The sequence below is a fragment of the Bidens hawaiensis genome, unplaced genomic scaffold, assembly GCF_021521415.1.
Source record: "Bidens hawaiensis isolate Kalapana, Puna unplaced genomic scaffold, B.hawaiensis_p1.1 tig00023791_1, whole genome shotgun sequence".
NCBI lineage: Eukaryota > Viridiplantae > Streptophyta > Magnoliopsida > Asterales > Asteraceae > Bidens > Bidens hawaiensis.
The window spans coordinates 167,269-239,357 of NW_027493735.1; the positions used below are offsets into that span (position 1 = coordinate 167,269).

Here is a 72,089-nt window from a genome sequence, read left to right on the forward strand (position 1 = left end):
TTGATAATCTTTTTCTCGTTAATTATTGAAGAAATTGCCAACTTTCAAACAAGATTATACTGATTAACTTAACATGTTTAGATGGTAAATTAAGGAAATGATCATATGTGTTAATATCATGGCAAATCATGATAGAGACTGATTCGGGATAATCAATCTCCCGGTTGATCCGTAAAGTAAGTTAAATCTCCAAAACTAAAATAGAGAAATCGAAGATGGAACAATAATATAATTTTTTTTTATTTCTTTGTTAAACCAATATTACAGTTAAAAAAAAAGCTGATGAAAAAATATTTCTCAACCCGACCATAGAAACAAAATTTTCAACCCGACCATTTGCCTTTGATACATTTGGTTTTCTGGCTCCAGAGGCTATGAAATTTTTGAGTAGGGTTCAGCGCGTCGTACACGGAACCTCTTCAGCTTCTAGGTCCCAAAGCTTCGTTTTTAGCAGGATTGGCTTTGCTGTTCAAAATGGGGTTGCGGCGCAACTTGTTGCCCGTTTGCCTGCCACTTTATTGTAATTGTTTTATAGTAAATTATATAAAAATTCTACTGCTACTTTTAAACCCTTACTACACTCCAACAAAAATCACCCACCATGAAAATTAATTGATAAACATTAGTCAAATAATCAACCCCCCCTTCAACAGGTGTGACATTTCACACCACACACAATTCACAATTCAACAATAATAAATATAAAAAAGGTAATTTCTTTTTCTTTTTCTTTTCCTTTTGCCTTCACGGGTTTTACACGTTCCCCTTGAAAAAGTAACACAACTTTCTCTCTCTTCAAAGTCATAAGCCCAGAACATGTCAAAGACATAATATCTAGTTCTAGTTCTAGTTCTAGTTCTAGTTCTAGGTTGTGTTTCTCGAGAGAGAGAGAGAGAGTGAAAAAGAACAGCCTATGGAGACAAACTCAGGGGATCAGGGTAACAACATTAAAGGTGTTCCAACACATGGTGGTCGGTATGTTCAGTATAATGTGTACGGTAATCTTTTTGAGGTGTCTAGGAAGTATGTTCCTCCCATCCGCCCTGTCGGTAGAGGTGCTTATGGTATTGTTTGGTATGATTCTATTTTCTCTTTATTAATTGTTACCTTTTTTTTTGAATGATTAGGATGGGTTGTGGTTATTAACTTATTTTGGTTGAATTTGATGTTGGTATAATTTTTATTTGATTTTAGTAATTAGTTTTTTAATTTCTCTTCTCAAATAAGTATGTATCCTTGAGTTAGGAGTTGGATCTAATACAAATGAATGAGTACGAATCGAAGAAAGATGGATGTTTTTCGTAATTACTTTGAATAGATTAATTACACTACACCAAAATACAAGTAGAGAAATTAATTACTATTACTCTACTTGTTTTTCGTTGTAGCGTAATAATAAGCAATCTACAACAAAATGAAGTAGTGCTCTACTTGTTTGTAATTACTCTTGGTAGGGTAATTACGCCACAACAAGCAAAATACAAGTAGTGGACTAATAATTACTCTGCTTGTAAAGTGTAGCGCAATTATTGTTACTTGTTTTTTTTCTTGTAGTGTAATAATAAGTAATCCGCAGCAGAATGAAGTAGATTAATAATAATTACTCTGCTTGTAAAGTGTAGCGTAGTTATCATTACTCTACTTTTTTCTTATTATAGCGATATTATCACCGTGCCCTTTTTACATTACTTCGTATTATTTGTATGATATATTCATTTGTACTCCTAGGTACAGAGATGACAAATATAGTGATTATTGAAAATTTAGGATTATAATTATTTGTGATTGGTTTGACTAGTTAATTTACTTACATTTCGTTTCATGTGTGCGGGATCGAAACTTTGATGAATTGTCTTTTTGAGGTAGAATTTGTTGGATTTAGGGTGTTACATCATTTTACATAATTAGTTTTTTTTTAAGTTATTTCTTAGTAGATGATTATGATAATATTTTGGCCTAAATAATTTTGTTGACTTGATCTAGTGCTGCGACGAATGCGGAGACACGTGAAGAAGTTGCCATAAAGAAAATTGGCAATGCATTTGATAACAGAATAGATGCCAAAAGGACTTTAAGAGAAATTAAGCTTCTTAGGCACATGGACCATGAAAATGTGAGTTCTTTTCGGTGAACCTTTATAAGTTTGTCTTTGTAATAATATTATGATTTTGTAATAATGAACGCTTAACTTTTTCAGGTTATTGCAATCAAAGATATAATACGGCCTCCGCAAAAGGAAAACTTCAATGATGTTTACATCGTTTATGAGTTAATGGACACCGATCTTCACCAAATAATACGTTCTAACCAGCCTCTGGCTGATGATCACTGTCGGGTTTGGCTCAGTTCGCTTCATTTAAATTGCTCATATTTTGCGACTTAATTCTGATGACTGAATCTTTGATTCTATGCAGTATTTTCTTTACCAAATACTACGAGGGCTCAAATATGTTCATTCTGCACACGTCTTGCATCGTGATCTAAAACCAAGCAACTTGCTTCTGAACGCGAACTGTGATCTAAAAATCGGGGATTTTGGGCTTGCGAGAACAACTTCTGAAACCGACTTCATGACTGAATATGTTGTCACTCGCTGGTACCGTGCCCCTGAGTTGCTCTTGAATTGTTCAGAGTATACTGCGGCTATTGACATCTGGTCAGTTGGTTGCATTCTTGGTGAAATCATGACCCGTCAACCGCTTTTTCCAGGCAAAGATTATGTTCATCAGCTCAGACTCATCACAGAGGTAACTCTTCTTTTTTTTTCTTTTTTTTTAGCATTTAAACATGATTTATTTGACCATTGGTTTTTTTTGTTTTGACTTTGTTTAGCTCATAGGTTCACCAGACGACGCGAGTCTTGGTTTTCTGAGGAGTGACAATGCACGAAGATACGTTAGACAGCTTCCTCAGTATCCGAGGCAACAATTCTCTGCTAGATTCCCTAATACATCTCCTGGAGCTGTTGATTTACTAGAAAAAATGCTCGTATTTGACCCAAATAGGCGTATTACAGGTATTGTGTTCTAAGCATAATATAGTTATTTTTATTGTTATTATTATTATTATTATTATTATTATAATAATAATAATAATAATAATAATAATAATAATAATAATAATAATAATAATAAATAATGAGTTTGGTTGAACTGCAGTTGAGGAGGCACTGAGTCACCCATATTTGGCGCCCCTACATGAGATCAACGAGGAACCAGTGTGCCCGCAGCCTTTTAGTTTCGACTTTGAGCAGCCGTCATGCACAGAAGAACATATCAAAGAGTTGATTTGGAGGGAGTCTGTTAAATTCAATCCAGACCACCCTACTCACTGAGAGTTTGATGATGTATCTTAGAGATTGTGACATGATCTTAGAATGACTGTATTCTCTTCTCCTCCTATTATGTTCTTTCGGATACGCAATAAAAGCAAAGGGCATATTAGGTTTGTACTTGCATCATTTGTTTTTTGTTTTTGTTTTTGTGACTTTGGTGAATCCATTTCTTGTATTATTCAAATGGTCTATGAAGAAAAGGAAGAGTTAGCTTCTATTCTCAAATTTAGCTGTTGCCATCCCCCCCCCCCCCCTCTTTCGTCTCGTTTAAAATAGATTTGGATTCTTTATTTAGGCAAGACAATTGAAGCAGTGTTTCTTTGTTCTAAGATCATTTATCTTGGTTTTAAATCATTGGGTTCAGACATACTTTGATGTCACCAATGGTTTATTCGTGTACGATACACCATTAACATGCACACCATTAGTTGAAAAGTTTTAGCCATTCCTACAAAATTTTTTAATTTAAAATTTGCTCAAACTGGATCCTTTGGATTTGATTTCCATATCAAAGATATACTTACGAAGTTGTTCATAAGTGCAATTAAAAATGGTATATATTGTCAACAAATCATCATCATCATCGTCATCGTACTCAGTATATCCAACCAATAGCAAAGCTATAGTAAGGTCTGAGGAGGGTAAAATGTAGACAGCCTTACCTCTACCCCATAGGGATAGAGAGGCTGCTTCCGGTGAGACCCTCGGCTCGATAGTAGTTTTGCATCAAGCCTTGGACATAAGACACATAACACTCAACCATCGGGACACCGACCGATTGGTGCATGTACCCTTGTCTTTCGGCTATCAACGCCACCACATGATGCCTGATTAACCTTCCGCCACTTTTAACGTTATTTTCACGATATTGGTAAAATAACGTCAAAATTAGTGCAATTTCGCTTTTGCCCACCTGAGGGTTCACACATATATACATTATATGCGTGCACTGCAAGCAGGGCGTACAACAAATAAAAATTTGAAGATGATTATATGATTATATCCAAATTTATGTAAGAAAAAGATTAGAAATAAAAACTTGAACTGTGTATTCATGTTAAAACATAGTAAACAAAAATTATACAAATATAACATTAAAAGATTTTACACATTAAATTTCCATAAAAGAAACACAGCTTAAAAAAAACTAGTCGACTCAACATAATACAAAAAACGCGGTCATAAGGCATTACGCTCAGCTATGTGACGGATCCACAAATTTTCATGAAATCTTTGGGATGTCGGATTACAAGATTTGTATGTTAGTGCCATACTGGTAAGTCTTCACTAACTGATCATTTAATTATTGCATTTTTATACAAGTGATATATCATAATACAAATGAAACATACATACATACATAGCTTATTAAACTCCCACCAGATATTAAATTCTTCTAAAATGAGACATCTACCGGTGCCGGTTGAGATTGCTAGCTAACGAACAAAGCCCTTCATCTGACCAAAAATGATGACTCGAATCAAAAACGATATTGAAATTACTTGTGGTTTCAGCAAATCATGCTGATAACAGATGGCAGAATTGCAAACTTTCTTGGAAGGAATCCCAGATACTCTCCATCAGATTGTACGAAAACGCTGTCGCTGCCCATAACCTCCTCTACTTCGATCGAGAATGCACTGCAAATAATGGCAAAACCAACTAAAAAGATAATCCATTATATATTTACGATTTCCATTTTTTTTCTTTCGAAATATATCCCCGTATAATATCATATTTATCTATCAAATATACCCATTTTCAAATTTACAACGTCCTTTAAATTTGCATACATATCATAATATAAATCATATTTAATGAAACGAATAAATATGAACTTTCAAGTGTTTTAAAAGAGTAGATACCTCCTTGATAAGACATTGTTAATTGATAAATGTGTTCCATTGTACAGCCTGTGTAGTTTCAGAATAAAGTCATGCCATTTGAAATCTTGAAGTGTCACCACCTGATAGGCGGAAGACAAACAAAAGTTACTCACGGTTATTCCATAACAAGCACACCATCTCTAAATTGACTTAAATATTAAATAAGCGTATATTGCACCTCGAAGTTTCCACTTGAAGGGTGGGCATTGGGAGTGATCCTCATTCCACCGCCAAAGAATTGTGCGTTTCCAACGCACAGAGCAGTTACTTTGGGATATAGTTCCCATTCGCCGTCATTGATCTAAAATAAATCATAAAACGCTTGTTTATAATAAAGAACAAGAATAAATAGCAATTCAACTATTCAAGTATAGAAAGTGCTAACTCTAATCCTTAAATCCTGGTTGTGATGGCCAAAAAATGCTTGCAATGCACCAATAACATAACACAAGTTCCCAAATCTTTTGTATTTAGATGCATGATAGCCTGCTTTTGCACTCCTGAAATTTTACATAACAATGTCATTTAAAAAAGTGCTTCCCCGAGTTCTTTGACTTCTGAGATTATTAATGTGGAAATTATGATTATAAAAACAATATTATTAGACAACATTAGCGGTAAAGCATAACAACTTACAAATGAATATCAGCAACATTTATGAAGTAATGAGAATCTGCACCTTCTTTAGTGATAACTCCTACATCAATTCGTGACGTAGATCCTGCAAAAGGGCTTCCAGTTGAACAATCGGAACAAAAATGTATATGGAAGCAACAAGTTACACCTTCAAAAAGCTATATGCAGTTTCAAAAAAAGAAATCACTACCTTTAACTATGCGTTCAATGGCGTCAACAGGATCGTTTGACCTAGAAAAGAAGGAAAACTGTTGTTCAAGAATATAATAATGTTTGAAACCGTTGTAAAGGTTTACTTATGATAATGTTTAGCCTTTCATTGTGCTTAGTAAATCATATATTCGAAGTGATACAGCCTTAGAAAACTTGGGTGACTGATTAAATATCAAATAACCGAAAAGGCGAGTGAAAAAAGTACTAACCAGCCAAAAGTTCTTGCGAAGTCAGACCCGGTCCCCAAAGGTATTAACTGCAGATGAATAGGAACTTAGATGTCTCCCTATTAGTTAATAATATTTGGAAAATAATAATGTGGGATTTTGAAATAAGAGTTCTATGCGATCACTTACACCAAGTGATGTTGTACCGGGAACCTTTGAATCATGTTTAGAAACTGGTTTTCCACCCCAGAAGAATCCATTAACAACCTGACATTCAACAAGCTCTTGTGCTTTCAGTACAAAATTCAATGCTTAACTGTTCACAAAGAATATATATACCATGCTGAAAAGTGTTTCACCTCATGAAGAGTCCCATCACCCCCAACTGCCACAACTGCATCAGCACCTTCACGTATGGCCTACCAACATTTGGTCCTTTATAAGTCTGAGTAATTTGAAATACATGAATTTAGTGCAAACATAAAGGCGCAACAGGTCTACCTCTCTTGTTATGTCTATCGCGTGAGATGGGCCGGAAGTCAAAGATTCGCTTATCTGTTGAAATATGAAGATTAGTCAGCACATTTTATAAGAAGACTTCATTGAAGCATGCCAATTAACTGCATGCTCTAACACAAAATAGAGATGTGGAATGTGACTACAAATTCCAACCATGCCACCCCCAACCCTGGTATATAACTAATTGCATGCCACACAACTCCCATCAAAACTGGATATGTGCATTTGTTGTTACTTCTATATTCCATTAATGACACATCTTTGGATCTTAGACAATCACTCAGGCTGTTAATTGCTAAACTGTTAGGTGTCACCCTCCATAAGTCAACAAAAATCACCTAACCGTTATTCTCAAAAGCATATGTGTCCGTATGAAACAAAATTCTCAGAAAATGCATTCACTAAAATACAGTTTTTATGACATGAAACATTCTAACTGCCTATAACCACAAATTGACCGGTGAAATGATTTTCATTTGCATAACTGATAAGACATTCATAGTTTCATACAGTCACCTTATTTAGCAGATCGTGGCCAAATAGAAACACAAAACCAGAATGCCAAGTTGTTAATTAAGCTTCTAACCACTGATACCCTTCACATGATTATCTCGGAACAAAGTTTCTCAAAACCATAACACTGAGCAGTTCAAAATTAATAAACTTTAAATATATCACAATGAAATAAACATGATCTCCCATTGTATTGTCATGTGTCAGTTTAAGCAATGTAAATAGCCAAAGTTACCAAACAACAATACTTCACGGAGCGATAGTGATGCAGCATTATCTCAGAAGTTTATTTATAAATTTATCTTTTATTTCACCGAGTGATAGTGAAAGCTACTAATTTGTGCCTGGAGACAGCAATATAATATAACTCCTGAAAGCATCCAAAAATCACATGACCATTCTTCTACTTACCCCTTGACGATACAACTAGCCTTGGTTTTTTTTTTTATGCTTACTTTCTCTTTAAGTTTGACAATTCAACATTCCACAAGTAGAAGGGCTTCTTAGCATAGCATCTAGCCATTTTCATGAATGAGCTCCCGAATTGTCTTCCTAATACAATTACGTATTAAATACAAAGCCTAACTTTTAAACTGCATAATGCTTAATGCAGCAACATGAAGGATGTATGTATCCATCAGATTAGCAAGGAGATGATGAAATAAAGTCTTGCATTACAATTACTAGAGAGTTGAAACCTAAGATACGGCAGCAGCTTCTTTCAGGCTGTTAATAAGTTAGGCGTCAGTCGTCACCCTCCATAAGTTAACTAAAATCACCTAAACATCTATTCTTAAAAACAAAAACCATATCAAAACAAAATTTTCAGAAAATGTAATATAGAAACACAAATGCCTCATATATTCATAGTCACCTCGTTGTTACAAAACACATTGCAATGTGAGACTTTTATTGCTACATTACGCATTATTATGCATAATTAATTTGTGCTCCTAATACAATTAGTTACTAAAAAGTAAAAACAAAACCTAAGTTGGCAATAAAAGTCTCACATTGCAATGTTTCCATAACCCAATCCGCGCCCCTCTATCTTTACATAGATTAGGGGTTTTCCACCCAGAAACCTATTAGGAACCTTACCTGGTTATTAAAAATAACCAGCTTTAACTGTTTGACCAATAACCTGTTACATTTAATAACCAATATTCTAAGGTTAACCAACATTTACACCTCTACCTCGAATAACAATTAACAGTCCCAAAACTGGCCTTATGAATATTCAACAAGAGATAAAAGTCAAAAGAGCATTATTTCTCAAATGGCCCACCATGGAACCCCAATTCACAACCTGACTACATTAAACCATATAAACATACCACATAAATAAACAGCGTATGATCCATAGTCTCCCCAGGCACATCATCATGCACTTTAGGCATCTTCATTCCACCAACCAACCTCACCAGATTCCCCACCGCCATCGTTCACTGTGGCACATCAATCATCATCAGCGACCACGCCCCTTCCCCAATCTTAACCCCCCCCCCAAAAAAAAATCGTCGCTCCGACACCGATCAAAACCACATCCCCAATCTTCGGATGCCGATCACCACCTACCTTACCGGCCCCACCCAACGTCACGTGGTGCAAAATTGACACGTTCCCAACCACCGCCGTCTCACCGGTTACCACGCCGGTGGTGTGCTCCAATAGAAACCCCTTCCCAACTCCAACGGTGGGGTGGATGTCCACTGAGAATACATATGCTATGCGTGAGTGCAGCACAAGTGCATAGCGGATGTTTTATCAATAGGCATTTACCCTATCGCCAGGGTTGGGAAGGGGATTTTGTTGGATCATACCACCGGCATGGTAATCGGGGAGACAGCGGCGGTTGGAAAGGTGTCAATTTTGCATCGCGTGACATTGGGTGGGACCAGGAAGGTAGGTGGGGTCAAGTATCCGAAGATTGGTGATGGGGTTTCGATCGGTTCTAGAGTGACGGTGTTGAGGAATGTGAAGATCAGGGAAGGGGCGAAGATAGGGGTGCGGTCATTGGTGACGATTGATGTGCCGCCATGGACGACGGCAGTGGGGAATCCGGAGGTTGGTTGGTGAAACAGAGAAGCTGAAAGTGCATGATGATTTGCTTGAGGAGACTATGAATCATACGTCGTTTATTAATGTGATTTGATTTGTGGTATGTTTAAATGGTTTTTTAATGTAGAGTTCCATGGTGGGCCATTTGAGAAATAATGTTCTTTAACTTTCATCTCTTGTTGAATATTCAAAAACCTCATAAGGCCAGTTTTGAAATCTGTTAACTGTTATTAGAGGTAGAGGTGCAAATGTCGGTTAACCGGTTTTTAGAATATTGGTTATTAATCGTTTGTGGTCAAACAGTTAAAGCAGGTTATTGTCAATTAGGTTTTTGAGTGGCAAACCCATAACCTATGTAACCGGTCAAGTTCGGTTAAATGACCTAGATCGATTAGCATCTAGCAATGAGCCATCGCTTAACCTTAATAACCGCTAGATGTGCAAATTCTAGCCGGTCAACCGAACCTAAACCGAAACCAGTTAATAACCAGTAATCTGGTGTAGTACAAACCGGGTTGTAAACAATATTAACTGTAGGAGGCAGTTAACCACACAGGCTAACCAATAATAGGTTAATAAGCTTGGGCCCCTAAAAATTATGGGACTTGCACGATGACACTTCCTGCACCTGCTTGGGCCGGCCCTGACTTTGTAACAAGCTTGAAACCAACCCCTTCGAAAAGCCGGTTTCAACTACAACTAGTTCGGACTTTGTAACACAGCGTTCACGTTTGAATAAAAACCACCGATCGTCGTTTTTGATTGACTAACAGAGTTTAATAAAAATGAGCATGGCCTAGATCGATCTGACATTAGCATCTAGCAATTGTCTTCCTATGCTAATACACAATTATTTCAAGAATGAGCTCTCGAATTGTCTTCTTAATACAATTAGGTATTAAACATAGTTATTTAAGTCTTGATTATCAACTTTTAGTGTTCAATGTTAGTGTTTTAAGTCTTAATCAGTTCCTACTTGCTACAATTTTTAGTGTTTTGCAAGTTACAAAAGGTTAATTTGTTAATGGTAGGAGAGTATACTGGATTATTAGTGTTAAATTGCTTTATGCATGAATTTTACATGATACTAGCGGCGTTGTAACCGGCTCGTAACCGGAAACTTTAAACGCTAAAATCTAAACTATAAACCATAAAAGTAATGCTAAACCCTAAAAGGTAAGTGTAAAATGAATTATGATGCATAATGCTTAACATGAAGTATCTGCGTGACATTACATTGCAATGAGTACCGAGGCGAAACCTAAGGTACGGCAGCAGCTTCTTCCATTCTCTTCCGGTACGGCCATTAGCACCTAAGGTGTGTGTAATACAGATCAATTGATTAGTCGTCGATGTGTATATGTATAAATATAATAGGAACGTAACAACCTCTAGGGTTGACGATGAAAACTAGGTCACGGCCGCGAGAGGTGGAGGTTCCGGCGAGATCATGAGGTAACGGTTGCTGTGAAAACGAGGGTTTTGACATTGATACCATCGCCATCACCATCTCTATGTTCGTATGGCTTCTTCACTTCTTTGTTGATGTGAGTTACTGAGTGAGAACGTTAATTTTTTTTTAACGGCAAACGAATCCGGATTCGTCAGGTTAGGATACCCTTGTCTTTTGATACGGTGAAGAGTTACGTTGCGGTAAAGTAAATCATGTTCAATTTAATGATTCAACCGGTGAACGCCTTGTCTAATCTTCCTTCATCATTCGGTCCGCCAAAACAAAATGATAATAGCGGGAAGCGAACCTATATCACATAAAACACAAAGTCTCTCTTACCACTATAGCATATTTAATTTGATTTTGTGTAATTCAAATCCATAGTGAAAAACCCCATCCCTACGTCGATAAAAAAAAACTTTAAGCATGGCTCGTTACTTATTATTAAGACTAAGTTGATCCTTATGTGTTTTTTTTTTTTTTTTTTTTGCCTATTTTTAGTTAGTTTTAGGTTATCTAGTTGAGCTCAAGCCGAGTTTAGACTTGTTTAAAGTTTTTTTTTTATCAAAATATATAAAAATAATTAAAAGTGTATAAATCAATTAATAAATAATCAACGAGCCGAGCGTGAGCTCGAGCCCTCAATAAGTCAAAATGAAGGAAGCTCGACTCCAGTTGGGTTCGGCTCGGCATGTTTGCACCTCTATTAATATTGGAATTTAATAACGGGGACATGTACCTTATATCCAATAAAAACTCTGCATTTTTTAATCGATACCAATACAAAAAAATACCAAATTTAAAAAAAGTATGCATCGTATACCAATACGAGTAAAATGAAATTCCTAATCAGAATTAAATAATCAACTACTCTCATGAGTTTTAGAAGGCTCAGAGAGTATAAAAAATTTGAAATCTTTTTTAATAAAAGAAGTATTTTAGATTATGTGATTTCTTGGTCAATCCCAAAACCTAAAAAACACATTATTTTTTTTAAATCAAAATTCATGTATAAAAAAGCAAAATAGGAATTAATAAAAAGACTCTTAAAACACAAATAACAATACAAAATCCAAAAACACAAATAACAATACAAAATCCAATAAAAATAATAGTCTTCACCATCAGAAGAGAGAAAATCATCACATTAAACTAGATCACCTGAAAAATGAGATGGTTGTTTGGAATGTTCCACGCTCTGAAGTAATAAAATTCATGTCTCTAGTGTAGTGTTATGTACTCACAAAGGGGCTTGTATTTGTTTCAACCTCCGTTCGTCTGTCAATTATGCAGTTGTTCAAATCCCGTCATTTTGAATTAATTTGGTGTACTTAGTGATTGGTTTCACCAAAATTTAGTGGGAATGCCAACAAAAATTTAATAAAATTGTTGCCAAAGTCACTTCTCCATTGCCGGTCCACACTCTTGGTGGTAGTCTAGGTGCCCATTTGTTTTGTGAAAACTAATTTTTGAGATGGAAATGATTACATTTTAACATAAATGTAGTGTCTTGGGTTAAAATAATGCTAATTTGGGTTGGATACATACGGAAAAAACACACACTAATTGTTTATTAGATATTTTTTTAAAGAAATGTGCAATGGTTGTAAGAACGTTGTTTAACATTCGGGAAGTTCAACGTGGTCACCCAAATCAAGAACAATTTTGTTTGGTATTCGAGATGGATGTGGTGAAGTTTTCATCAGTACCGACCCAACCAAACCCCCTTCATTCACCCTTATTCTACTCACTTGAGCCAGCTTATATTATTATTATTATTATTATTATTATTATTATTATTATTATTATTATTCAACGGATAGATTACTCTAATACAATGCAATGGATAAATTACCTTAATAATATTCTTCCAACGTGATTTTAAAAATCATATTCAACACATCTCTAGCTGGGATAGTGGGATAAACCTCATCACAAGGGTGTGCACAATCTAATTTGATCCATTTTTAATATTTAATCAATCAATTTTCAGTTAATTGATTTTTGGCATCGTTTGGTTTAGTTGTGAATAATTTTACTTTTTGTTTACAGCTTAGATTAATAAAACTGTTTCAAATTAAATACCAACTAGTTATTAATATATTCCAATTATATTCCAAGATAAAGATTTAACTTCAAATATATTCCAATTTATTTTGCAACTTTCCATAATAAAAAAATAGGCTCCACGACCTAAACTTCAAAAATTTGTATGAGATGCAATCAAATTGCATGTATCTTATTTATGTAAGTTGCCTACACTCTATTTACATTTAAACTTGTTGGACCACCTATCTAACTTATGAACATCAGCCATCATTGGGATTATCATACAAATTATAAAAGGAGAGAATGTCCTACTCAAAGTAAAAATAAGCAACCAAATACTTTTTGACCTCCAAAAGATGTAGATGGTTAATATAACATTAATTAAAATCGAGTTCAACTTCATGTCAAATGCTAACATGAAATATTTAACACTATGTAGTTCCAACGATTCTTAACAAATTATCTGAACGTGTGTGTTTGTGTGCACGATTCTGTGAACAACAAACCACATTGAAAGAAACTTAGATTTTCAAAATCCATCATCAATCTATTAATAATACTTCAATTCATATGTGTGAAACCCCAAATCGTACATGCATCTAGCAACCAAATTTGAAATTTTATTATAGAAATGGGAAGAACAACTCAAGGGCCACACCTTTTTCTGCAGTTTTTTTTTTTTTTGCAGCAAACCGAAGAAAAAAAAGCGTAATGGTTCTCTGGTGCAAACGTTCTGGAAAGCAACTGTCGATGTAATTTTGGGGTTTTAGGACAATAAAGATGCTACAACGTCTGAGATGCTGTGGTGGGCCGTCTCTGGAAATGTAAAACAAAAGCCTTGCTTGTCGGAATGAAATCGAACAACTAAAGAACTCCAACGGTTCGACCAAGGTATGGAAAATGAAAAGAAAACATGGACATAAAAATCAAAGAGAAGCACACGTGTAAAGGTTGTATCAACACGTGGAGCACAACCAAATGAAAAGAATATGTACAGCATCTATAGCAAGAATTACAACACATTTGAAAGGAACAGTGAAAATAGGACTCGAGAGAACTTTGCAAATTAAAATTAAAATATATATATATACTAATAATGAGCAAACAAGAGGACCATTTTTTCCAGGCCATAAAATGAGGCAGTATTTGCAAATATCAACATAAAATACAGTTTATTGTTTGGCACTTGGTGCACCTTAAAATTCACAAACCATTACATCCTCTACAAAACATGGCTGTCCTTCACTTCCATTGCTTGCCACCTATACCTGGACCTAACCTTTCTTGGACCTGAGTGCTATTAGTCCACCTACTTAGTACCCACACATTTTAGCGCAGCATGATAGCATTTTTTCTATCATTATTTGTAATAATTTTAAATTAACATATTTAGCAAATATTAATGTGACATCGTATCCACAGCACAATCCCAAGATAAACAAAATTCATCCTTGGTTTTTTTGGTTCACTAATTTAGGGGTTTTTCAATAGCGTTAAAGAGTCTCCAGCCGATCACCAGATAATCCCAAATTTTTAAAACCCCAACGTTGGTAAAACCTGAGCGTTACAACGATGAGTCAACACAAATTCTGTCAGTGCTAGCTGCGTTCTTTAAAATATAGACAACATTGGTAAAATTTAAAGGTTAAAACCAAAAAAATTAACTTGTCAAATATATAAAAACAGTAACATATAAAAAAAATAAAATGTTTAGGACAATGTTTATTTGGTTAGCAAACCAGACAATGGTAAACCAAAGCGTTGTCAATCTCAAGCATTGAAACAGTAACTTGACATGAATTTGGTCAGCTTTAACTATGTCCCTTGTGGTACCGGAACTAAAAAAACAAAAATAATATAAAGACCAACAACCAATTGGGGAAGAGGGGAGGGGGGTTTATCAGTGAGTGGCATTTTCGATCACAGGCTTTAAATAAGGCCGCAAGTCTACTCAAACTAAATCAATTCCTTTTAAATTTGTTATGGACCCAAACCAAAACAAAAAAAAATTGAAATTTGGTCGGTTTCCATTTCGTTTATTAAGGTAACTAAACTAAAAAAATCACCGACTAATACGGTGCCGTCAAGTGGCCCGATGGACCATTGGGACACCAAACTTGTTAATTATAATTATAGTAATGATAATAATTACTCTTTTAAACCTATATTTATAAAAAAAATAAATTAGTGAACCTAAATCATAACAAAAAAAAAAATTTACTATACTCGGACTACCCTAGCAACAAAAGTTAAAGCTTCTTGTATTTCTAAGAAATACCTGGTCCTATAAAAATACATACAATAATGTAAAAAATATAGCCGAGATTTCAAGACATCACATAAACGAAACAAATTTGTGCATCCTACGAGTCGGCCATTAAATCTTCGAAGGTAATAATAAAGTGTTAGAGAGGAGTCGTTTGGAGTTAATCACCCTCCCTGCTGGGACCTTCGCTAATAATTATAAAACAAAAACAACACAAAGACTAATTTAAAAATGTGTGAATAATAACTAGATCTGAGTAACAACAACCGAACCGGATTGTACAAAAACCGGTTCGACGATCTATAACAATCCACTAATTGATTGATATTCGAAGGCAAACTTGGCCGAAAGAGCATTAGTTTATGGCAAACTTCCTCCATAGGTCCTTCGTTCGTTTTGTTTTGAATAAACGCTAAATATAAAACAGATTTGCTCAGTGAATACGAACCAAAATGAGAAATAAGTGAGTCATCTTGCGGAAGATGGCCGCAATCATCGCTAGTTTTCCTCGTTTCTCTTCATCGCAGATTTGATTTTGGGAAAAAATACCAAAAAAAAAACCTAATAAAAAAGATGTTGAATGAGGTGTTGGTGTGCTTGGGGGCTGGTGTTTTATACAGGGTTTAGAATTATGTGAGTGAAACCCTATTGTTGTTAGTGAATGGCTAGTTGGGCTAAAGCCCAGTACGTTTTTGTGTCTTTGATGGCCGGGCCTAATTAACCACCTATTAATATCTACATGTGTACAAAACTGTTTTTTTTTGGATCAAACCGGTTCGGTTTAGAAACAGGTATAATCGTATAATTTGTCAAACTGATTAAAATCAGTTCGGTTCGATTTGAAACCGGTTTTAAGCGGTTTAAAATCGGGTTGAGACAAAAAAAGAAAACAATTTTAAAACCGGATTGATTGTGAAATGAGCGAACCGCTATACGAAACGGCAGTCTGGTTCAGTTTGGGAACCAGTTTGGCTAAAACCGGTTTTAGATAAGAACCGGTCTTTTTGCATGTCTATTTATATCTATTTTTAATAATTATTTGATATAATAATCTACTTGTTGGTTAATATTTAAAAGTCGGTTTTAATTTAAAACTAGATTGTGTTAGTTATAATGTTTATAAGTTAGTTTTTATGTGTTAATGTAACATCCCGAAAAATCCCATATTTACTTTGGGCTAAAAATGTCAACTTTAAAAGATAAGGGGTTGAAAATATTCTCAAGACAAAGTAATGAGAAAAAAAATGAAATAAGAAAAATAAGACATCTCATTTTAAGAAAATGAGAAAATTCCATCCCACATGGAAAGAAGGAAGAAAGTGGAAGCATTTCACATGGGTATAAATAAGAAAGAAAACGTTCATCCCACATAGAAAGAAGGAAGAAAATAGAAGCTCTTTATAAGGAAAAGAGTTTTCATATTAATATTCTTATGTGGCTAACCACTCTCAGCAATCCTAGCGGAGTGTGCGAAGCACCCGACGTGCACCCGCATGGGCGATGGGCGCAATGTGGCGCACTTTGCACTTCACACGCTCGCATCGCCACAAGCCGCTTGTCGATCTTGTAGTACGTGCCAAGCTCTGAAGCTCTGACAGTCTAAACTCTAATACATGATAAAGAATAGAAGTGCTGCTCGAACAGTTGTAGGCATTTAACTCTAAGTACCCGTGAGATGTAGGAGTTCCGATTAAGTTATTATTTTATTATTATAATGGCTTAGACCATAGTCGGGGATATAGCCCGAACCTTGATTACAGATAAGCATAACATAACTTTTCATAAGCAAATGTTATAGTCAAAATAATATTTCTTTATGATTAAGAAATATAATATTCACATACAAAGGTCATAGTTGAAATATTGTTTATTCAACATCAAGAAACACTAAATCATACAGAATAATATAGTCAAAATATAGTTTCTTTACGATTAAGAAACATACAGTTTTATATACAAGGGACATAGCCAAATTAACATTTCTTCTTGAAGAAGAAACCTGTTACAGATATTTCTTCATGAAGAAGAAACTCAGCACATGATTGGTAAATAAACAGAAAGACTACAGGTCTAAATATTTCTTTAAGCAAATGATCAGTCAAGGTTTAAAGCTATCAAAACCAGACTAAAGGTCTGCAGCCGGATCAATAAACATTCTGGATATTTATGCAAACCTATTATAAATATAGGCTAACAGCATACTGACATAATAGGTTTCCAAACGACATCGAACTGACAATCACATGTGAATACGTTAAACCTTTTTACGGACTGAACTGATTTTACTCTTATAGTAAACAGGTTGTTTATTGCAAAGAGTTTGACAAATGTTTGCATGAGATTACTTATCTCTAAAAGCGTTATAATACAAAACTATGATAGCCCGTGTGACACACGGATGGATAAAAAGTAAACAAAAACGTTAAATTTAATAATATCTATAATAACATACCTTATGGATTTATAAGATATAAACAATTTTCTAAAATACATAGATTAGTAAGAATATTTTGTATTTGTATTTTAAAAGAAATCAAAATGGAAGGTTGTGAATCTATAACAATTAAGAAAAATAGAAGGTTAACATCAATTCATCCTAGTTGAGTTGGTAAGTCACAAACATTTTAAAGTTAAGGTAGCGAGTTCAATTCCCACCAACGACATATTTTTCATTTTATCATTCATTAAATGGAAATTGCAAAAATAGAAACTTATACACTTGGCACTTATATGGAAGGTCTAGTTGAATGACATGTGGAAAGAATGTGTTGCTTTAATAATATAGGTAGATATTTAATAAAAAGCAACTCAAACCGATTACACATGTGTCTGGATCCATACATAACTGACCATTTGGCATACAAAACCAAGTAAGTCATAACCGGTTCTCCAACCGGGTCACATAGCTCGGGGAATGATGTCTCCAAGCAGGAGCTATGTGGCTCGGAGAAGTCTTGAATTATGTGGCAGTGGTACAAATCCCAGGAATGACATACATTCTTGCTGAGATTGTGAAATAGAAAACTATACTTGTATTTAACGACTGTTATAAAATTTTTCAAGAGTCAGTCAACGTTTCACCAGCTCATCACTGACGTATTCCCCCCCCCCCCCCACATTTCAGGGAAACAGATTTAGCACAGGTAGCAAGGAAATAGAGTCACTCATGAAATAGATGCTCGCTACATGGAGATGGCTCAAATTTTAATACTGTAAACAGATTAAAATTTTCAAGCAAACACTCGAAATAAATAAATGTTTTATTAAAAATAAAAGTCTTCCGCTAAATAACCCGCAACTCTGATATATTTACAAAATAGGTACCAACTGATGGTCACACTCCTAGGCCTTGAATCGGTTGTGACAGTTAAATATTTAAAAAAAAATCGAATTAACAAAAATTAGTGTGAAGGTGGACGGCGTACCTACGGGGTGGCCTTGGAAGGCTTCGGCTTCGTAGGGCCCGGAAAAAAAAATGACCCCGATCGAGGGATATTGACATGGATACCACTTTGGGGATATGATTGAGCTAGGTAGGGATTTTTTAGACTTTGCGGTAGCACATGAGAAAGTATTATAACCTTGTATTTTAAAAAGAGGGAATCACGTCTAATCAGGGTATAGCACGCTGATTAACTATCTTTTGTTGAGGTGAGAAGATCAAAGATTATGGACGGACTGCAAGGTCATCCAGGGGGGATGATAGTGACTCAATACAATCTACTTGTGGCAAATATAGCTTTGAGACAAAAGCGAACTGAGAGGGGTAATAGATATTCGATATAGGATTCGATGGAGAAATTTGAAGCACGAAAAATTTTCAAACTTTATAGATAAAGTCATCTCGCCAACAGCATTTAAACTAAGTTGGGACACAAACTAGATGTGGGAGGCGATGGCGACCAACATTACTCGGGTGGCGAGGGAAACTCTCGGGATCTCAATGTGAAAGACAATCGGGCATGAGAATTCTTGGTGGTGGAGTGAAGATGTTCAGCGCAAGATAAGGGATAAGAAAGTTGCTTTTAGGGAGCTTTTGAGGTTCATGAATGAAGAAGATAAAGTGTCATTGAGGGGAAAATGCAAAATGGCCAAAAGGGAGGCAAAAGAAGGCATGGTCGGAGGCAAATAACACAACCTACAAACAAATGTATAAACTATTGGTAACAAAGATGAGAGCATCTTTTAAAAATTGCCAAAGTTAGGGAGCGTACCTGCCAAGATTTAGGAGTCGTGAAGTATTGAAGGAGATGATGGCCAAGTGTTAGTGAAGGACAAGACATCATGTTGTGATAGAAAACTTACTTCCATAGCCTTTTCAATGGTGGGAGGGATAACCTCAAAGAAAGCAAAAACTCCAATATTCAAATAAGACAATGGAATAACTCTTATTGTTGGTGTATCACAAAAGGGTGCTTAGGTAAATGGGAAAAGGTACAACAATTGGTACGGATAATATACCTATTGATGTGTGGAAGTGTTTAGGCAACGAAGGACTGCAATGGTTAACTACTTTGTTCAATCTTATATTCAAAATAAGAAATTTCCAAATCATTGGAGTAGTGTTGTAGTTCCTCTATATGAGAACAAAGAAGAAACCCAATGTTGTGGGAATTATACATGGGTTAAGCTGCTAAGTTTGGTTTCATGTCAGGACGGTTACTAATGAAGCAATACACATTGTTAGGAGATTGATGGAAAAGTATAGGGAAAGGAAGCGAGATTTACATATGGTGTTCATCGACTTGGAAAATGCATACACCAATGTGCCACGTATATTGATTTGGGAGACTTTATGGGGCAAAGGGGTTCCTAGAAAGTTCATAGACATGTGTGTATGCTAGGGCAATAACAAGCGTGTGTCCACCAGTTGGAGATATCGACTTCTTCCATGTGGAGGTAGGCTTACATCAAGTGCTAGCATTGAGCCCATTTATATCCGCAAATGTTATGGATGAGTTGTAAAAGTCGATCTAGGATGTGGTTCCATGGTGAATGCTTTTCGTTGATGAAGTTAAGTTAATCGCACAAAGTAAACAAAACATGAATGTGAGACTAGAAGAGTGGTGAGCTAATTTGGAGAGAAAAGGCCTTAGGATTAGTCAATTCAAGATGGCGTATCTTCATTAGTGGTGCCTATGAAGAAAACGTTCATATCACCATCCAGGGTCATGTGTGATGCAGTTTCGGGAAACGATTAATGGCTCGAGAGACTCATGATTAACAAAGACGATAAACAGAACCAAAGGTTCAAGAACAAACGTTCTTTATCAATAAACTTAATAAAAAACTAACAAACTAAACAACCATGATCCCCACTTATACTAAACAAGGAAAAGATAAACTAGGAAACGCGATAAACATAAAATAATAAAATATATTAAAAATCAAAATTCAAATATGGAGATAATTCTGGATCAATGGAGGTTTGCAAGCAACCAGTTTAAATATCTAGGATCCGTTTCTCTTGTAACATTTCGGTTTTTCGTTTTTCATGTATTTGTAATCATTACCCGACCCCGTTTGTATTCGGTTAATTAATAAAAAAACTCAAAATGATTTTAAGTTTTATATACAAACATACATTTTTATATGTAACTTTTAGTTTATATATACATATACACATTTTCACCGGAAATTGGATGAAATCTTATTGGAAACCGTTGATTTTGGTCGGAATCATGCCAGAAACCATCGATTTTGGCAAGATATGACCATTGACCGATTGATTGGCTAATTAGCTTAAAATTAATAAGTGGAGTGGGAACTAGCGATTAATCAACGTCTAGTTAGGATTTTACAACCATGATTAAAAGAACTTTTTTCTTTTTTAAATTATTTATTTAAATAAGTGTTTCGAAAGCAGCTTTTTTTTCCTAACAAAACTGTTTTAAAAAAATTAAACAAGACAAGCCCTTGGGCATAATTTATTTACCTAAAAAGAATTGATTCTTTGTGAGTATTGTGGTGTAGTGGTAAGAAGTCTAGGTTTCTCAACTAGACCAATGTTCAATCCCCACAAGACAATACTTTAGTGGGTATGAGTGGCTTAATGAAGAAAAACTATGATCTTTGTGATCTTAAGTTTGATCTTGAGAGCGTTTGAGTTTTACCACCCGTGGGCTTTCGGGCATGTGGGTTTTCCTCATAACTGGAGATTATTTGGAGACGCCTAAGAGCTTCATACGGCTGGGTTGCTCTAGTAGTCATTGGTTCACCCCGTACAACACAGAGTAACTATTTGTTAGAGTATTATCAACCTATTCCCTATAAATATGTGAGGGGAATTTGTAAATTATATGGTATGGTTATAAGAGAATTCAAATTCAGTTCCCTGCCATATACCCATACATATCATATAATTACACTAAAAATTACCACATTTTTCTCTTATTTTCAATTAAGTAATAAATTTTTATACCTTTATCATTATTGTTTCTCTCTCATTCAATCACAACCACTTTCAGAAACATCAAAATGTTATACAATAAAACCCCAAATTTAACTTTCCCGTATAACATTTTCTCTCTACTCTACTCTACTCTACTCTACTCTACTCACAATCATTTATAACTATACCATATAATTTACAAATTTCTTGAGAGTTGAGAATGCTCTGAGTGATTGTGAGTAGATGAGAGAGAAAATGTTATACGATAAAGTTAAATTTAAGGTTTCCTTGTTCACATCGTATAATATTTTAATATTTTCTGAGAGTGGTTGTGACTTGTGAGTGAAGAAGAGAGAAATGATAGTGATAAAAGTATAAAAATGTATTATTTAATTGAAAAAAGTAGTATAGTATATGATATATTGTGCTAAGTACATAATAATGCTATGTTATGTTATTATTATTAGGAAAATTAGAAATAAATTATCATAACTTTTGTGTATTGACCAATAATAATCTCAACTTTCAAAATCATTACCAGTGATTCCAACTTTCAACTATTTTTGTGTCAACGAACCTCTGTTAAAAAAAACTTAACGCCATTATGTTTTTTTCCGAGTTTCAAACCGATGTTTTAGGGCTTTTGATCGGAAGAAGATACGATTCGATTGACGTAAAACTTATCTAGAAACGGTGATTCAGATGACTTGATTTTTGTTAATTGGATATTCAAACATCCGAATTGAAACATTGTTTCGTCAACTGAATCACCGTTTCGAGATAAGTTTTACATCGGTCGACTCGTATCATTTTTTCGATCAAAAGCCCTAAAACATCGGTTTGAAACTTGAAAAAAAACATAACGACGTTAAATGTTTTTTAACAGAAGTTTATTGAAACAAAAATAGTTGAAAGGTAGGACCGTTAATAGTAATTTTTAAAGTAAAAATTATTATATGTTATTTTATTTCATTCAAAGGAAAACACAAAGAAACAAACACTGTTGATGATCATCATCATAACAGTTATCAGATCTACCGACGTCCGTTTTGATAATAATAACAATAATCAAATAAAAATCCTACCTCCGATCTGTACACCTACTACTACTACTACTACTACTACACATACACACACCAATTGTTCTGATCTACATATTAATATTATTATGTGGAGCACAAGGACGCTTGCGAATTTGAAAGAAAACCTAAATAAAATCGCCCTGGATGTTCACCACGACGACGATTATTATGATCATCCAATCGCCAATGGTTTTGATTCCACATCTTCTTCTTCTTCTTCAGAGGTATAATTAATTTATTTATTTGTGGTCAGTCAGTTAGGGTTTTTGAGAGGTTAGGTATTGGCATTGTGGTGGATGGATCATTCGCCCGATTCGGTTCGCTTGTTAGCTGAAACCGAAATTCAAGTCACTGCTTCATATATTTTATTATTAACCATTAGGTTTTTCGGTTTATTTGGTTAGTTTGTCAGTTCGGTTAAAAATCAATACTAAATCCGGTTTGGTTCGTCTGATTCAGTTCAGTTGATGCACTTTTGATAACCAATAGGTTTTTTGGTTGATCAGTTCGGCCTATTTGGTTAGTTTGTCCGTTTTCAGTTAAAAATCAAAACTAAATTCGGTTCGCTTTGTGCGATTCGCTGTCTTTAGGGCTTTTTGCTACTTGATTAGAGTAAGTGCTATAAAGTAGGGGCGTGCACGATTCTGTCCGGTTGTTAACCTCAACCGAAACCGAAGTCATCGGTTAATCTTTTTTATTAACCAATAGGTTTTTTGGTTAATCGGTTCAGTTTATTTTGTTAGTTTTCGGTTCTCAGTTCGGTTACTTTTGGTTAATAGTTAAAGCGAAACATGGGCTAAAATTTTTGCTTAGAAATCCATGAAATGAAGGTATAAATACATGAAGTGGAGGTATAAGTACATGAAATGGAGATAAAAAAGCTAGATATATGAAAATACGAATGTTTCTGTTCAGTTCAGTTCCGTTAGGAAATGGAGGTATAAAAGCTAGAATATATAAAACACGAAATTCATGAAACTATCTTTTGCATGCTGTGTTTTCATAAATCCAGAGGAGTATAGGAGCAGAGTACTAAGCTTTCAGCTTTCTACATTCCATTTCATTGCAGTGCTAAATGGTGAATGTTAGTTATGTTAAGGTCATTGAATCTTGCAATATAAATGTATGCAAGATATATTGCTAGTGGTTTTGGACTGTCACAACTGTTTCAACCCAAGTTAAAGAAATGATTCCCTATAAAGTTAAAGAATTCACTTGAATGTTGTAAATTATGATTCACTGAATGCCTTATTTAAGTGAGTGATTTCTTATGGCATTCAAAGATGATACATTATTCATGTGAGGAAGATGCAAATAGAAGTAATCTTTAGGCAACCTTGCATCTTGCCCACTTGGGCGGGTGCCATTTATCGGATTCTAAATATATCCTGCTCAGTGTACAGCTTCATATGTCTTGGGATTTTTGACTTTATGTGTATGAAAATTTGAATTTTTTGGAGACTTACCATTTCTATTTAAACGATGCTATTTTGCAGATCGAACAGTACAAAGCAGAGATCAAGAGGCTTCAGGAATCCGAGGCACAGATCAAGGCACTATCAGTTAATTATGCAGCTTTACTAAAAGAAAGAGAGGTACCAGTTTGTTTTCTTGTATCTTTTATTTTCTTTATGAAATGTACTAATAATAGTATCCTCAAATCAGTCGTGGAATCAGTTCTTGTACGTGCCTATGTACATTTGGCACAATCAGTTGTGCATGGTTATACACCGATTATTTTTGTTCAAAACTGTATTCTCAGCAGTTAGTTCTTTTAGTTACGAGCCTGTTTAGGTGGTAGTTCACTTTTTCTTTAGGTGTTAACGTATTTTGTTGCGAGTTTGAAGTTTAGTTTCATGTATTTAAGTTTTATTCCTTTTTAGCTTTTTTATGCATTAAGAAAAATAGATTTTTAGAATAAAATTTCGGGATGTAAAGGCTGGCTTAATGGATAGTTAAGCGTTTATTCATTCACATGTCCGGATGTGCTTTCTTAGTGTTACCTCCTTTCCTTTCTTTAGTCATAATTCTGCTTTTATGCAAATTGCAAATTAGCTTTTCACCTCTATATTTTTATGAAATTTTTGTGCTTTAAATGTCTTACTACTTACTAGTGATGCTGTGTTTTCATATGCAGGATCGTATTTCTCGACTGAATGATGAAAATAGTTCATTGAAGAAAAATCTTGATGCATCTAGAAGCGAGATTTTAAAGGCGTCAGCTAATAGCCCGTCTGGAAACAAGGTATGCTTATAGTTAGTAGTTATGTAATATTCTATTTGTTTAGGAATGCATTACATTCGTGATTCGTTGAATATATACAACTATCCTTTCAGTAAGCTTTGAGAACATGGTTCACCCTTGTTATGTGTCTGTTTGGTTTTTTTCTTCTACATCTTAATAGCTTCTAATTCTTTATGCTAATATTCACTTACTTAACAGCAGAAAAACCGATCTTTTGGAAAGAGAATGCAGAATGGTGTCACATCGAAAGAAGATGCACACTCATTACAGCCTTCAACGACCCAAAGTAAGACGGGGAGTTCAAGCACTGAAAGCAGTGAAAAGGTAACACCTTCTTGTGCACATTATATGAATGATTTGTTGATCGATTACATAATTCTGTTATGGTAGTAAATGCTTTTGCCTTTGTAATCAAGAGGATGATACATCATAGAATTTGATGCCCTTATTTTTTCCTACTATCCTAGTTTTCATCATGTGCTTTTTAGTACATAATGAATGAATTTGACGACAGATATCTGAATAACTTCTAGGAGCTATCTAATTTACTGGAGGAAAGAAACAATTCTCTAGCAACACTGCAAGCAACACATGAGCAACAAATGAAACGGTTACAAGACGAACTTGACAAAGAACGTGAAAAGTCAGCAAGCTTGCAATTGAAGATCCAAGGTGTATAGAAATTTGACTGCTGATTACATTATTCATGTAATGAGGTTTTTTCTGATGCTAAAATTCATTTGTAGAGGAACAGAAGCTGAACAGATCTTCTTACAAGGAACATGATTCTTTAAAGGCGGATAGAGAAAATGTAAGTCTACATTTGATTTTAAAGATCTTTTAAGAGTTGACACACACAAAGATCCATGATTTATTTCAACTTTTAACCATTAAAAGATTAGCCACATGAAAGTACATACTCCATAGAGCTATAATAGTATTACAGGAGAAAACTTTAGTACTCTTCTGACATTAAAAGAGTACACAAGGTTTTAGTGTTTACTGAGGAAACTTTCAGTTTTGTTCTGGCTTTTCTCAAACTTACACTTCTTTCTACGGTGTGACTTTTTGTTTTTCTGCAGATGCTAGCAGAGATGAATAAATTAAGAGATGAGCTGAACCGAAAAATATCCGAAGTAAGACATTTGCAGATGGAGTTACATAAAAAGGAAAATGCAGAAGCAAATGATGCTACCGAGAGTCTTAAAAGAGTAGTGGCATCATTGGAAAAAGAAAACAAAGATCTTAAGGTTAAATCTTCATATAAGAATTTGAATTATATTGAAAACTGGAACACAATGCTCTCTTGTTGAACATAGCACGAGTCTCATTGTTTTCAATTATCTGTTTTCTTATAGATAGAGAAAAACGAACTCAAGGCTGCTTTGGAAGTCGCTAGTAAACCTTTGTCCTCAAATTCAAATGGTGTTCATGAGGTTAGTTTCTTGTAGCTACAAAACCCTGGTGCGAAAAAAAAAAACTATTTTTTTCTTTTTTCTTTAAGTTTTCTACATATTTGTTCCCAATCTAGCTTCTGATTTTTGACGACAAATTTATGTGAAGCGGGTATCTGGAAGTTTTGTTGGCAAAGAAGAACTGGAGTCATCTCTTCAGAAAATGGAGAAAGATTTGAAGGAGACAGCTCAGCAAAGGGACAAGGCACTACAGCAACTGAATCGACTTAAACAGCATTTATTGGAGAAGGTTTGAAAATATTTTTTTGTTGTATTTTATTTTATATTTTTGCGCAGTGGGTGTCATTTGTTCATTCGTATGTTTGTTTCTTGTGGTCTGAATTTGTTTAGGAGTCTGAAGACTCTGAAAAGATGGACGAAGACAGCAAGATCATTGAAGGGTTACGAGAAAATAATGAAATGTTAAAAGCTCAAATAAGACATTTGGAGAAATCGTTGAATCAAGCAATTGCCGGTCAAGAAGAGGTTAAGTTGACAAACAACATCGAACTTCAGAAGTCCAAAGAAACCATTGATGATTTAAACAAGAAAGTAGCTAGTCTTAAAAGCATCGTGGATGCGAAAAACGTTGAACTTTTGAATCTTCAAACTGCTCTTGGTCAATATTATGCTGAAATAGAAGCTAAGGTATTCATTTATCTTCTAGATTGTGTATCTATTTGAGTAGATATTGAAACCAGTTTCGGTTATGTAAAACTTATTTATGCTTCTATTTATGGTCAGGAACATTTGGAAAGGGAATTGGCTTATGCAAGAGAAGAATCTATTAAACTTTCTGAGAGATTGAAGGCTAGTTTTTTCACTCTTGTGATATTTAGTTTAATGCTTTATTATTAATTTAATATGTTACATTTTTTTCCACCAGGAGGCATTCCTACAAATGGAGACAACAAAGAAGGAAAAGGAGGAATGCTTGGAGAAACTTTCTCATACCGAAAGACTATTGGCAGAAGGAAAAGGGAGAGTAAATAAGTTAGAGGAAGACAACGCGAAACTACGCCGTGTTGTAGAGGAAAGCATGACTAGACTTAATAGAATGTCCATGGACTCTGATTTTTCTGTTGACAGGTTATTTTTTATTTTATTTTCTTTCTGCTTACAGGTTATTGATAATTGAATTGGTTTACATGAGCTTTGGGAATTCTGATCTTTGTGTGCATGCATCATGTTTATTTTGAGTTGCGGAATGCATTTGTTGGTATTCATTGTTCATATCTATGGCATGGTAGTTTTGTCGGGAAGTTTCATATGTTCAAACCAAACAACTACTAACCTACCTTTTTATATAAGTATTCTGAATCTTTTTAAGGGAAATATTGACTTGGTTATGAGATTGTAGGCTATTGTGAAATCTTCGTGAGCTAAAAAGTAATGCGAAGAGACAATAGGCTATGATAATACTGCTTTTTATAGACAATCAGCCGATCAGGATGAAGTAGGTTGATTTCATCTGATGTTAGCATATGCACCACTGTTGGTTTTTTTAATGTTTCTATACGTAGTGATTTTTTTGCTTTCAGAGCAACTGATTAGTTATCATTATTACTCAATTTTCAAAGTTGGCGTCCCAAGCATAGTTATTAAAAGCCCTTGCTTCTTGCGCCTAGGCCCATTTTTCAGGCGAGGCTCAATAAATGCGCTTCTAGTTCCTAGGCGAGCGCTTCGGCATTGTCTATGCCAAGAACATGAGAACATAAAAGCCGAGCAAAATAAACGCAAGGGTTGCTATTGAAACTTAGATCTAGGAGAAGACAAAGGCATTATATTGAATTATTGATACATTTTGTTATTCAAGTTTTGGGATCACATTTGAATCTCGGACAATTTTAGAACTTTTGGTCCTAATTAGATGATATTAAATGTTATATAATAGCTTTTGTTTATTTTATTTGAAGAATAGTATTATATTTCATATACATAATATATTTTAAATGTTTTATATAAGTGCGCTTATTTTTCCTCAGGTCCTTGCTTTTTTTGCGCTTTGCGCCTAGGCCTTAGGCGAGGCCTATGCGCCTTGAGTGCGCCTAACGCATTTTATAACTATGGTCCCAAGTTGGAGCACTGTGTTCTATTGATAGACTGTTAAATTATACAACTTTTTGCATGTTAATGACTTGCAATATTTGCAGGCGTATTGTGATTAAATTATTGGTGACTTACTTCCAGAGGAATCACAGTAAGGAGGTGAGACTACTTTTATAAAATGTGTATGCAATCATAAGTATAACAAATAAAGGAAATACAAACATGTTAACTGAATACATGAGGTTGTAGGTTCTGGAGCTTATGGTACGCATGCTAGGATTCTCTGAAGAAGAAAAACAAAGAATTGGGGTTGCCCAACAAGGAGCAGGTAAAGGTGTTGTTCGCGGTGTGTTTGGTCTACCAGGCCGTCTTGTAGGTGGCATTTTAGGAGGAACCCCCACGGATAATCTCCCACAAGCTTCATTAGATAACCAGGTAATTCCCTTCATCCTTGTGTAATAATATAGTCAAATGATTTACTGGCTAATATGATGGTAATTTTCTAAAATGTTGCAGTCGTTTGCGGACATGTGGGTTGATTTCCTTTTAAAAGAGGGTGAAGAAAGGGAAAAGAGAGAGAACAGTGATACGAGTAAAGGTTCGGGTACTTCGACAGATATCAAGTAATTAGCAAGGGTTTTGGTTCGCGTATAGCCATGTTCAATTTATTCTTTCGTGTACAAGTTGTAAGGGTGTGTTTATGTTGTTGGAAAAGAAGGTTTTTACTGACAAGCTCATGTTACACCAGAACCTCTGAAGTGATTGAACATTGTAATACAAGATATTTTCATTTTAGATGTAAAAACTTTTAAATCTCTGATCGCGAAACACTTTAACGTGATAGCTTCTCAAAACAATATGATTTTGTTTACAAAAACTAAGTCTTAAACCTTCTCAAATGTTAAGTTATTAGTAAAAAAACTAAAAACATGCTGAAACAGTCACAGTTAATAAAAGCAAACACGAGTTAAAGCGTACATGATCACTTGAAAACTACACAACACGAATACAACTACTCAACAACATTCATACTTGGTGATAACCAGAAGCCTACCCCTTCTTTTCTTTCAGTGGTCCACGTGGTATTTTACTCACAACCTTGGCATCAAACACTGCGTATTGTTTCTTGATCTCAATCATCGCTTTCTCTGCAAACGCGTCAATTTGGTTCTCGTACTTCTCATACAGAACGGGAATTGTGTGTAGAAGCACAAAACCTGTTTTCCAATCATAACAAGTAATCCATTTTAGCTTTAAGAAAAAAAAACATGAATTATATTGATTATCATTATCTCAAGTGCTTAACTTTATATTTAATTAAGGTGATTATGTATGATGTTTTGGATTAAGATTGTTGCTATTTTTCTCTTACACTGTATATGCTCGTTTACGTTCGTGAACAAGTTTAATTCCTTAATGAACGATCATGAACAAGATTTTCCATTCGGTTAGCGTTCATTAACCATTCGTGAACAAGTTTAATGTTAAACGAACGAACATTAACAACGCTTCATTCGGTTCAGTTCGTTTACAGCACTAATAACAAGTAAGAAGTAATAATCCTTACCTATGTAGAACAATGTCAAGAAATTGCACCAACTCCCTACTATAGATAGAACCCAGAGTCCAAAAACCACCTGCCAATACAAGTCGCATGGAGATAGTAAAAAAGCGTTTAAAGAAAAATCGGTCAAATAAGAACAAACAGAGAAGAATGATCACACAACATACACCAAGAAACTTCTTTAAATCCCTTCCAGAGGCAATGTCCCGTAGCGAGTCAAGAGCCAGATTAATTTCATTCCTTAATCCAGCAGCAATTTGAAGATACTTATCTTCAGGAATTCGAACCTCAGGGATACGTGGAGGAGACCTGTAAACAGACCAGTCAGTCAAATAGTCAATGATCTCAACGTTGAGATCTAGTCAATCGACATAAAGCTTACTTGTTAATGAACTTAGAAGCATTGGACCACAGGAAGAGAACAGCAAACGCAAGTATCAAAACGTGGCAAACCAAAGTGAGCAGATGGTACTCGAGCAGTTCAAAAAACACCCACACTGCAGTCGCTCCACCTAGTACACTGGCTGATATCTTCTTGTTCCTCCACAAGAACACATCAGCAGCTGCATACATAATAAAACAGCGTGTCAGAACATGAAGTAACTTGCTCTACTAATTAACTAACTACACCAACTACCAATTAACACATCAACAATGGATAGAAATCCATGAACTCGCACAAACAACAGTTAAAAAAAAAATTCAAGGTAGCTAACAAATACAGCCAACAAAACATAAACGTAGTTAATTAAGGTTGTCCATAAAGCTCGTGGCTCGAAAACAGTTCACTCGAATTGCCTCAGTTTGAAACCAAACTGAACCCGAGCCAAAGGTGGCTCGATCATTAGGTCAGCTTGGTTCGGCTCGAATTATATTATCGAGCCAAATGGAGCTGAGGTCTAACAATCAGCTCGGCTTCCAAAACGAGCCAAACAGAGGCTGGGCCTGAACTTGTCCGGCCTCGGCTCTGCTCCTGAACAGTACAAAAATTCAAGGCTGCTAAAAAACGAGCAACAAAGCATAAATGTATCTTAATTATAACGCTTGAATTGGCTCGGTTTATAAACGAGCCAAGGCGAGCTCAGCTCGGTTTGGCTCAATTATTTAACCGAGCCAAACCGAGCTGGCCTCGGTTTATAAGCGAGTCAACGAGCTAAGGTTGACTCGCTTATTAACTCAGCTTGGTTTGGCTCAATTATTTTACCGAGACAAACCAAGTTGAGGTTGAGCTTAGATTCTGAAGCATAACAAATATGCTTACGTTTTCCACCACCAAAAACCTTGTGAACCGGTTTCTCCCTACCGAACAAGCGGTAGATCTTGGCCTTCATCGAAGACGGAGAAGAAGCATCATGCTTCTTCTTCACGTCATCATCGTGCCTTTTCATCTTCTTCTCCGAATCAGAATCGGACGAAGAAGAAGAAGAATCGTCACGATGAATCTTCTCCGTAATCGACTCGCGCGGGTCGATTTCGTCACCGTGCTCAGCCATAAACAAACAAATCACAAACCCTAACACTCAGTTAGATTGATTGATGTTTGCAGTAGACGGTAAAGCATACAGTTGAGCAAATTTATTTATTTTTCCCAAATTGGTAACAGGTGTTTATCGGGTTGCTATTTCAGGCTGATATATAGGGTTTGAGAATTTTAAATTCGGAATTGAAACCCGACACAAATCTCCCAGGTCGGGTTTCGAGTATTTGAACTAGAAGAAGATTCGGAGTACTTAAATTTGTTAGTAAGTTAATAGTTCGGGTGTTACAAGGTTGGGTTAATTGGGTTCGAGTATTTGACCTTGAAGATTCATAATACCAATATCAACAAGTAGGTTGATAGTCCGGGTGTTGTCTACTTGGGTTAAATCCATTAACCGGACCGAATTTGAGTTTGGGTTTCATGTTACGGATAAAAGTGACAGGTCTAGTGTAAAGTATATGAATCCAACAAAATTGACACATACATTTTAGATGAGGGACGTGAATGCATATATATATATATATATATATATATATATATAGGAGAAGTATAGTTTGAAAACCCTCGTGAGTTGAGAAAACTCGTGAAAACCCGATGTAACATCGTGTTTTTTTTTATTACATGTAATATATGTTGTTACATTTAATATAAAACATCGAAAACATAAAAAAAAATGTTTTGCTATTTTTTTTATAATTTTTTAGTAGTTTTTACATATGTTTTCAGGAGAGAGAAAATGTAAATAAACTTTTACATTTTTTATTAACTTTAATTGTGAACCACAAGATTTAATCTTTAATTAAAAACATATGATTGAGAATGAGTTTCTATAGTTTTTACAACTCAAGTGAGTTTTTATTCTAACATAACCCTATATATATATATATAATTACAAATCATATTACATAATCATAATCATGTATCATATATTCTGTAGTTAAGCACCACATTTTTATAATCACTAGTCATCAACATCCAATAATAATTGCCTATCGGTTTATATAACGACGTATCTAGTTATTTAATCATATACACGGTTATATAAATTACACACCGTGTTATATAACTACATACCATTTTTAAAAATTCAAACGACAAAATTGTGACAATTCTATGCTATACTGAAATTATTAAAAAATTATTCAAAAGATAAAATTATCTAAAATAGTAAATTATCAAAAATATTCAAGTCTAAAAATTGACAAAGTAACATAAAAAAAAAAAAACAGTTACATTTTGGTAGGGGTGTACATGGGTCGGTTTGAAGCGGTTTTGAGCTAAACCCATAACCATAATCGATATGTCGGTTAATGGATAACCATAACCATAACCGACCCGCTATGGCGATTATGGTTAACCGGTTTTGTAGATTATAGTGAGTCGGCTATGGGTCAGTTAACCGTAACAAAAAAATATATATATAATTGGGTTTAAAAGTTTGGTACCAATTATTACAAAAAACGACATGACATGATATACCAAAGTATATAATCGTTAATATTAATACCAAATATTCAAAAGAAAAATGACATTATATATCCAAGAATGAAATTCAACTTAATTTGATAACAAATATTGAACCAAAAACATCAAAAATGATATAATCCAACAACATGCTTGGTGGAAGGTAATCCCAAACATATTGTTGGTTAAATAAATGGGTCGGTTCGATTATGGCGGTTTTGGAATTATCTTTAACCAAAACCGACCTGTATTTTGTGGTTTTTAAAAATTTATTAAACCGACCCACCGGTTATGTCGGTTATCGGTTAAAAGCGGTTCTGTTATGTCGGTTATGATTCGATTAAACGGTTATGACAGTTAAGTTGCTCACCCCTACATTTTGGTGTGTTTATGTTTAGAGGTGGCTTGTTATGATTGATGTTCGGTTTCGGTATCAATGTTATTTGGGTTAGGAAAACCATGCCAGGTAACAGTTGAGGGGTTTGTGTGGTTGGCAGATAATCAATAAACAACATTCATGTGTTTGTTGGTTATAAAAATAGTGGTTATGAAAGAAGAAGATTGAATATGGAGATTTGTTTTTTTTTGGGGGGTGGGGGGGTATGAATTTTGTTAAAAAAGGTAGAGTCTATACTTATGTATATTGTATATATATATTTTATTTTATTTTTTGAACACTCAAAAGTTTTCCAACAATAAAAAATTAAATGCGGCCCCACTGATTTCCAGTTACCAAGTTTAATCCTTTGTTATCTGATGCTCTATAACATCGTGACGTGGTATAGCCACAACCTTAGTGTAATGATTGTCAAAATTTGTATTTGTATTCGAATCTATTTATCTGTCACACCCCATCCTAAGGTGAAAATGCCGGGGTGAACCGTTAGTTCATAGCTAATAAGGTACTATCAGAATATATAAAATATGACAATTCTATTAATTCATTTATTTTAAATTTCAATTTAAGTACACAAGTTTCTAAACACGACAAATATAACCCAAAACAAATAAATAATCCATAACAAAATAATAATGCAGATGTTTCTTGATTTTATTGTCTAATATCTTTCTATGTGTTCTTCAGCTTAGCTTCAAATTAACTGGTAACCTGCATATGCGTAGAAAATAAACAGAGATTTGTCAACAACACATGTTGAGTGAGATGATCATCAGTTTCGACACTAATAATATATATATAATAAATGATAAGTGATAAATGATAAATGCGTAAACAAAATAATGTGAGTAATAACCAATCAAACAGTGAGCAAATAATGTATCGGTTGACCGTTGCCTTGCGAATTGGGCATTGGCTAATATGACTAGCATACAAATGTAAGTGTTGGTTGACCATCGCCATGCGAATCGAGCATTGGCTACTAAGACGGCATATGATCATACTTTAATGTGATTATGATGGACCTCTCCGAATTCGATAAAATAAACAATTAAACAAGTAGCAATTAGTATTTAATTGGAATACACACAATATTTACGTTTGCGAGTTTGTGTATATGTATGACATAAAAATATGAACTAGATACACATATGTATCCAAAACGTTTGAAAACAGTAAAATAAAAAGGGTAATGATATCTCACTTTATTGCTTAGGCGAGCGTGTGAGAAACAAGAATAAAAACACGATTAAATGAACGAACCGCCCTTTAACGTGCTTACTGAGATAAACCAAACAGACCTAAAACTTAGAGATAATAAACTATGATTAAAACCGAGAGCATAGCCGCTAGAATCGATCCAAACGGATGTCTAGAACTCCGGTTATGAGATAATTAACATTTAAGCGAGCTGGTACTAACCAGAATCTGAACAGCGAGTTGGAATTCGGTTTTTGGTCAGTAACCTTAAAATCTTGAAACAAAAATAAAATTCTTCATCGGTTCCGACCAGAAGTGATAGAAATCAATTGGTCAAAGTTGTTGACCAATATGTCCTTAAACGGGTTGGAGTCAAATTGACCCGTCAATTCCCCTCAATATCATAAATTGATTGAGGGTTATTGACTAATGAGTGATAATGAACAACTTATCAGTTAAAAAATTACCCGAAAAGTGCTTGAATCAATAGGAAAACAGAGTTAAAGGTCGGTAATATAGCAAAGTCAATATAAACACTTGTAACTTTGAGTAGTATAGAAAAAAAAGAGATGGAATCATATGTGTAATGAGGGTGACAGCTGAGGGAGGTATTATTAGGGTTTAGGGAAGAACTTGGCAGATGATTTATGTCTTGTTTATATGGAATAGGTACGCATAAGTTAATTTTAGTTAATAAGCTTGATTAAGTAACCGAATATCGTTTTAATGATTAAATCAGCTGTAAACTCATTAAAATTCGTTCTTGTTGAAGAAGTTATTGAATGTGGACTTGTACCAAGTCTAGATTACTTTTCTTGGGGCTTAAATCAAGTGATTCGGTCCAAAAATAACCGATTTTGCACCAAAATACGAACTAAAATAACAATAATGAGCAGTGAAGACCTGTGGTCGCGCCCCGTGGAAACCACACCTCTCTTGGCCGCGCGGCGTGGCGTGGCCAAGGGGTGGGAAACTTGATTTTTGGCAGATTTAGTCCTTGTGCTTTAAAAAGGCTAATTTTTGATATTTTAGGAGTTTTTAAGCAAGAAATGGCAAGTTTAAATAACATAAAGGGTAGGAAATGAAAATACATCATGGAATACTTATAAATGTTTGATTTTATTAATAATAAAGATTTGAATAACGTTCCCAAATCAGTTTAAACATAAATGAATACAAATACGAAAAGTCCGAGATATTACAGTCTCCCATACTTTAGGGAATTTCGTCCCGAAATTAAGGAAAACTAAAGCATAATCGTGTTGTAAATAATTAAACTTTAAGGAAAACATTTTTAAATAATATTTAAAATTTACCAACATAGAACTTCTAATAGCCAGAGCAACGCTCCAAATGAAAATCCTAAGCATTTTAAAAAATCTTTTTGGCTTTTCAAATTTTTATATCAAAACACAACAAAAATATTTTTGTAAGTTTTCAAAAACTCAAACAACCAAACTAAAATCAAAATACAACAAGCAGTACATATTTTTGTGAGAAAGATCACGACATGGGATCATGCTGACTAATAACGTCCTAATTGACACTTCAATTTCGGTATTATTATGCATATAATCCAACGATGATTGCGGATATAATTGTCGACTTTAAACTTTTCACAGATCCTTCTATAGCTTTACGATACTTGTTTAAGGTTCAATTAAGCACAAATCATATGTGGACCAGACCTATCAGATACAATTTTTATATCTCATACAGTGAATTGTCACATGTGTATATTTTTCCACATTTTTAATATGATTAGCTATGACCCATGAAAAAGTAACAAAAGTAAAATAAAGTAGAAGGTTAAATTTTCCCTTAAGATCGATATTACTACATGCAGATAAGGTTTCATTTTAACAAAATAAAAAGATAAAATAAGCTGAAATTATATAAGGCCATAATAATCAATTCGGATAATCCCGTATTATCGCACAGATAATGTCCAAGGGTTTATATGAAACACCAAGAAAATAAAGCAGAATACTTAGGCCTTAACCCTCAGATCGGTATATCTACATGCATAGAGGATCCAAGGCTTAAGCAAAAATAAAGAAAAAATATATTTGAATATCTTTACAAAATAAAATGAAAAATAAGCTGAATTTCTTTGAAAAATAAACACATGTACGCACAACAATTTTTAAACTTTTTGGATTTTAAAAAAGATATTAACAATGCATCAAGATGTTGCACCACTAGATTTGGCAGACATTTAAGTTTATATCTTTTCAGCACTTATACGATCTGGCAAGCCTATCATACACATCATGCAATTGATCTTATGACAATTTTTAGTTTAGTTTATCCATGTGTTAGGTCTGCTAAGTCAATGTACCATTATTTCCCATATTGGTCGGATTAAATTCTCAAAAGTATATATTTATCAAATTTTTTTAGTATACATTCAAACATAAATCACAATCTGTTTGTACCTTGTCATATATTCTCCCCCCAAAATAAAAGAACATAATGAAAGAAAATAAACGAAAAACTATACAAAGAAAACCAAATTGATTATCCGAGCTTTTGAATTTCAGACAAAGATTTAAAACCATTTAAACCAAGGAAATAAGTAAATCTTGTTTTGTCAAGTGCTTTGATAAAAATGTCAGCTTTCTGAAATCCGTATGAATCTTTTCAAAATTAATTAATTTCTTTTCATAGTAGTCACGAATCAAATGATAAGGAATTCAATATGTTTCATTTTAGAGTGATGAAGGGGATTTGTAGTTATATATATTGTAGCAAAATTATCAATAAAGATTGGAGTAGTAAGAAACTTCAAACCGTAATCTCGCAAAAGTTGCTGGATCCATAAAACCTGTAAACAGCAAATCAAGGCTGCCACATATTCAGCTTCGGCGGTTGAAGTGGAGACCGTTGTCTGCTTCTTACACTGTCAGGAAACAAGCCGGTTTCCTAATAATTGGTATCCCGCTGTGATAGACTTGAAGTTAATCTTGCACCCTCCATAGTTCGCATCTGTATAAGCAGTAAGTTCAAAACTGTCGTCCTTAGAATACCAAAACCCAATGTTAGGATTACTCCTCAAATAGTGGAAATTATGCTTAAGAGACGCCATATGAGTCACTCGGAACTCAATTGATACCTAGCACACAAACAGACAGCAAACATAATATCAGGACCAGAAGTAGTTAAATACATTAACGGACCAATCATCGTACGATATAGGGTCGGATCAACGGTTTCCTCCAATTCGTTCAGTGATAAATTGCGACCCACTGGGAGAGGAGTTGTCACACCCCACCCTAAGACGGAAATACCGGGGCGTGATCTGATTGCTCACAGCTCGAAGATACTATCATATATAAAATGTGACAATATCTAATTGATTATTTTATTCAAATAATTCACACATTATCCAATTATAACAAACAATTTACAAATATGAATATAAGCTCAAATAATGTTTATCTTGATTATATCCTAAGGTCTTGTCTACATGTTCAAACTTCAATACAAGCAACCTGCATATGCGTATAAAATGGAGTTTTGTCAACATAAAGTTGAATGAGAATATCATCAGTTTTGACACAACAATATAAATAAGCATGATGTGATAAGTGCGGTAAATATAATCAAAACACAAACAAGTATGTGGACCGTTGCCAAGATAATCAGGCGTTGGTCACCAGCAGGAACACCCGCTATATGATTGATTGAATAGTAATCCTAATATACGATTGATTGAATGGTAACGCAAGTAAGAAAGTAGCACGTATGTTTGATTAAATCACTCACAATAACACATATGCATTTGTTTGAATATATATATAGTATGAAATACAAATACGTACGCATAAGGGAATGATAAACTCACCTGATCGAATAAGCCAAACGAGAATGATTACGACAAGAAAGTGAAAATCACGCTCTTCGAGAATTACCGACAAGAATCCTAGTTTGAAGATTAACCACAGGTTTAATCGCATCCACAGTGCCGGCCTTGTTAGGGCACGGATTTTCAGTATCCTCAGCAAAGATTATATTCAGAACGAATCTAGGATGCGGTATCCTCCAAGGTAACTGGTATCCTAATTACATTATATAACTAACACGATATTTTCTACTTTCCATGTTTTCCAGGTCAAAGACCGTTGCTTGATCTCCCGAGGACTCGCACTTACTGTTATTAGAGCGTGGCAACTAAGGAAAAATGCTATCTAACGGAATTAACGGCTAATTGATTTTGCCTAAAAGCTTCCTTAAATATAGGATTTCTTGTTAGTTTTATTTTTGTATAAATAGAGCTCTATACGGATCATAACACACACATTCTAGCACTCGAGAACTTACTAGTACTCGTATTCTCTGTAATCACGATCAAGTTTAAGCTCCACAATTGTAAACACCTTTATTATTAATAAATCGGTGGTGATAGTTTTCACCACCCGGGGTTTTTTGCTTGTTATCCTAAGGATAACGGGTTTTTTCCTCGCAACAAATCCTCGTGTTCAAGCACTTTTACGTTCATTTCATACAAGCACCAAGTCCCGATTACTAATTTGGTTACGAAATAATTGTTGTTAATTTTTGACCAAAACAATTTGGCGCCATCTGTGGGGCACACGGTGCTTTAATCCATTAAATCCGTTTATTTCATTCACCTTCATTCTCTTTACAATGCCCTCACAACCAAAAACCAGTTCCGTCTTTACTCTGGTGGTCACTACTGCTTCAGGTGTTAACCCAGGACCTCCATCACTGCCGAAGAAAAATACTCAGCCCAGAGGAGAACTTCCACCATTCGCGGGACCCTCTACACGGGTAGACCCGGTTATTTCTAACAATGATATTTTTGCTTTGATGAAACAGGTCAAAACGCACATAGAGCAACAAGAGAAGACCAACTCAAGGCTATTCAAGGAGATTGAAGGATTCAAAAAGAATCCAGGGCAGGAGGCCACTCCAATCATGCCCAGGGTCCTTGATTTTGATTCTCCAGGATCATCTATTCTTCAGAATCCCAGATCCTTGGGGACACAATCAGCAAGGATTCCATTACAGCAGCAATCAGGATACTGGGGAGCTTTTCCTTCGGTATCCTCGGAGTTACTCGGATCAACGAGGCCAGGCTCCATCAACATGCAGCCTCCGTCAACCAAGCCAGCCGGCATATTCTCATCAGGATCCCCTATGGTGTCCTCGGAAGTGCATATTGGAGATGACATCCCTATGCAGGCACCATTTTATCCTGTGGATACCATCGATGGAGAAATTAACCACCTAGGCTCAGGATACCAGAGACATAACCAGAATCTCGGTAACAGTTTACTTGATTCTAATTTATACACTAACCATGGATCTGTGCAGGATAAGGGGATATCCCCTGATATAGCCAGGGAATTACAGAAAATGAAGGACATGATCTCCCGTATCCCAGGGATAATCTGTCCCATAGCTGAAGTTCCGGTAGGCAGTCACAAATTATCTAGGTTCACTTGGCCCATATGCAACGTGGATATCCCCAGGAAATTCCAGACGCCCAACATGAAACTTTACGACGGCACTACCGATCCTGAGGAGCATGTAGCTCAATACAGAGAAAAGATGGAGGTCAACCCCATCCACATTGACATCAAAGAAGCTTGCCTATGCAAGGGATTCGACTCAACATTAACGGGGCTAGCCCTCAAATGGTTATTGAGTATTCCTTCCAACACTATTACATCATTTTCTCATTTGATTAATTTGTTCAATAATCAATTTTCTTGTAGTAGATCTTTTGAGAAAATGACAGGTGACTTATATAGAATTGTTCAGCGTAATAATGAATCCTTAAGGGATTACATCACCAGATTTACCAGGGAAGCTTTGGAGATCCCCAACCTTGACATGGCAGCTGCTGTCGAAGCCTTTAAGATGGGACTAAGGAAGGATTCTCCTTTCTATGATGACCTTGTCATGACTCCATGCAAGAATCTTGATGAAGTCAGAAACCGGGCATTAAGATATATTCGGCTAGAGGACAATAAGAAAGCCCATGGAAGCTTGGTTATCCCGAAGTATGAATCTACCAGTAGAAAGTCAGACACCTCACAGAAAATACACTAGGCCCAAGCCTTATTCCGAGCAGGATAATCCCAGGATAAACGTTGTGAAAGAAGATGAGGATGATGAAAAGTATCCTAAAATCTCTGAATATTGTTTTAATATTGATATTAGTGGTGTGATTTGTGCAATGCAGGATCTAGGTGACAAGGCCAGATGGCCTAAGAAAAATGAAAAGCCCGGATCCATAAAAGACAAGTCCAAATGGTGTGCATTCCATGAAGACTTTGGCCATCGCACTGAAGATTGCATAGCACTTAGGAAAGAAATAGGATATCTTCTTAGCAAATGATACCTGAACAAACTATTTGGAAAAAACAAGAAAAAGAGTCAGGATCCTGTCAAGATACCTGAAAGGGAACCTTCTCCGCCACCTGGAGCTAAGGTTGTATCCTTTATCTCAGGAGGATCCGACATATGTAGAACCTCATATTCAGCAGCCAAGAAACGTTCAAAAGAAACAAAGATGGACAACGGAGAAAGACCTCTCCGCACTTCCACTCTAACAACTCAAAGGATCATATCCTTCGATGAGGAGGACCGATGTGATCTTGTAGATCCCAACCATGATGGTTTGGTAATCACTTTATGTATAGCTAACTGTTTTGTGCGCAGGATACTCGTTAATGGAGGAAGCTCTGTGAACATTATCCAAATGGATGCCTTAAAGAAGATGGATATTCCGGAAACGGAGATTATCCCAAAATCCTCAGTTCTAGTAGGATTCAGTGGCAAGACCAAGAACACTTTGGGAGAAATCAAACTTCCAATATATATTGAAGGAACTAACTCTCTACAAAAATTTTGTGTTATTGACTCATTATCTTGTTGTAATGTGATATTAGGCAGGCCCTGGATCCATAGTATGAAGGCAGTGCCCTCAACTTATCATCAATGTGTGAAACTACCAAGTCCTTGGGGGGTCATCAAGATTGAAAGCGATCAGCAAGATGCCAAAGAATGTTATGCTTCATCAATGAAGTGGACTACAAAGCCTATTCAAGCATAGCAATTATAGAAACAACCGGGGAAGGTCCTGCAAGCAAGAGAGCAGGATGTAAAGGAAGTATCTTTGGATCCTCAGGATACTGAAATCAAAGTATTATTAGGATCAAGTATTCCTGAGGATATTGAGATGGAATTGATATCCTTCCTAAAGAAAAGAGCTTCTACCTTCGCCTGGAAACATGAAGATATGACAGGTATCTCTAAATCTATAATTACTCATAAACTTGGTATAGATAAATCTTTCAGGCCGATACATCAAAAGCAAAGGAATTTTGCTCCTAAGAGAAACGCTATCATACAAGAAGAGGTGCAGAAGCCGCTCAAAACCAAGATGATAAGAGAGGTCCAATATCCTAGATGGTTGGCCAATCTAGTTTTTGTCCAGAAGAAAAATGGAAAATGGAGAGTATGTGTGGACTTCACAGACCTGAATAAGGCCTTTCCAAAAGACCCATTCCCACTCCCACACATTGACTCAATGGTGGATGCAACTGCTGGCCACGAGTTGCTAACCTTCATGGATGTATCCTCAGGATTTCAACAAATTCAAATGGAGCCTTCAGATCAGGAAGATACAGCCTTCATGACTCCCACAGGTATATACTGTTATACTGCAATGCCTTTTGGACTAAAAAATGCAGGTGCAACATACCAGAGGCTAGTCAACATGATGTTCAAAGACCACTGGGGGACACGATGGAAGTCTACATAGATGACATGGTGGTAAAGTCAAGAAAGGCTGAGGATCATCTCAAAGACTTGGCAACTGCATTTGACATCCTGGATGAGTATAACATGAAGCTGAACCCAGCCAAGTGTCATTTTGGTGTCAAAGCAGGAAAGTTTCTTGGATATATGGTTACCAAGAGAGGAATAGAAGCAAGCCCTGAGCAGATCAAAGCTATCCTGGATATCAAATCACCAAAAAATGTCAAAGATGTCCAAAGGTTAATGGGTAGAATAGCAGCTCTCAACAGATTCATCTCAAGATCTTCAGAGAAGTGTAAAGACTTCTATTATATCCTGAGGAAGAATCAAAAATTCAAATGAGGAGAGAAGTAAGAAAGGGTATTGGTATCCTTGAAGGAATACTTATCCTCAGCACCACTCCTGATGAAGCCGGTTGATGGTGAACCGTTATCCTTGTACTTAGCTGTTTCTGGAAGTGCAATAAGTGCTGTCTTAGTCAAAAATCACGAAGGTCAACAACATCCAATATTATGTAAGTAAAAGTCTACTAGATGCTGAATCCAGGTATTCTTATCTTGAAAAGTTGATTTTAGCACTTATAATGGCTTCTACTAAATTAAGACATTATTTTGAAACTCATGTTATTCATGTAAAAACAAACTATCCTATTAAAGCTGTTTTGAGAAAACCAGAAATGTCAGGTAGGATGGCAAAGTGGGCTGTAAAGCTTAGTGCATATGATATCTTGTATGAACCAAGGACAGCCATAAAATCTCAAGCACTTGCCGACTTTGTGGCTGATTTTAGGCAGGATATACTTGAGGAAGTAGAAAAGGAAGTTCAAAAACTGGAGATCAAGGAGAGTTGGACTTTGCATATCGATGGTGCCTCCAACATAATAGGAATAGGTCTAGGAATCCTGCTAAAATCTCCACAGGGGGACATAATACCTCTATCTATATCTTGTGAATTTCAGACTGCTAATAATGAGGCTGAATATGAAGCCTTAATAGCTGGTTTGCAGTTAGCTAAGGATATGAAGGTCAGGTATCTTCAAGTTTATGTTGATTCTTTGTTGTTAGCTAACCATTTTAATCGCTCTTATGCAGTGAATGCAGAAAACTTAGTAAAATATTTAGAAATAGTTAAGAAATTAGCTATATGTTTTGAAACATTTGATATAGTACAGGTACCAAGGGAAGAGAACACTGAAGCAGATGCCTTAGCAAATTTGGCATCAACTCTCAAAATACTAGATGATTAAAGATACCTATCGTGCATATCTTGACTCCTGCAACAAAGGAGAACCAAGAAGTCATGGAGACTTCGAATCCTGAAGATAATCCAATATCCTGGACCCATCCCATAATGCGGTATCTTCAGGATAATGAGATTCCAGAAGGAGAAAATCCAAGAGCTTTCCGAATGAAGGTAACCCAGTATATTATCCTAAATGATACTTTGTATAGAAAATCACTTGCAGGTCCATACTTGAGATGCTTGGAATATCAAGAAGCACAAGAAGTTCTCAAGGATATACATGAAAGTGATTGTGGAAACCACACTGGGGGTAGAGCCTTAGTATCCAAGATACTGAGGACAGGTTACTTCTGGCCAACAATAAAGAAGGATGCAATGGATTTCTCCAAGAAGTGTGATGCTTGCCAAAGACATAGCAACATATTGCATCAACCAGCTGAACCATTATATCCGATCATATCACTGTGGCCATTTATGAAATGGGGAATGGATATTGTGGGAAAGCTGCCCAAGGCTCCTGGTGGAAAGGTCTTTATGCTGGCTATGACAGATTACTTCTCCAAGTGGATTGAAATAGAGGCATTTGTCCAAGTTAAAGAAAAGGATGTGATCTCATTCATCAAACGCAATATCCTGACAAGATTTGGTATCCCGACAGAGATTGTCTGTGACAATGGATCACAGTTCATCGGTAGTAGAACAACCAACTTTTGTGAAAGTTGGGGAATCAAGATGGTGACTTCAACTCCAGTACATCCTCAAGCCAATGGTCAAGCAGAGTCAAGTAACAAGATCATCATCAACAATTTGAAGAAGAAATTAGGATCCAAGAAGGGAAAATGGGCTGAAGAACTACCATTTGTTCTTTGGGCTGATAGACCATTTCAAAGAATGCAACGAGACAAACACCTTTTTCTTTGGTGTTTGGGGCCAAAGCTGTTATCCCTACAGAGATGGTGATCCCCACAGCAAGAACCAACATCCAAGATACTGAGTCCAACAACCAATGCCTTACTGAAGATCTGGATACCATTAATGAACTCAGAGATCTCGCCAAGATCAGAATGGAAGCATATCAACAAAGGATAGCCAAGTCCTACAACAAGAATATTCGGATTCGAAGATTCCAAGTAGGAGATATGGTGCTAAGAAAGACATTTCAGAATACCACTAACCCAACAGATGGGAAGTTAGCTCCAAAGTGGGAAGGTCCCTACTTGATTGATTCAGAAGCAGGAAAAGGGGCCTACAGGTTAGTCACTATGGAAGGTATTCCTATACCAAGGCCTTGGAACGCTATCCATCTTAAGGCGTATTTTTGCTACTATCCTTGACTGGTATGTTCGTATCCTTAGGATAAAGGTATGTTCCCTCATCTACTTTTACACTTTTGAACTTTATTACCTCCAAATCAAGTTTACTGACTTAAGCATCGGAGGGGTGTTAGCCCACCCATCATCAAGAGTTTAGTGTTTTGTAGTTATCCCAAGGATACGTTATCTTCACAACAGTCAGAGGCTGATCACCTCGCACACGAATAAGATATCCCTGATATCTCCTATGGTTTAAAGGTTTTCACTTTTCTAACGAACGCCAGGGCGCACGAATAAGATATCTTGGATATCTCTTAAGGTTTAAAGGTTTTCACCTTTCTATCGAACGCCAGGAGCGCACGAATAAGATATCTTGGATATCTCTTAAGGTTTAAAGGTCTTCACCTTTCTAATGATCTCCTGGAGCGCACGATGATTCGGATGTAGTTCGAGGCAGGCGAACCAGACCAGCTGATAATCCGTTTGTTGTTGGCTATATACCGAATCCTTAAGATAAGTGGCAGACGTGACACACATACGATTTATAACATTTTCATGTTATCAAAGGTTTATAACATTTTCATGTTATCTCAAGTTTTGGCATTGACATGCCCGTACGTTTGGGACTTTCCCCAGTATTATCTCAAGCTTAGACATATTCATGTCTCTCAAGTAAAGGCCTAGTCGCCAGAACAAAGGCTTTATCGCCAGGCTTATCTAGCTTTGTTTTGACAGATCGAAGATCGGACGATCACTAAATGGAGAGATGTTACAAAGTTGTTTTCGACTTAGCAAAATTCCAGAAACGTGATACTTTAAAAAGCTCAACAATTGGGGACATCATATGTAAGCTAATTAGATGATCTACATGAAGGTGCTCTTTTGGTTTTATTGTGATAACTCACATAAGGCATAATGATTTATTGTTTTTAAGATATTTTCAAATCCTAGTAAGTCTTTTGATTATGTTTACTGAAAACATAAAAGTATTTCATGTTCAAGATATATGATCCTCAAGATATCTTGACAAAATGTCTTAGAGATATATTTTCTAAACTATAAATACTCAAGAAAATGTTTTCAAGATACATTAGCCTCGACACAACTTATTTCAGAAAATTAAAGACATTTAATATTCCAACTAAAACTTATAAGTTACTAGACACGTTACTTAAAGCCAAAAGATCATATCATTACTAATCATAAGTGTAGGAAATTAAAAAGGCAACACCCGGGTTTCGTCTTGAAAAGCCAAGATCCCTCCACCCAAATATTGCCAAATGTCTAAAAGTCAAGATAACGTGGGCTTCATCTTGAAAAGTCAAGATCCCTCCACCATTGGGATCCTAATATCCTAAGCATAATATTGTTCAAAACAGAAAAGTAAATTGTTCAACGACCATTACAACCCAACACCAAACACAAACACATAAAAACTGGGCTCAAGCTTTTTCTTTACCGCCATCACTGCCCAATTGCACCTCATCACCAACCGCCTTCACCGCTCCCTTGATCGCCACATCCATTGCCTCCTCTGCAACCTTCTCCGCTCAGCTCGGACCAGCCTCCTCCATCGTTTCCCCATTTAGCTCGGCCAAGACCCTCTCCCAACCAGCTACATCCCAAAAGGGAGTGTCCAGACCAGCTTCCTTAGCCATCCTGAGCCGGGATTGAAACACGGAAACAGCAGCAGACTTTTTCGCCCCTCCATAGCCTCATAAACCTTTACCAAGCATTCAGCCTCTTGATGGACCAACTCCTTCTTGGGTAGTGACAGCTCCAATTTCATGTCGTCCAGCTCTTTGGTCTTCTTATCAAGAAGACTGGTCTTTGTGACCCCTATCTTCATCAGTTCGAAGATACGAGTGTGGGCTTCATGGATTTCGAGGCTCATGGCAGCGAACCGGGAGGAAAGATACTCAAGGCCCTACAAGGATAAAGAATCCTCAATATAAACTATCTTCAAAATATAGGGGATCGTGACAAACTGAAAAAATACCTGCTGAGTCTTATTCACGGCATCATGGAAATCAACGTCGTGCACGGGAATGGATTCACCAGTCTTTTGACTGTTCCGCTTTTTAGAGCCCTTTGCGCGGTTGCCTTCTGGTCGAGGGATAGAACTGGGGACATGTTCCTTCTTGATGGTGCTTCGAGTGGATACCATGCTGTCAATATCTTCAAGAGCAAAAGCAGAATGAGACTTGCCTACAAATACATAAGTTAGTATCTTTGATCCTTAAAAATCATACTAACATCTCGAATGTTTCTTACCAGACATAACGGAACTCGAGGATGGAGATGGTTCTTGAAAGCTTGACTGAAGATAAAACGTTCTCTCTTCCTCGTCAATAAGGAAGAAGGAGGTAAGCTTATCCTCGGTTTCTCTGGTGGGAGGAGCGATCTCAATGAGCTTCAAAGCTGCAAAAAACCAAAGAATATATATCAGTTACAAAGATGTCAGCACATATTTTCAAGATACAGTATCCTACTTTTGGAAACCCAGAGATACGGAAGGGTATCGCGTTGTGGAAGAGAATCTCTCCTAACAAAGAAAAATTGTCTCTTCCACTGATCATTATTCTGGGTGTTTTTCAAAACCAACGGAGATCGACCGGATTTAATTTTAAGGAGATATCTTGAAGACCCATGGCTGTGAAGGTCATACACCGAAGCAAGCTCCGAAAGGGTAAGATCTAGGGCATGGTCTGCAATTAACCTCTATAAAACGAACAAGGTCCTCCAAACCATGGGCATGGTTTAGGTATAACTAAGACCCGTTTGGGAAAAGAAGTCGGTTGTAAAGGCAGGAAACGGGTAAGAAAAACCGATTTTAAACGGCAAAAACGGGAAGCAAATCCAGGTTTTAGAAAAAAAATCAGAAGATAAAGCGGGATCAAAAGGTCGGAAAACAGTTCCAGCAGGAAAACAATCCCAAGATCGAAAGTGTTTCCAAAAACACATATCTCGTTCGCAGGACTAGCGAGGAGATTCTGAGACACAAAATCCTCAATACCGGAAGAAGAAAGCTTTGGACTCAAGATTTCGCGAAGATACAGAAGAAAGAAAAGAGAGAAGTTACCTGGATAAAAGAGAAGATGGATGGAAATGTTATTTATCCAAGTAATTATAAGGCCGGCCTAGGGTTTACCCAAAGGGCAGATGAGTGACATGTGCATCAACAATCTACCACGCATGCGAAGATTTGAAATTCAAAATTCAAAATTCAAAAATTTTACAGCTGTAGTGCATATCTATAGCCGTTAAAATTGGGGACAATTGTTAGGGCACGGATTTTCAGTATCCCCAGCAAAGATTATATTCAAAACGAATCCAGGGTGCGGTATCCTCCAAGGTAACTGGTATCCTAATTACATTATATAACTAACACGATATTTGCTACTTTCCATGTTTTCCAGGTCAAAGACCGTTGCTTGATCTCCCGAGGACTCGCACTTACTGTTATTATGGCGTGGCAACTAAGGAAACATGCTATCTAACGGAATTAACGGCTAATTGATTTAGTCTAAAAGCTTCCTTAAATATAGGACTTCTTGTTAGTTTTATTTTTGTATAAATAGAGCTCTATACGGATTATAACATACACATTCTAGCACTCGAGAACTTACTAGTACTTGCATTCTCTGTAATCATGATCAGTTTGAGCTCCACAATTGTAAACACCTTTATTATTAATAAACCGGTGGTGATAGTTTTCACCACCCGGGGTTTTTGTTTGTTATTCTTAGACGGATTTTTTCCTCGCAACAAATCCTCGTGTTCAAGCACTTTTACGTTCATTTCATACAAGCACCAAGTCCCGATTACTAATTTGGTTACGAAATAATTGTTGTTAATTTTTGACCAAAATAGGCCTATATGATGACGAACGAGGTATTAACAGACTTCGATAATCCAATTAATCATAGGGGTTCGGTTGGTGCTTGTTTTAGAGGAGTGCAGGCACGTTTATGTGTGCATTCGTTTGACATTTCCTCCTTAGGTTGGGGTGTGACAGGAGTTGATGGCACTTTTCCGATAGTTATCTTGAATCGGCTCAAGACGTCATTCATATACTTAGTCTGATTATTAAAGATTCCAGAAGTAGACTGGTGAACCTGCAACCCCAAGACAAAATTTGTCTCTCCCATTGAGCTCATCTCAAACCACCATGACTATTCTAACAACTATAAATTTATCATTTAAAACGTTCAAAATTTTCTAGGTATATCAAAAATCAAAGTAGGGGGTTGAAATATTTACAAACCAACATTTAGGTTCAAATAATGAACTTAATCAATAATAAAGTGAGTGATGGGTTTTAATGGAGATTTATCAAAAAGTCAATTTTAACGGTAAAAATTTAATTAATGGAAGATTTAATTTAATAATAAAAATTAAATTTGAATGATGAAAAATTTAGTTTAATATCAATAAAATTTACAATATTTGAATTTTAATAATAAAGATTTATAAAATGGAAAGTAAGTTGTGAAAAGTAACATGAGGAAATACAAGAGGTAATAAAATATTTATAGTTTAAAGTTAAGGGTAATGATTGAAATACACTTGATAATTTATAGTTTGAGAATATGGAAATAAATGAGAAAAGATGATTTAAATAATATTTTAACGGATATGAGTTAGTATAAGTTTTCTTGTTCGGGATATTTTGGTTTTCTCGAGGTTGGCGGTTGGTTGGTTAATGGCATAGCAGCAGCAAGCTCCTTGGCGATTCTAGTAGTCGAACGGTTATCGTGAGGAGTAGATGAACGGCTTTGATTACGATGATGGATTCCAAGGGAAAACATTCTATGATGACCAAAGATGAAACTTTACGAGTTGATGGGTAAGTTGTGTGAATAAGTTGATATGAGATAATAAAGATACGTATTTAAATTAATTATGCTAGTGATGACTCGGGGACGAGTTGAGATTTAAAATAATGTGAATAATTTTCGAGATATTTTATTTAATAAATAATGTTTATAAAACTTTCAAAAGTAAAATGTTATTGGGTTGGCTTTCCATGGGCTTCGCATGGTAACTCGAGATCCCAAATAAAATAACGAAACATGTTCAATGAGTTGGCCTCCCATGAGCTTTCCATGGCAATTTGAATGGCCCAACTAAACAAAGCAACAAAATTTTTTGTGAATTGGGCCTCCCAAGAGTGTTCCATGGTAATTTATTGGCCCAATTAAAATTACGAGTAACAAACAATTGAGTTGATCTGCCCATGAGCGTGTACATGGTGTTTAACTAACCCAAGTAATTAACAAATTGTCGAATCAATGGAGTTGGTCGGAACATGAGCGTTACATGGCATTTAACCGACCCAACTAAATATCGAACCAACGAATCAAAAATGAGTAGTTGGTGTATCTCGGGAACTATCCTGGACGACACGTTCCAACAAAAACATCAAATTGAAAACGGGTTGAGAAATCGATGGTTGGAGTGCCCATGGATTTACATGGATTTTTCACCCAACTAAGCATTTTAAAATAATTAAAAATACAATTTTGGAGTGTAACCGTTTAACCGGTTATGTTTATCACGCAAACGGTTTAGCCGGTTACGTGTACCACTTAAATTTATGGTTGTACGACATTTGTCATACCCCCCATGCTTCAAGGTGAAGGAGCAAAACAAAACACGGGAATTCTTAAGGAATTTCCCAAAATAAAAGGCATTTTACTAAAAATAAGAGGATTTAAAAATATTTTGAAAGTGAGGCGTAACCTCGGAATTTGTGTGTGTGTGCACAATAAATAATAATAAGATATAAATTAAAATAATTAACCTATATAAGCTGCAAACAATTTAAATAGCACATAAGGCAGTTCAGATAAGCACGTATAGGGTCTAACATATAACTAGGACAATTTCTAACGACCTATCTTATAACCTTCGGCTCTAATTCCAATATGTTACACCCTAACCTAAGGCGGAAATGTAGGGGCGTGATCCAATTGCTCACAGCTTGAAGATACTATCATAAGTAAAATGTGACAATATCTATTAAGTTAATTATTTCTAAATACAGAGCACACATATTCAAAATACAAACCAATAATATAATACATGTAATCCAATCAAGATTTGAATAATATTTGTCTCCATTAAAATCCTAAGGTCTTTCTTAGTGCATACTTCAACTTCAATTCAATGGCAAGCTGCATATGCGTAGAAAACAACGTTTGTCAACAACACATGTTGAGTGAGTTTTTCACCAGTTTTTGCAATAAAATAATATTAATATAATAAATAAGAGAAATAAGCAAAACGTAATAAATGCGGTAATGAAATCAAACCATGAGCAAATAAGTTGTCGATTAAACCATTGCTAAGCGAATCGGGCGCCGGTAAATCAACCATGAGCAAATAATATAAGACCGTCGCCAAGCGAATCGGACGTTGGTCAATAGCATGAGAACCCTATTGACGGATGGATTATAAAACCATCCTTAAGTGTAGTAAATCTAATATAAACGAATCCCTTAATATGTAATTTCAAGGATTTAGGTTACTACTGTATTTTGTGTTGATGCGGGAACAAATGATGAGAAGAGATTGCTAGAGCATGTTTAGATGGAAAGGAGCAAGTGACTCGAGTTTGGGAGTTGATAGTCAACAAGTCAAAGATAAAAGAAAAAGGGATTTGGAGTTGAGGCTACTGTAGCTTACTGTAGCCACCGTAAGCTACGCGTGTAAGAAGCTTGCCGTAAACAGAAGTTTTTCACCACAATGGTTTTAAAGCCACCGTAAGCTACGGTGGGTCCTGCGCGCTGGTGACGCTTTCAACTCGCAAACGATGTTATAATTGCCTTTTGACATGCTTTTCATCAAAATCCGTGCTAGACAATTGGTTTTGGCGATTAGGGTGCTTGAGAACAAGTTTTTGAGTGCTTATAATTGAAGATTAACACTAAAATCTTTGATTACTTTGGATTAAACATTGAATCGATGATGCTAACCATGTGTGGCTAATCTTGTGGTATTTCTCTTGGGATGTAAGGTTAATTACAAGACACTTTATGTTATTTGTTCTTGAATTTGGATTGATTGTCTAATTGTTTATGTTAGTATAATCATGATGTTTGTGTGATTGTTTGTAACTTGTCTATATCGTTTAAACCTAGTTTTGATCCATGCGTTCTTGGTGTCATTGACAATTGAGATTTAGTGGAGAGAACTAGGGTTAATAGTATTGATTGATTGTTAAGTAACAAACTCGCGTTCTAGGCATCCGAGTACTTAGTTCTTGATTAATCACAAGGAATTGCATATGTACAAAACCAAGATAGTATGGTTTATTCATTGAATGCTAACAAAAGTGTTGAGTAATAACCTGAACCCCGAGAGGAATGCTTGTTTAATCAATTGTTTACAACTTTCGTGTTAGTTTATTTTAGTTCTTAAAATCAAATCAAAATTAACTTAAAGATTACTTTTTGTCTTTTACTTTTATATTAGTTTAATTGCTAAGCTACTTTATTAACACATATTCCACAAACTCCTTTTCGATACCCATTTACCACTATCTATATAGTTGTATTTGGTTTATTTTTGAGTGAGTCTTTAATAAGATTGAGAACTCAATACCCCAAACTAGGGAGCTAGGAAAATATATAGACAAAAAAATTAAAACAAGGTACACCAAGAGATACAAATAAATACAAGGCCTAATAAATAACTAATTTATGTTAACATCCCCCCACAAGCGAAAAGGTGGTGGGCTAATGCGAAGCTGTGACTGAAAGAATTCGAACTGAGGTCTAGGAAGGCTCTTCGTAAAAAATATCCGCCACTTGGAGCTTGGTTGGAATGAAGGTAGTATGTAGCTTGCCCGAAGCTACAAGCTCACAATGAAGTGATAATCCAGGTCGATATGTTTTGCCCGCTTATGAGAGACCGGGTTGTGAGTTAGAAAGAGGGCACTCTGGTTGTCGCAAAGCAGAGTCGGGCGATCGGGAGGAAGGGCATGAAGCTCTCGAAGTAAGTGGGTGATCCAAATAATTTCAGCTGCAGCATTAGCCATGGCACGATACTCAGACTCGCAACTAGACCGAGACACGGTCGGTTGTTTCTTTGCACTCCAAGAAATAAGATTTCCTCCAAGAAAAATTGAGTACCCATAGGTCGACCGACGAGTTTCAATACACCTGGCCCAATCGGCATCAGAGCAACCAACAATGTGGACTGAAGGAGGAAGAGAGAACGCAAGGCCATATGCCATTGAACCTTTTATGTATCTAAGTATCCGTTTGACCAGTTGAAAATGGGTGATAGTGGAAGTCTTAAGAAACTGACTCACCTAATTCATGGCATAAGAAATATCCGGACGAGTGATGGTCAAATATTGTAGTGCCCCAACGAGAGATCGATACATAGTAAGATCCGAGTATGGTTCACCATAAGTGCTAAAATGTTCATTGGCAGCTAAAGGAGTGTGAACAGGTTTAGCGTCAAGAAGATTGGCACGACGAAGTATTTCATGGGCATATTTTGATTGACTCAAAAAAGGCCGTCCTTGGTTCGTGTGACTTCAAGACCAAGAAAGAAGTTTAGATCACCCAGGTCCTTTATGGCAAACTCATGATTTAGCCGAGTTATGAAGGAGCGAATGACATTTTCTTTATTCCTTGTTAAGATCAAGTCATCCACATAAACAAGTAAATACATGATACATGAGTCTCTTTTAAAAAGAAATAAGGAAGTGTCCGCATGACTACAAGTAAACCCATTTTGCAATAGGAATGAGCTGAGCCGGTGAAACCAAGCACGAGGTGCCTGTTTGAGACCATAAAGTGCTTTATTCAAGCGACAAACATAATTAGGGTATGCAGGATCAACAAATCCAGGTGGTTGTTCCATGAAGACATGCTCACGTAAATTCCCGTACAAAAAGGCATTATTGACATCAAGTTGATGGAGCCACCAATTATGAATAACAGCTAAAGATAGCACAGTGCGAATGGTGGATGCTTTAACTACTGGGCTAAAATTGTAAGAATAGTCAATACCAGGCATCTGAGAGAACCCTTGGGCGACAAGACGCGCCTTGTACCGATCGATTGAACCATCAGGGCGGTATTTGGTTTGAAATAGCCATATTGGCGGGTCGCGGAGCCAATGACCATGTGTTATTATTAATAAGAGCAGACTTGAATCCCTTAGGTTCAGTGGAAGAGAACAAGGCAGCATAGAGACCATGTGTTTGGGTATGGGAAGAATCAACTGGATACTTGCATTTAAAAATTCTAGCCTTGGCTCGGGTAATCATTGGATGGGTAGGTACAACCAGTGGAGGGTTAGAAGCAGGAGGCTCGGTTATTTTTGTAGCTAAAGAGTCGGAGTTGGTTGAGGTAGCGGGTTGGAGAGTTTCATGGGTAGTGGGGGTCAAGTGTATGTATAACTGGTGAGGTTGGATTAGTATTTGTAAGTGGTGAATAAGATAGAGTAGTTATTAGAGGTATAGAGGTGGGCTCAACGTAGGTGGGCTTGGGATGAGGTGACCCAAAGTCATCACAACACAGGTCACAGTGGGTTGTTTTGGCAGGAGGTTGTTGTGGTTGAGTAGTGGTTTTTATGACAGTTGGGTTCATATAGGAGTTGCCATCTGAAAATGAGAGTAGGGGTAATAGGGAAAGGTCAGTAGAAGATGTGGTACCAGAGAAGGGAAAAAAGCGTTCGTCAAAACGAGCATGGCGGGTAATGTAGGTTTTGGCGGTTTGCGGGTCAAGGAAACGGTACCTTTTGTATTGAGGGCAGTATCCCATGAATATGCATGGTACACTTCGTGGTGCAAGCTTGTGGTCCGTATAGTCCTGAATATATAGGTATACACGACATGCGAAAGCACGAAGATTGGCATAGCATGGTTTATGAGAGTATAATAACTCAAATGGTGATTTTCTATTAAGAACATGTGTTGGAAGTCTATTAATAATATAGACTGCTGTGCTAAAGGCTTCAACCCAATAATGGGGTGGAACACGGCCATTAAACATCAGGGCTAAACCAGTTTCAACAAGATGTCGATGTTTTCTTTCGACCCGGCCATTTTGTTGAGGGGTGTAGGGGCACGAAATACGATGAAAAGTACTGTTTTCATTAAGTAATTGTTTGACATTATGATTTAAGAATTTCATGCCTTCATCACTTTGAAACACTTTAATCTTTCTTGAAAATTGGGTTTGTACAAATTTCATGAAAACCGCTAAAATAGCATAAAAGCTGGACTTAGTTTTTAGCGGGTAAAACCATGTGAATCGCGAGTAGTCATCAACAAATATTACATAATATCGATAGCTATCAATAGAGGTAACCGGAGATGGTCCCCACAAATCACAATGAATCATATCCAAAGGGTGAAGAGCCCTCTTTTCATTAATAGTAAAAGGTAGGCGATGAGCCTTAGATAATTGACAAGATTCACACAAAATTGGTTTAGGAAGAAGGGAGGTGACATGTAAATCTCCTGTTTTATTTAAATGTAAAATAGTGTCATATGACACATGACCTAAATGTGAGTGCCACAACTCAAAAGAGGCTTTCAAAGAAGAATAGGAATCTGCCAAAAATGACTTAGAATCAGCTTGTAAAACATAAAGTCCATCTTCAATTCTTCCCGTGGCCAGCACCTGTCTCGTGGTGTGATCCTGAACATGAAAAGAGGGATAGGAAAGCAAAACATCAACTGGATTATCAGCTGTTAATTTACTAACAGACAACAGATTTTAGTAATGTTTGGAACAATCAAGACATCATTTAGATGAAGTTGATTGCCAACGGTTGTATGCCCGATATGTGAAACGGGAAGAAAGTTACCATTACTAAAGGTTACTTTGGCATCACCTAAGTGAGTAGCAGCGCTGGTGACGTGTTCGGGTGCAGCTGCCATGTGATCTGTTGCACCAGTATCAGCAAACCAAGGAGGAGCGGTGGAAACATTGCATTGAGCGAGGAAGGCTTTTGCCAAATCCACATCAGATGGTTTAGTTTGCTGGAAAAGGGAGGCAAATTTGGGTCAGGCAATAGCATAATGGCCTTCCTTACAACATCTTTGACAAGTTGGGGGCTGACGACAACGACCCCTGCCAGCAGAACGGATGCCACGATTAAACCTACCACCATAACAACGACCGCCCGAACCACCACCACGAGACTGTTGGGATGTGAAAGCAGCAGGTGGTGTGGAATTTCCTTGAAGGGACCGAAGAAATAGCTCATGATTTTTTGCCAGAACAAGAAGATCACGAAAAGGAGGGGGTGGTTTGGTGTTCCGAATGGAGGCCGAAAAAGTTTCAAAGGAGGGTCCCAGACCACAAGCAAACCAATGCAGTTTATCAGCCTCATTCACCGGTTGACAGATGGAGGATAATTGATCACAAATGCCTTCGAATTTTCGACCGAAGTCGATAACCGAGTAGGATCCTTTGGTAGTCAATCGGAGTTGGTCACGCAGGTTTTGAATTCTCTCAATCGAGGTGTTGTTGTAGGCCGACTCTAAGGCAAGCCAGATGTGGCGAGCGGTAGACAGACCAACGATCTTAGCGACGGCCTCCTCAGAGAGGGAGGCATGAAGGATGATAATAGTTTTATGATCGGCAGCGACCCAGGGCTCATATGAGGGGTTCGGAACCGATTTTTCTCCGGAGATAATTTTTGGGAGCGGCATGGGTGCAGAGCCGTCGGCATGAGATAGGAGGTTCTGAAAGCTTAGAATGGGGAGCATCTGATCCTTCCAGTACAGGTAGTTTGTTGAAGATAATTTTATTGTAAGCATGTGAAAGATGGAATTCATGGAGAGAAAACCATCTGAGGATGATGAGGAAGCCATGAAGAAGAAAAGAGAGGTAAGGGGAAGAGAAGGGTTTCCACTGGGATTAGAATCGATAGGCGTATGATAAAATAATAAGATTGAGAACTCAATACCCCAAACTAGGGAGCCAGGAAAATATATAGACAAAGAAATTAAAACAAGGTACACCAAGAGATATAAAGGTACACCAAGAGATACAAATAAATACAAGGCCTAATAAATAACTAATTTATGTTAACAGTCTTCGACCTCACATCAAATTTTGACGCCGTTGCCGGGGAGTAGTGCGCAACGTGTGTTAACTTTTGTAGTTTTTTTTGCTTGTTATTGTCAGTTTTACGCTGGTTGTGTTAGTGTGCATGTACTTACAGGTATATGCATACGCGAAGCTCTCGATCTTCATCGCCGTTAGCTTTTGATCCTGAAATAAAGCAAACCTTCCGTCAGAATCGAATTCTTCAACGGGAGAATAAGATTATTGGGTCTCCTAGCACAAAAAGTCTAGCAACTGATACAAACTCTTTGTGTTCGATACCCATTTACCACTATCTATTTAGTTGTATTTGGTTTATTTTTGAGTGAGTCTTCGACCTGACGTCAAATGTGACATTCATCAATTTTCGATTCGTATTCGTATTTGTAAACCCGACCCATTGGGTCGTTTGGATATTTTGTCATTATTATTTAATGAAGCGTTCCCGACATTTAATACTCAACGTTCGTTCATTTATTTCTATATTCAATACGTTTGTTCAATTTAATTATGAAATCCCGAATTTTATCGTTAATCAAGCTTACGGGTTAAAAATGTAATTATCCAAAATCATAAACATTTAACATAAGATATAACAACTAAAAGTGCGAGGACCATTTCTGTAATTTACATTTTATATTAAAGTTATAAAAGTTCTTAAACTCCAAGGGCCTAAATGAAACTATATTTAAATTATATTATTATTATATAATTAAACCCTACCCGCCCCCTTCCCCCGTTTTTCCGGTCCGTCACCGGCAGCGGCGCCGGCAAGTCCCAAACACCCTCCAAACCTCAATCATTGACCCGTTTTGTTAGTTTAACGCATTATATCGTTGATATTACATCGTAATCAACTTATTAATTACATTATAACAAACTTTAAACCGCGGATTTGACCCTTAATCGTCGCCGGAAATCATGGAATCACCATTAACAAATTTAACGCGTACACGCTCTAATTGAGAGTATAAATAGGGGCTTAGGACACTGCACAACTCGCTCATGCCTTTCTTTCTCTCTAAATCACTTTATAATACCCGTAGTTGTTCTTTCATGGTCCGGCTCCGGCGAGTTCATTTCCGGCGAACTTAAGACCAAAATCAGGTGATTAAAGTATGCATATTAACGGTGTATAATCAACAAACAAAACCCCTAAGCTTTAATCAACGTTCATGGAACCATGTTCTCCAATTGAAAACCTAGGGTTTCAATTGGAGAAGATGAACTTAAGCTTGTATCTTTATATATTTATTTCTATGTTGTAAACGAATTACAAAACTGGTTCACTGGTTAAGTCCTGTCCTCATCACATGCGAAACCCGGGTTCGAAACCTGGGTCAACCCCTTTGTGTTTTTGTTAACTGCTTATTTATTATTATTATTATTATTATTATTATTATTAAAAATCATTAGAAACTAATATAATATATATATATAATTAAAATCAGTTAATTAACGAATATCCATCCTAGACCAGTTAGTTAATACCTCATACCCGTAACGCACAGACCCGGGTTTGAAACCCCAGGTCAGAACCGTTTTCTCTTTTTTTTTTTTTGCAAGTTTATTTAAATTATTCAATGAAAAATCAAAATAAACTTATAAAAACCTTTTTAATTTAACTAAAAATTATGCAAATTAATTATAAAATGTATCTTACCAATTTACACTTAAAAACCAAGTCTTTCGTTTTCGTAAATCGTTATTAAAAATCATTTACTAATTGTAACGTAACCTTTAATTTACTAAAAATCGTCTCGTTAAAGCAATAATTATGTTTTCAACTTATAAACACTAGTTCCAGCTTTTCGAGCATATAAACTTCATTTCCCCGCCACTAAAGTGCTTAATTAATATTAACAACCAACCTTTCACTAAAGCTTAAATAATAATAAAATAATCAAAAATATAAAAGTAATATAAAATAACACCTTTCAAGTTATACAATAAAAACACCCCGTACGATTATCGAGTAAGCCTAGTTTTACCTATTATAGTTAGTGCGGATCGCTCATTTCAGCTTTCGTGACGCGTTCAATTGTTTGCCATCTTCAATGCTTTCGAGTTTTCCTTTTTTACTTCAATTACTAAGGTGAGATTTCACAACCCCTTTTTAAATGTTTTAATATTTTGGAGCAGCATATGTATCCATTATAAAATTCAAGTATTATTACTTCAATTACTTACAAACTACAATTCAATCATGGACTTGTGTGCTTATTTGTTTAATTGTTATATACGTGGAATTCAAGTGGTTGTCTCATTAAGTATGAACATACGCCCCCCTTTGCACTCAGGACCATTTGTATCGAGTGGAAAAGGGACCTCGTTATCCAAGTACGTTGGTAGCCCCAACTGGAAAGGACCTTCGTTTGTTCTTTACACTCAGGTCCATTGCATCGAGTGTAAAGAACCCTTATGTGCTTTTCACAAGTTTTCATGGAATTGTATGGATTTTTCGTAGTATTTAAACTGTGGAAATCTCAACAGCTATATTTATAGCTGACCGTATTTTATACATATATTATAGGTATCGTGATTAGAGGATGAAGGACTAGAAGACACTTAGAATAACTAGGTTATTTAATAAACGAGACATTTGTTTTTATTATGATTTGATTTAAATTTGTACTCTTATTTGAACTTGTGTACTTGCCAATTTAATGAATTAATGTTATTATAGTCACTTAATAGTGCCACGTGTGTTTAATCAATCTTTACGTCACACTCGGGCGTTTACGCTTAAGCTGAGGTGTTACAGATTGGTATCAGAGCCGTGACTATAAGATAGGGCATTAGATGTAGTGTTCTAGTTTAGCTATAGCTTAATTGTTTAAATTGTTTAGGTTGCATGATTAGAAAATTATGTGGGCCTTTATTTGATTGTTTGAACGCACATACTATTATTGCTATATTGCTTAGTTCGTTTATGCCTCATGTACACAAAAGCACACACAAGTCCAAGGCTTAGGCCTAAAAATCAAAATTTTCAAAGGATTTACAAACAAGTTTCGTTTGGGTGTTCCGATAATTCTTCTGCATAAAGATGATTCGTCATGGCGGCTATGTAGTAACTGGAAGGGGGACGTGCTTGTTTCCCGAAATCTTGACACCAAGGTTCATGAAACCTAAGGATAAGCAATGCGCATATATCCAATCTGATGCTGGACCCGGTTGCTTACTTGGAGAGTTCAGGAATGGCATGAAACTTATTAGGCCAAAATGTACCATCCAAACGCCATACGAGTAACCACTTTATATTTTCAATCGTGATCATGTCCCCTTTATGATAAGGATATGGTTGCATCCCTTAGGATGTCACACAAGTCATGGTGGTTCATGCAACGTGTGACTCCGACCCTCTATGTTTTACAATGTGTTTTATCCAAAACTCTGTTAAGTCCTGGTGATACACGAATACCCAACTTTTGGTTCGATTTATTTTCAAAATTTCGATTTTGTGTTCGAACATAAGAGTACATGGTGGTTCATGAACACTCTAATTTCCTCACAACACTTGTTATATTTATGGTTTTCATATTTTATCAAACTTTAACAATAATTTCTTTTCTTTATATTTATCATGCACTATTCCGATGTCGGACTCGGTATGCCCAAGACGAATATTATTATTGATGTGGCTAGTATGTCATAATCCAAGTCGGGTCATACCCAATAACAAGCTAGACAAACACCAATAATATTTGTTTATATATGATGTGATCATAACAAATAAATATTAACACTTGAGTTATTTGGAAAGGGGTTTCTAAATACAATGTACATGTGAAATAAATAAATTATATGGATGATTTATTTTGAGAGAAACCATTTCATAATGTTATTTAAGATGGTTAAATAACAATATGAGACTAGTTCACTTGCATGTAACTAGACTTATATTATGTAACATTTTATTTATTCTACATAACATAAGTTTTATATCAAAGTATTATAAAATATAAAACTTGGTTTTGAGTTTGAAAGTGGAGGGAGAGTGCCCCCTTCCTTTCTCTCTCTTGCTTTGATATAATACAACATGCAAAGGATTTTGTTGGTCACTTGGGTGGTGCAATAATTCACTCTCCTCTTTCTCTCTCACACACACAAGTAACAAAACACAAGAGAGGAAAAATCCTCTCAACTTTTCTTCCTCTCTTGGATTAGGCCAAAGGAGAAGGACAAGAAGAAGGTGTTTTGAAGTGTAAAATCCTAGCTACAAGTGTTGTTTGTTCGAAAGCTTGTTGTATGCTAGCTTGAGGAGCTTTATATTCAAGTTCTTGTCTTCTTCATCATCATCTCCTTCCTCTTCCTTGGATTTGAAAGGTAGCTTTAACATGCATGGACTTATAGTGACATGCATGTGTTTGATAGTATGTATTTCGTATTTGGATCTGGGCTTGGGTTTTGCATGTGTAAAATAGGTTTTATACATATGAAATTAGCAAGATTTAAAACTAATTTCCGGTATGTTTTTCATAAAATTGGGATTTTATGACTTTGATAATCTTGTTAAAACCAAACAATGGCATCAAGAGCCACTTATACGGATGCATGCTTCATTAGACCCAAAAATTTTCGGGTTTATGGTGGGGTTTACCATATGGCCGAAAATTTTGGGGTTTTGGTTACCCCATGGTTTTTCAAGGTTATACTTTACATGCATGTGGTAATCTTGAAAAACTAAGTCATTTGGATGATTGATTGTGTTGTTTGGACAAAACCCGGAACTTTCGGTTTTTGTTTGTTTTGGTCGAAAGTTTCAAGGGTCAAGGGGAACCATTTTGGGTCTTGTATTATTGCATATATGGATATGTAATAGATGTTCATAACCTAGCCATGGCCTTGTGTTTAGTTGAATGATTGTATTGATTGTTTGTTCATTCAAAGTGGTTGTTTGTTCATTCAATATGGTTGTAATATTTATTTGGGTTTGTAATCTATTTATTCTTTCAATTGGTTTGTAATAATAAGTAGATTAGGAGCATTTCTTTTACTAGAAAAATGTATTAGGATATGTTTTGTAAAAGAAGATGCAAGGAAGAGAGCCCAAATAAAATGATGGAGACCACAACACGGGGGTGAACACTTGGAGCATTTGTATGCGGGATCAAGTGGGAGTTCGGAAACACAAGCTCATGTCCTTTTGAGTCCCTTAGAAGAAACCTTTTGACACACTTGTCTTCGGTCAACAAGTGTGGTCAACATTAGGAGGCTATGGTTATGAACTTGTGGTTGTGTATGTTTTATGCTTGCATGGTTGATTTACTTTTGTTTGTATGTTATTACAATTTGGATTGTTAACTACTTAAATCAACAACTAGCATAAAATTGGTTCCTTAGAAATCATTAAGTAATAAAAATTGGTTTTATTAATGGCTAATGATTTCATAATAAAATGGGTTTTATTAATAGGAACTTTGAAAAATGGTTTCTTCAACTAAGTACCATACATTTGAATGCATGCAAATGAAAGGTACATAAAAGGTTTTCCAATCTAGAATTTTGAAAACTAAAATCCCTTTTATAAAATAAGTTGAACACCATCCTTTTATACGACACTCGAATCACTTGGGAACTCGGTGTGGAATAAAGGTCACCTAACCGCATTTGAGGAAACTTGTGAGTTTGAGGTCACCTAACCACTTGTATGTGTAAACTCACACGTGTGTGTAAGTAGGACGAATTTAATTGGAAACCATGTGAATAGGGTCACTGAAGCATGGTGTACAATGGTGTTGATGGAATTAAACATGCCGACTAAAACATAAGATGTTTAACCGATCCTATAAAACTAGAAGTTGCAAATGGTTGCAATCGTCAAACGTTGACTACCTTGTTAATTTAAATAGTAGGATAAAGGTCACCTAACTACTATTTGAATGTAACGTTGGGTTCTAGATTTTAATCATTAGTTGTCTTGGAGACAAAATGGGTATTAACGATTAAAATTATTGATACCGAAAATACTAAAATTGGGCTTTGTTATATTTATAGATGGCCGCAATCAACAATCCACCTAACATTATTATTCCACCCGTTAATAACCTATCACTAAGATCTATTCTTGACAAGGATCGTCTAAACTATACCAACTTTATGGATTGGTATCGAAACTTGAGAATCGTTCTCAAGCAAGAAAAGAAATACTACGTATTAGAGGATCCTATTCCCGATGACCTAGTGTTGATGATGTCCAAGACCATAACGATTGGGTTATGCACAATGAGGATTCGGTGCAAGTCTCTTGCCTCATGTTGGGAACTATGATTCCCGAGATTCAAAAGGATTTTGAACTTCATGGGGCATACGACATGATCACCCAACTTAAGGAAATGTTCCTTTCACAAGCTAGGGTGGAACGCTTCAAAACGGTTCGAGCGCTTCATGCATTTCGTATGGAGGAAACCTAATCGGTCTCATCTTATGTACTTAAGATGAAAAGCCACATTGATCGTCTCGAGTGCCTCAATTGTTGCGTCTCAAACGAGTTAGCCACGGATTTGATCCTAAATGGGTTAACCAAGAAGTTTGAGACATTTGTTATGAATTATAACATGAATGGGTGGGACAAGAGCATTGGTGAGCTTCACGCAATGCTCAAAACGGCCGAGACTGGAATGGGTAAAAGGGTTTTACCCATTATCACAGTCAATGAGGGAGGAAATAGGAATAGGCATCACCCGGAACCCAAGGCAAAGGTTGCCAAAGGCAAGAGACAACACATGGGTAAGTTCAAGGGAAAGGCTAAAGCGGAACCACCCAAACCGAAGAAGCTAAAGGTTAGCTCGGAGGATCCGTGCTTTGGATGTGAGGAGATTGGGCATTGGATGAGGAATTGTCCAACCCGTCTCAAAGAGTTGAAAGCAAAGAAGGATGCGGGGCAAACCTCGGGTACGACTTTCATGATTCATGTTGATCTTAATATTGTTTCCTCTAACACATGGGTATTGGATACCAGATGTGGAACTCATATTTGCAATTTATTGCAGGGGTTCAAGGGAAATAATAGATTCAAGAAAGGAGATATTAGTCTTGTTTACTTGGAAAGATGACCGAGGACCCCTTTAGTGGAACAAATGAAGGGGCAAAAGACTTATTGGGTATCATATATTCGGATGTATGTGGTCCCTTTAAGGCAATGACAAGGAATGGTGAAAGATACTTCATTACCTTTATCGACGATTATAGTCATTATGGGTATGTGTACTTGTTAAGACACAAAGATAAAGCCTTTGAAATGTTCAAAGTCTTCCAAAATGAAGTACAAAATCAACTCGATAAAACCATCAAAGTACTTCGTTCGGATAGAGGAGGTGAATACCTAAGTGATGCTTTCCGAGATCATCTTAGGAGTTGTGGGATCATCTCACAACTTACTCCACCCGGAACACCACAACACAATGGTGTGTCCGAAAGGAGGAATCGAACCCTATTAGATATGGTTCGATCTATGATGGCTAGAAGCACATTGCCTCTATCATTTTGGGATTTCGTTTTGCTCTCCGCGGCCCGTATTTTAAATATGGCCCCAACCAAGAAAGTGGACAAAACACCTTATGAAATATGGAATGGAAGGGCTCCATCATTATCATATTTAAAGGTATGAGGTTGTGAGGCTTATGTCAAGAACAACACCCAAAACCAACTTGAAAGTCGATCCACTAAGTGTATCTTTGTAGGATATCCCAAGGATTCCATGGGATATTATTTCTACAGCCCAACCGAGCAAAAGGTTTTGGTGCTCGAAAGGCCGAGTTCATGGAAACTAAGTTCCTTATGGAAGGTACTAGTAGAACGGTGGAACTCAAGGAGGATCGAGAACCACAAGCCTATACACGTTTGGTTGATACTAGCGATAAACAAGAGGTTGTTGAAAATGATCAAATGGTTGATCAAGACCACCCGAAAGATATGGTTTCTTCATGGATGGATGCTATGTGGTAGATTCGGATGAACCCACCACGTACCGTGATGCAATGTCACAATCCGATTGTGACAAATGGCTTGAAGCCATGAATGTAGAGATGCAATCCATGCATGACAACCAAGTATGGGATTTGGTTGTACCACCTCTTAATTCCAAACCGGTTGGAAGTAAGTGGGTTTTCAAGAAGAAAACCGATGTGCATGGAAACTTGGATACTTATAAAGATAGACTTGTAGCAAAAGGTTTCACTCAAACTCAAGGGGTTGACTATGATGAAACTTTTTCTCCCGTAGCAATGCTAAAGTCTATTAGGATATTGTTTGCCATAGCCGCACATTATGACTATGAGATATGGCAAATGGATGTCAAAACCGCTTTCCTAAATGGGAATCTTGAGGAAGATGTCTAAATGGTTCAACCCGAAGGTTTTGTCGATCCACAACATCCTAATAAAGTATGCAAGTTAAAGAAATCAATCTATGGATTGAAACAAGCATCTAGAAGTTGGAGTCACCGTTTTGATGAAGAAGTTAAGAAATTTGGGTTCATCAAGAATGGTGATGAAGCTTGTGTGTATAAGAAAGCTAGTGGGAGCATAATTACCTTCTTAGTATTGTATGTTGATGACATACTACTATTTGGGAATGACATTCCAACCATGGAGGGTGTAAAAGCATGGCTTGGAAGTTGTTTTTCAATCAAGGATCTTGGAGAAGCCGCCTATATTTTGGGAATATAGATCTATAGGGATAGATCAAGGCGGTTGATAGGTTTAAACCAAAGTGTATGCATTGACAAAATCTTGAAGAGGTTCAAGATGGAGAACTCTATTCAAAGAGGAATCATATTGAGTGCGTCTCAATGTCCAACCTCAAAGAAAGAGCAAGATAGAATGAATGGGATCCCATACGCATTGGCTATTAGATCCATCGTGTATGCAATGGTATGCACTAGACCGGATGTGTCATGCGCTTTAAGCATGACAAGTAGATTCCAACATAATCCGGGAAGTAGCCATTGGATGGCGGTTAAGAGTATATTGAATTACCTTAGAAGGACTAAGGATTTGTTTCTAATATACGTTTCGGGTGAGGAGGAACTCGTTGTAAAGGGTTACACGGATGGAAGTTTCCAAACTGATCGAGATGACTCTAGATCACAATCGGGATATGTTTTCGTTATGAATGGTGGGGAAGTCTCTTAGAAGAGCTCAAAACAAGATGTGGTGGCTTTATCCACCACGGAATCGGAATACATCGCCGCCTCATTGACAGCTCAAGAAGCTGCATGGATTAGAAAATTCATTGCCGACCTAGGGGTAGTCCGTACCATTCAGGACCCTCTAGAGATCTTTTGTGATAACGAGGGTGTGATTACTGAAATCAAGGAACCTCGTGCACATCAAAAGACGAGGCACGTTGAGCGGAGGTTCAACTACATAAAGGATGAAGTTGAAAAGGGAAAGATATGTATTCGCAAAGTTCACACCGATCAAAACATTGCGGATCCACTCATGAAGCTCCTTGAAAGGCCAAAGCATGAGGGTCATACTTGTGCCTTAGGACTTCAATATTCTAGTGATTGGATATGATCGAATTTTGTATTTGGATATCGGAACAATTGTTATTTTAACTCATTCATATGATTATGGTTTATGGTTATGACATTCTGAGTTATGTTCCATTTTAGCATGTTTAAATCCATGAATAAGTTACTTACTCTAAATGTCCGTAGTCGCTCATATTTGCGGGAACAAATATGAAGGTAAGACTATTATGAACTTGGATTGGTGGATATTCATGGGATATGAATATAGAGCAAGGTTGCTACCAAAGTTTATAGATATTTATGGGTTATAAATATTGGACTGACCCGCTCTCAAATGTTACTACATGAAATCCTTGTGATTGATCATAAGTAAATTTGAGTAAAGGAGAATATCATAGTATCCTCCGACCTGAGATACATATTGAGTCTTGATATTCACCGAATATTGTACTTTGACTTAGTTCTTCGCTGCTCTGAAACATGACAGTACATAAGTCTAAGATCAGGTATGGTACAAGGTGATTGTGAGAGACGTATGTAGTTAAGAGGGGATTTGTCCCTCTCATTCGTTGAGAGTGAGATGTCTAAGGCCTAAAAGTTAAATCAACAGAGAATGATCACTCTGTGTCTCTGGATTTGACATGACATCTGAGGCAAAAGGATAAATGATAGATGTACCTAAATCATTTCAAGTAAGGGACTTGAAGGGGATGATGCTATTGAATAGCACTTCGTCATGCGTATTAGTGGTAGTAAACCGTAGTTAGGCGGTATTTGCTACTTGAATCAATCATCTATGTATCTTGTGCAAGTGGGAGATTGTTAGACTCGGCATGCCAAAGACATATTATTATTGATGTGGCTAGTATGTCATGATCCAAGTCGGGTCATACCCAATAACAAGCTAGACAAACACCAATAATATTTGTTTATATATGATGTGATCATAACAAATAAATATTAACACTTGAGTTATTTGGAAAGGGGTTTCTAAATACAATGTACTTGTGAAATAAATAAATCATATGGATGATTTATTTTGAGAGAGACCATTTCATAATGTTATTTAAGATGGTTAAATAACAATATGAGACTAGTTCACTTGCATGTAACTAGACTTATATTATGTAACATTTTATTTATTATACATAACATAAGTTTTATATCAAAGTATTATAAAATATAAAACATGGTTTTGAGTTTGAAAGTGGAGGGAGAGTGCCCCCTTCCTTTCTCTCTCTTGCTTTGATATAATACAAAATGCAAAGGATTTTGTTGGTCACATGGGTGGTGCAATAATTCACTCTCCTCTTTCTCTCTCACACACACAAGTAACAAAGCACAAGAGAGGAAAAATCCTCTCAACTTTTCTTCCTCTCTTGGATTCGGACAAAGGAGAAGGACAAGGAAGAAGGTGTTTTGAAGTGTAAAATCCTAGCTACGAGTGGTGTTTGTTGGAAAACTTGGGGTATGCTAGCTTGAGGAGCTTCATATTCAAGTTCTTGCCTTCTTCTTCATCATATCCTTCCTCTTCCTTGGATTTGAAAGGTAGCTTTAACATGCATGGACTTATAGTGACATGCATGTGTTTGATAGTATGTATTTCGTATTTGGATCCGGGCTTGGGTTTTGCATGTGTAAAATAGGTTTTATACATATGAAATTAGCAAGATTTAAAACTAATTTCCGCTGCGTTTTTCATAAAATTAGGATTTTATGACTTTGATAATCTTGTTAAAACGCAACATCCGAGTCTCACGATTTTCATTACCCTTGTTTGCAGAATGGCTTCCCGCAACCTTAAGCGTCGATCATCTGGAACCTCTAGCCGCAAGATAACTTCTCAGATCACCAAGCACCTGACAGCGGTCCTCCCTAATATCATGACCCAGATGCACCAGAATATCATGGCTAACGTTAACCCTCCTCCTCCCCCGCCTTCAGCTCCCGGTGTAACCTCTAAGAACTTTACCGATGCCAAAGCTACCAAATTTGATAGAACACAAGGTGCCACTGCCCTACTTCAGTGGTACGAAAAGATGGAAAGCGTGCTTTACCAAATTGATTGTCCTGATGATTAGCAAACCCGATTCGCTACAGGTATGTTCAAGCAGGGGCACTTACATGGTGGGTCAAGGAAAAGACGAACCGCGGTACTGAAGCTGCCATGGCCTTGCCATGGAACGAATTGAAGGATCTCATGACCCAACAGTTTTGTCCTCCAAAGAGCTTATGAATTTGGAGGCTGAATTTTGAAACCTTAAACAAGAGGGTGGTGAGCACTCCGCATACACCTCCCATTTCAACGAACTTAGTGTGTTGGTGCCGCATCTTGTTACCCCTACCTCACGTGCCATCGATAAGTACATTAGGGGACTATCGAGACAGATCCAAGACAGTGTTTTCAGTAGTTTTCCTAAGGAACTTGGCGACGCAATCAATCTGGCTGCTAAATTAATTGACAACCATGTCAAAGCTGGGACTTTGACATTGAAATCATCCAAGAAACCGGCCGATAAACCTGCTTCTGAACCAAAAGAAACCAAGCCTAGACCATCCAAACCCGCCTACTCTTCCACCCATCACCCTAAAAGAAAGCGCAAGAACTACGCGCTAACCCAACAAACCGCACCTCAACCCCAAACCAACACCGCACCACCTTTCAAGAAGCCTTATAATGGACCCCATCCCCATTGCACCACTTGCCTTCGTCACCATTCGGCGAATTCCTCTTGCCGTCAATGCAACCGTTGTAAACGTTTCAGGCATTTTAGTACCACCTGTCGTGAAACCATCATAGCGGCTCCCCCAAGGGCTGCTCAGCCAAACCCCCGACCCATGCCATATGTCCAACTTGGCCACTTTCGTAGTGCGTGTCCACAACTAGCAAACGTTAATGCACTTCGGCTGGCTCCTGCTCCGCAATTCCAGCTCCAAGCATACCAAGCCTACCAAGCGATTCAGCTACAAGTTCCTCAATTGATGGCTAATCAAGCTCCACCACTGCTAGCTATTCAAGCACCTGCACCTCGAGAGGGTCAAGCCGTTCAAGCTCTTCAAGATATTCATGATGAATGCCCACCAAGTGCAACAAACTGGCGATGTGGTGAACGATACGTTTCTTGTAGACGACCACTTTGCATCTATATTATTTGATACCGGTGCCGATATGAGTTTTGTGTCTTTTGAATTTGAGTCCTTGCTTGCTAAACCTCGGTCTAAACTTAAGAGATCGTACACTGCTGAAGTAGCGAATGGTAAATCTGTAAAAATCTATTCCGTTGTTCGAAGTTGCATGATGAATCTTAATGGCCACGCATTCTCAATCGACCTCATCCTGATGCAATTGGGAAGTTTCGACATCATAGTAGGCGTGGATTGGTTGTCCTCTCACCGTGCCGAAATCATTTTCTTCGAGAAGATTATTCGTATTTCCGATTGCCGATGGTCAAACTCTTCGTGTTATTGGTGAAAAGCCCTCTCCTTCGAGCCTTAACCTCATAACTTGCTCTCAAACCCATACGTACTTACGCAAGAAGTATGTAGGGTTCGTGGCTCACGTGGTTGAAAAGAAGGAGCAAAAGATTGAAGACATTCCGATTGTTCGTGAGTATCCCGAAGTGTTTCCTGAGGACGTTTCTGGTCTTCCTCTCGTTTGAGAAGTTGAATTCCGCATTGACCTTATGCTTGGTGCAAGTCAGATTGCAAAGGCTCCTTACTGTCTCGCACCCTCCGAGATGCAAGAATTGTCTACCTAACTCCAAGAACTTTCGGAAAAAGGGTTCATCCGCCCTTGTTCGTCTCTGGGGCGCACCTGTTTTGTTCGTCATGAAGAAAGATGGTTCCTTCCGTATGTGTATCGACTACCACGAGCTCAACAAGCTTACGTTCAAGAATCGTTACCCCTTGCCTCGCATCGACGATCTGTTTGATTAACTTCAAGGAGCTTCTTGCCTCTCCAAGATTGATCTTCATTCGGGTTACCATCAACTATGCATGCATGAAGATGATGTACCCAAGACCACCTTCCAAACTCGATACAGACATTAAGAGTTTAGGGTTATGCCATTTAGGTTAACCAATGCACCCGCGTTATTCATGGACCTCATGAACCGCGTATGCAAGCCATACTTAGATAAATTCGTGATTGTTTTTATTGATGATATCCTCATATATTCTAAGTCCAAAATCGAGCATACAAAGCACCTTCATTCCATCCTTGATCTTGTGAGGAAGGAACAACTTTACGCGAAGTTCTCGAAGTGTGAATTCTGGTTGAGCGAAATTCTGTTCTTGGGGCACATAGTAAAGGAAAAGGGTATTCACGTTGACCCCGCCAAAGTCGAAGCCATCAAGAATTGGAAGACTCCAACCTCTCCTACCGAAGTTCGTTCGTTTCTTGGTCTCGCGGGTTATTATCGTCGCTTCATCCTCAATTTTTCCAAGATCGCTTTGCCTCTAACCGCTTTGACTCACAAGGATAAGCCTTTCGTGTGGGGACCAAAGCAAGATGAAGCCTTCTAAACTCTCAAACGTATGCTTTGCGATGCGCTGATCCTTGCTCTCCCTGAGGGCAACGAGGACTTTGGTGTCTATTGCGATGCTTCTAACCAAGGCCTCGGTTGTGTCCTTATGCAACGAGGTAAAGTCATCGCCTACGCTTCACGGCAACTCAAAGTTCATGAAAGGAATTACACGACGCATGATCTCGAGCTCGGTGCTGGTTTTTTTTTTCGTTGAAAATTTGGAGACATTACCTTTATGGCACAAAATGTGTGGTATTCACCGACCACAAGAGTCTTCAACACATTTTTGACCAAAAGGATTTGAACATGCGGCAACGTCGATGGGCCAAATTACTTAGTGATTACGACTGCGAAATCCGCTACCATCCCGGTAAAGCGAATGTTGTAGCCGACACCCTTAGCCGAAAGACCCATGTGAAATCTATCTTGCTTCATAGTGTGACAGTCCAAACCGATATCCAACTTCAAATCTTTGAAGCCCAACATGTCTCGGTCACCGAGGGTAATATGCACGACGAAATGTCTTGTGGCGCTGAGCTTCAACTCGAAACTAAGCGTGATGGTTTGTTGTATTACCTTAATCGTTTGTGGGTTCCCAATTGTGACGATCTTCGTACTTTCATCATGGAAGAAGCTCATAAGTCACGATATTTTATTCATCACGGTGCGGATAAGATGTATTTCGACTTACGGTCCACATTTTGGTGGCCCGGCATGAAGAAAGACATTGCATTGTACGTCGCAAAGTGCCTTACTTGCGCTAAAATTAAGGCCGAGCATCAGCGATCATCTGGTTTACTTGTGCAATCGCACATCCCGATTTGGAAATAGGAAGATGTGACCGTGGATTTCGTATTTAAACTCCTAACCACTCGAAACCGCCACGACGGAATTTGGGTTATCGTCTACCGTTTGACTAACTCCGCGCACTTCATTCCGATCAATGAAAAGTTCTCGGTTGATCAACTCGCTCAAATCTATGTTCAACGTATAGTGTGTCGTCATGGTGTACCCTTGCGTATTATTTCGACCGTGATAGTCGTTTTACTTCTCAGTTTTGGTCATCTTTGCAAACCGCGTTGGGAACTCGATTGGACCTTAGCACCGCCTATCACCCTCAAACCGATGGGTAATCCGAGTGAACGATTCAAATTCTTGAGGATATACTTAGGTCTTGTGTTTTGGATTTTGGTGGAAGCTGGGATTCTCATCTTCATTTGATTGAGT

The 72,089-nt window shown here is 36.8% G+C and overlaps 4 protein-coding genes and 1 non-coding gene across 5 annotated transcripts; 2 read left to right on the forward strand and 3 right to left on the reverse strand.

Annotated features, from left to right (window-relative positions):
- Positions 1-874: 874 nt before the first annotated feature.
- Positions 875-3,457, forward strand: LOC143568011 (mitogen-activated protein kinase homolog MMK2). Its single transcript, XM_077054277.1, has 6 exons — positions 875-1,074; positions 1,984-2,113; positions 2,198-2,335; positions 2,415-2,747; positions 2,833-3,016; positions 3,159-3,457. The coding sequence occupies exons 1-6, from the start codon at positions 914-916 to the stop codon at positions 3,332-3,334; spliced, it is 1,122 nt and encodes a 373-aa protein (XP_076910392.1). The 5' UTR covers positions 875-913; the 3' UTR covers positions 3,335-3,457.
- Positions 3,458-4,694: 1,237 nt separating this feature from the next.
- LOC143568012 (sphingoid long-chain bases kinase 2, mitochondrial-like) lies at positions 4,695-10,835 on the reverse strand. The gene is made up of 12 exons (XM_077054278.1): positions 10,719-10,835; positions 10,566-10,642; positions 6,738-6,791; positions 6,596-6,655; positions 6,426-6,503; positions 6,279-6,325; positions 6,047-6,087; positions 5,857-5,941; positions 5,606-5,720; positions 5,399-5,521; positions 5,200-5,300; positions 4,695-4,974 (listed from the first exon to the last, which is right to left on the reverse strand). The coding sequence occupies exons 1-12, from the start codon at positions 10,831-10,833 to the stop codon at positions 4,845-4,847; spliced, it is 1,026 nt and encodes a 341-aa protein (XP_076910393.1). The 5' UTR covers positions 10,834-10,835; the 3' UTR covers positions 4,695-4,844.
- A 4,305-nt stretch (positions 10,836-15,140) lies between these two features.
- On the reverse strand, positions 15,141-15,288 carry LOC143568014 (small nucleolar RNA snoR145). Its single transcript, XR_013141509.1, has one exon. It is a non-coding gene; the product is annotated as a small nucleolar RNA snoR145 (small nucleolar RNA).
- Positions 15,289-22,656: 7,368 nt separating this feature from the next.
- LOC143568013 (golgin candidate 4-like) lies at positions 22,657-29,027 on the forward strand. The gene is made up of 15 exons (XM_077054279.1): positions 22,657-22,794; positions 24,067-24,165; positions 24,708-24,815; positions 25,014-25,139; positions 25,349-25,487; positions 25,562-25,626; positions 25,898-26,065; positions 26,174-26,251; positions 26,379-26,519; positions 26,621-26,917; positions 27,014-27,079; positions 27,156-27,358; positions 28,423-28,477; positions 28,568-28,753; positions 28,835-29,027. The coding sequence occupies exons 1-15, from the start codon at positions 22,657-22,659 to the stop codon at positions 28,943-28,945; spliced, it is 1,980 nt and encodes a 659-aa protein (XP_076910394.1). The 3' UTR covers positions 28,946-29,027.
- A 282-nt stretch (positions 29,028-29,309) lies between these two features.
- On the reverse strand, positions 29,310-31,392 carry LOC143568005 (reticulon-like protein B3). The gene is made up of 5 exons (XM_077054271.1): positions 31,144-31,392; positions 30,265-30,445; positions 30,050-30,191; positions 29,886-29,955; positions 29,310-29,535 (listed from the first exon to the last, which is right to left on the reverse strand). The coding sequence occupies exons 1-5, from the start codon at positions 31,373-31,375 to the stop codon at positions 29,369-29,371; spliced, it is 792 nt and encodes a 263-aa protein (XP_076910386.1). The 5' UTR covers positions 31,376-31,392; the 3' UTR covers positions 29,310-29,368.
- Between the last annotated feature and the right edge of the window lie 40,697 nt (positions 31,393-72,089).

Bases quoted from the DNA above. Each gene is read 5' to 3' on its own strand.
- LOC143568011 (XM_077054277.1), top strand. From the start codon at position 914: ATGGAGACAAACTCAGGGGATCAGGGTAACAACATTAAAGGTGTTCCA. The intron at 2,748-2,832 runs GTAACTCTTCTT...GACTTTGTTTAG, and splicing joins AGCTCAGACTCATCACAGAG to CTCATAGGTTCACCAGACGA. The intron at 3,017-3,158 runs GTATTGTGTTCT...GTTGAACTGCAG, and splicing joins CCCAAATAGGCGTATTACAG to TTGAGGAGGCACTGAGTCAC.
- LOC143568012 (XM_077054278.1), bottom strand. From the start codon at position 10,833: ATGGCGATGGTATCAATGTCAAAACCCTCGTTTTCACAGCAACCGTTA. The intron at 6,656-6,737 runs GTAGACCTGTTG...AAATGTTGGTAG, and splicing joins CGATAGACATAACAAGAGAG to GCCATACGTGAAGGTGCTGA. The intron at 6,326-6,425 runs GTAAGTGATCGC...ATTCATCTGCAG, and splicing joins CCGGTACAACATCACTTGGT to TTAATACCTTTGGGGACCGG.
- LOC143568013 (XM_077054279.1), top strand. From the start codon at position 22,657: ATGTGGAGCACAAGGACGCTTGCGAATTTGAAAGAAAACCTAAATAAA. The intron at 26,066-26,173 runs GTTAAATCTTCA...GTTTTCTTATAG, and splicing joins AAGAAAACAAAGATCTTAAG to ATAGAGAAAAACGAACTCAA. The intron at 27,359-28,422 runs GTTATTTTTTAT...CAATATTTGCAG, and splicing joins TCTGATTTTTCTGTTGACAG to GCGTATTGTGATTAAATTAT.
- LOC143568005 (XM_077054271.1), bottom strand. From the start codon at position 31,375: ATGGCTGAGCACGGTGACGAAATCGACCCGCGCGAGTCGATTACGGAG. The intron at 30,446-31,143 runs GTAAGCATATTT...TTATGTATGCAG, and splicing joins GGTTTTTGGTGGTGGAAAAC to CTGCTGATGTGTTCTTGTGG. The intron at 30,192-30,264 runs GTAAGCTTTATG...GTCTGTTTACAG, and splicing joins GCTTCTAAGTTCATTAACAA to GTCTCCTCCACGTATCCCTG.